This window comes from Corythoichthys intestinalis, chromosome 16 (assembly GCF_030265065.1).
Source record: "Corythoichthys intestinalis isolate RoL2023-P3 chromosome 16, ASM3026506v1, whole genome shotgun sequence".
Lineage (NCBI taxonomy): Eukaryota > Metazoa > Chordata > Actinopteri > Syngnathiformes > Syngnathidae > Corythoichthys > Corythoichthys intestinalis.
The window spans coordinates 2,681,746-2,733,351 of NC_080410.1; the positions used below are offsets into that span (position 1 = coordinate 2,681,746).

The window sequence follows — 51,606 nt, forward strand, 5'->3', positions numbered from 1 at the left end:
AATAAAGTGGTATGAAAAAGTATCTGAACCTTTTGGAATTTCTCACATTTCTGCGCAAAATCACTATCAAATGTGATCTGATCTTCGTCAAAATCACACAGATGGAAAAACAGTGCCTGCTTTAACTAAAACCACCCAAACATTTATAGGTGTCATATTTTAATGAGGATAGTATACAAACAATGACAGAAGGTGGCCACTCCAGAACGCGTATTTTGCTCTTCTGAAACCATTCTGAAGTTGATTTACTTCTGTATTTTGGATCGTCTTGTTTCAACATACATCCCCTTTTTAGCTTCAACTATCTGACAGACGGCCTCAGGTTTTCCTGCAAAACATCCTGATAAACATTTGAATTCAATTTCCCATTAATGATTACAAGGTGTCCAGGCCCTCAGGTAGCAAAACAGCCCCAAATCATGGTACTCCCTCCACCATGCTGCCACCACCACGGTGGGAATGAGGTGTTGATGAGCTGTTCCATTTTTCCTCTACACACGACATTGTGTGTTACTCCCAAACAATCCAACTTTGGTTTCATCAGTCCACAAAATATTTTGCCAAAACTTCTGTGGAGTGTCCAAGTGCCTTTTTGTGAACATTAAACAAGCAACAATGTTTCTCGCCATAGTTTTACATATAATTGATGTGTGCACAGAGATATTGGAGTGTTCCAGTGAGTTCTGTAATTCTTAAGCAGACACTCTAGGGTTCTTTTTTAGCTCTCTGAGTATTCTACGGTGAACTCTTGGCGTCACCTTTGGTGGACCGCCACTCCGTGGGAGAAAAGCAACTTTTCCGACTGTCGATTGATGAACATCCAGACTTTTAGAGATGGTTTTGCATCCTTTTCCCAGCTTTATACAAATCAACAATCCTTGATCGCAGTCTTCAGAAAGATCTGAGCCATGATGCACATCAGACAATGCTTCTCATCAAGACAATTCTTACCACATTTGATGGTGATTTTATGCAGAAATGTGAGAAATTCCAAAAGGTTCAGATTCTTTTTCATACCACGGTAACATTCTTAGCAAATACTGTGTTTTGGTTGTTGGGTTGTTAAAAATACACTTCATGCGCTGTATTTTGTGGGTCATCTGTTGCTGTTTTTTGCAATTGTTTTTTTTTTGTGTGTGTGTGTGTGTTTGTGTGCGGGGGTGGATTAGGGGTGGGTTGCTAATGCATATCGTCACCCAGGGGACCATGGCTAGGAACGCCACTAATACACGTTTTTGTGGTCATGAAAATAAAAGAGCATTGCGCAGTGTAGAAATTGAATTGTTTGTTAGAATTCCAACCTGTTAATCTGTTGAATCACTCTCTAAAATAGTGATAGGGTTCATATCCCGAAGGTCCAAATAAATGTGCGTCCACTTTGGTGTCTTTTTCTTCTCATTTCCCCCTTTCACTTCACTCTGCCGCTTCACTCTTATGTTTGAACAAGTTACCTGTTCCAATGAGCTACTGATAAGTCTTTGTTACTACTCAAGTGATTGTTACACATACAAATAACTTACAAGTGAATAATACACATTATTCTATTCAACAATTTAACAAATAGATTAATTTAAAAATAAACTAAAATAAATATCATTCATATTTATATTAACATTTACAGCATATTTAGTATACTGTATTTATATGTCCATCTTTAGTCATAAAATAATTCAATTTAACTTAAAGTCCCAGTGTCACCATTTTTTCCCACCCAATTAACTGATTGAATCTGGTAATAAGGTATTCAAAAATCAATCAAAGACTCACAGATCTATAACTATTGAAATTGGGCAACAAAAATATTAAATAACATTTTCAAAAAATTATTTTCATGCTCCGCTCCCTTCTTCCTTGGGCTCTGGGTAGTTAGGTCCACTTCCCCCCCCATGTTTACAGCCCATGCATCACAACACAACCCCCAGGGATTTGCAACTCTCTATTCGAGAAGCACTGCACAAAGGTAATGTATGTTCAATATCAGCATGCATAGTTACCTATTTACCTTCAAAGTTTGAAACATAATTAGATAAATATAGCTTATAGTCATTGTCCTTCTTTGGAAGCTCTCGCGGAGAAATTCACTGAAATAATACAACCTTAAAGTCCCTATCACTTTTTTTTTCTCCACGCTAATTCAACAGCTAATTAATAATGAAATAACTGATAATACGCTTGACTAATTAAATGATTTAATCTTGTCAGAATATTCAAAAATCAATTATCAAGACTCACACAGATCCCTCGCTGTGGGCCAACAACGCCAGCTAAAACCTTGTTTCGTTCTAACGTCATAGTTAACAACTCTTCAATGGCAACACATCATTTGTCATTGGTCAAAGCAGACTTTGGTAAAATGTTTTGATCAAAACAACATAATACTTATTGGTTGGCACACTCTATGTCATCAATCCACTGTGTTGTAGCAATTTTTTACACGGCATGTATTAACTACAGTTGTCTGATAATCACATACAGTATAATAGGCCTGCATAATACTAGTCCTTCTCAAAAAATTAGCATATTGTGATAAAGTTCATTATTTTCTGTAATGTACTGATAAACATTACACTTTCATATATTTTAGATTCATTACACAAAACTGAAGTAGGTCAAGCCTTTTATTGTTTTAATATTGATGATTTTGGCAAAAAAGTCAAGATAAACCAAAAATCCCCATCTCAAAAAATTAACATATTTCATCTGACTATTACAAAAAAGTGTTTTTTTAATACAAAAAAAGTCAACCTTCAATTAATTATATCAGCTATGCACTCAATACTTGGTCGGGAATCCTTTTGCAGAAATGACTGCTTCAATGCGGCGTGGCATGGAGGCAATCAGCCTGTAGCACTGCTGAGGTGTTATGGAGGCCCAGGATGCTTCGATAGCTGCCTTAATCTATCCACAGTGTTGGGTCTGGTGTCTCTCAACTTCCTCTTCACAATATCCCACAGATTCCCGATGGGGTTCAGGTCAGGAGAGTTGGCAGGCCAATTGAGCACAGTAATGCCATGGTCAGTAAACCATTTACCAGTGGTTTTGGCACTGTGAGCAGGTGCCAGGTCGTGCTGAAAAATGAAATTTTCCCCTCAATAAGGCTTTTCAGCAGATGGAAGCATAAAGTGCTCCAAAATGTCCTGATAGCTAGCTGCATTGACCATGCCCTTGATAAAACACAGTAGACCAACACCAGCAGCTGACATGGCACCCCAGACCATCAATGACACTGGGTACTTGACACTGGACTGAAAAAATTACTTTGGACCACTGAGCAACAGTCCAGTGCTGCTTCTCTGTAGCCCAGGTCAGGCGCTTCTGCCGCTGTTTCAGGTTCAAAAGTGGCTTGACCTGGGGAATGCGGCACCTGTAGCCCATTTCCAGGTTTCTGCAGGTCCCCCAAGGTCAGGAATCGGTCCTTCTCCACAATCTTTCTCAGGGTGCGGTCACCTGTTCTGGTTGTGCAGCATTTCCTGCCACACTTTTTCCTTCCCACAGACTTCACACTGAGGTGCCTTGATACAGCACTCTGGGAACAGCCTAATCGCGCAGAAATGTCTTTCTTTGTCTTAGCCTCTTGTTTGAGGGTGTCAATGATGGCCTTCTGGACAGCAGTCAGGTCGGCATTCTTGCCCATGATTGCGGTTTTGAGTAATGAACCAGGCTGGGAGTTTTTAAAAGCCTCAGGAATCTTTTGCAGGGATTTTGAGTTAATTCGTTGATTCAGATGATTAGGTTAGTAGCTTCTTTAGAGTACCTTTTCATGATATGTAAATTTTTCGACATAGGGACTTTTGTTTTTTCTTGACTTTTCTCCAAAATCATCAATATTAAAACAATAAAAGGCGTGAACTACTTTAGTTGTGTGTAACGAATCTAAAATATATGAAAGTCTAATGTTTATCAGTACATTACAGAAAATAATGAACTGTATCACAATATGCTAATTTTTTGAGAAGGACTACTATATCGTTTTAACATAGCCATTGAAATGTGTGCTTGTGCAATCGTCTGAGGACGTGCCATTGTTTTGTTTTTTTCATTTTCTTGAATGCAAATCTTTTTTTTTTTATACATAAAAGAAGCAAATGTGCAGATACATGGCTTCCTGTATCCCTTTTAGATACACCAATCTTCATTATTCACAGATAAACCCACTTAGCCTGGATTAAATGGTAGTGAATGAATACTGGGGATGTCCCGATTGCGTATTTTTGCACCGGAGTCCGTGTCACCGAGTCCCAATCCGATAGAAAGATGTTGTTTTTTTTGCCTTGACGCTCATACTGCCGATAACAGCTTAAACAATGAATGAGTTTCCACAGCACACTTCAAACTGTGTATCAATCTTAACGATGATTAACACATTTATGCCTTTGATCGTAGAGTTACCGAGATCAAAGCGACAAACCTGTCAATCACTATTTTAAGTACCAAATGCCAGCTGCACTGGTGACCAAGAAAAACAGCTCGGTTGCACTGCTTAACAGGAGGGCGGGTGAGAGGCTATATAAACATGAAGCAGGAAAACATAAAACCTGATCCTTTTCACCCGATTCCGATGCCCTGAAAAATGCCGAAATCGGCCTGATTTCCGATTACGTGATCAGATCAGGACATCTAATGTATACAATGTGGTCATAGTGAGTCAACCAAAGTCTTCCCAAACAGAGCTCATCTACTGAAAATTCTTCTCGTTTTAATATTGCAGTTTATCGCAAAGCCCCAAAATGTTGCAATGCCAATTTTTTCAAATATCGTTTAGCCCTAACAAAGAGTCATATAGTATATGTGTACCTCCATTCAGTTGGCCCCCCATCAGACGCAAATTTATAGAAAAATTATGTCATTCGTTTGTGTTAGGTTTGTGCTTGTTTGTGATGAAGATATTTTCGTTTGTGCTGCTATCGTTTTTGAGATATTAACAATTCTTTTAAAGATCAATCTGAGGTCAACCAGCCACCCTCCCCCCTTTTTGATTAAAAATGGCTAAAAATGATGTCAATCGTTTGTGCTGTGAAAATTTTCATATATATTGAGATATTAATTTTGAGTTATGACGTCCATTACAGCCCCTCCGTCGCGGCTGACAGAGCATACCAATCCTCTCAATAACAGAGGGTGTCCCAACAACTAGCGCAAATGTAGCACAGATGAATGGCACCCCATTTGGTCCATTTTGCAGTAAAGTCTGATGGGGGGGAGGCAACTTCACGCAAGTTATATATGTATATACAGCATATATAATGACCAATATCCCAATATTGTCCAACTCCAAAAATCTGATATCGATATCAAACCGATACTGGTATATGCGGTCGTGGACTTAATATAATCATTATTTTTCAATCATTTATTGTTCATTTAATTTTGCACCATGAATGCAAATGGTCTGCTCACATTACAAATCCAAAAATATCCTATCTAAGATCTAAGACCGGCGGCTTGTCGCACACCATCGTAGCTGGCCGATTAAGGCCTGCCCGCTGAGAATGGACTTTCCTCGGCTTGGCCACGAGCAGACCCCCGCTCCGACGTCAGCCGGTGTGTCCGGCGTTCATTTTCTAGCTGCATCCCTGGCAACGAGCACTCCTGCCCGCAGCAAGGGAACAACGAGCCGAAACTTGCTCACCGCCATGGGCTGGCTGATCAGTGAAGACAATCAACCTCACCACCATGTGTGACAAAAGTCCGAAGGGTGAGAACAAGACTTGGAAAAACTGCTCATTTGGGGTTAGCATGTCGGCTAGCTGTCACGCCTCCTGTTTTGTTTATGCTTATGTTTATGTTTTGTTTTCCTCTGTCTCTAAATCAGATGAAATCATGACCCTGCCGACGTCATCATCCTGCTGGGACGCTAGAGCGCTATAATGACAGACGGGTCTGAACGGCAGATTAAAAGACTAATTTTTCATCATCTGAGCTTTGCCAAATTGTTGTATATGGTCGAATCGTCTCAAAATATGAGTCTAATTCACATAATAATGCTATTTAAGATTTTTTTAAATGTTGTCACAGGCACTTTAAAGATTTGATCAATTTTCCGTTGCATTGGCCTTTTTTGTATCGCATTACTTCAACAAGCTTGTTCTTTTCTTTTTTTTATGTCCCAGAAAACATGTGCGTTTCAACCAACCAGCGCTTACTATCCATGCTGATCACATTGTTTTATGCTGTCACAGGCACTTTAAGTCCTTTAACTAAAACGAAAATAAGTGGAGCATCAAACAAACAGCAAGACGGAAGAAAGAGACAGTTTAGTCTGAAGTATGTGGCATTTTCCCCATCGAGGAACAACATTTGTGTTTATGTAAATTGAACAGAAGGGGCAGCATTGCACTATGCAAAGCTTGCCGGAATACATCGAGAGAATCTGAAGACAAAGAAGAAGACCAACAACGACAACAACATTGGTGCAAAGAACAGCTGGCTCGAATAACATAAATAATCATGTTCTTACGGTTCAGTATAGTCATCCCGCTAGTTTTTTGATGTAGTGGGTAATATTTGGTCATACTCAAATAATTAACAATATTACAGTAATTTGATACTTTGTAAACCTTAACTCCCAACACTGTTCATGAACACAGACTGTACCTCTATTGATATTTATCCATTTAACATTGTGATATTTTCGATTGAATTGTGTTTAACATTTGATCTCCAGAATTGAGGGGTTATGGTCAAGAATGGCCAAAATTATTTTGTCCATGTATTTCCTCAAACGCAGGTTGTTCTCCTCCTGTCCTTTCAAAGCGTCAACCAGCTGAAAAAGAATAACGACAACAATAGAATCAATATGACGGCAATCGCGTAAAGGAAGAAAGCTAACAAACCTCATCTCTTGATGCATTGTCAATCTCAGCAGCCAAACACTGGACCTTTGAGTGGGAGGAAAACAGGCTCTTTGCCTCATACAAACTTAGACTTAGAATTTGAGCATTCAAGTCATCATTCTGATCTCGCAATTTGTGGTTCTCCTGTGGAATGACACAAATGAGAGTTCCTGTCAGAGAATATTCTAGTTAAAACAAAATTGTTGTTATACTGTATGTTTATGCTGCCTTCAGCTGGTGTCGTAATTATGGTAAATACCACTTGTCGATTCAAAAATTGCAAGTGAACTCCTTGAGCACACGTACCTGTACTACAATACATGTATTTGTACTAAAAGTATGTGTACTTAAAGTTACCGTATTTTCTGCACTCGAAGGCGCAACTAAAAGTCTTCAATTTTCCCAAAAGCCAACAGTGCGCCTATTAATCCGATGTGCCTTATATATGGATCATTATTAGTTAATCATGGCATGACATTCCCTTTAGCGCAACTTTATCTAGTGCAGTGCTTCTCAATTATTTTCTGTTACGACCCCCCCAGGAAGACGTAAACCTTTTGCGCCCCCTAACTCTCTGCTGCCACTGTAAATAGTATCATTTGTCAATAAAATTATTAATATTACATGTACACCTCTGCATAACATTGTGTCCTTTTTATAAATTTAAAAAAAAAAAAAAAAAAAAAGGTAATTTAGACAAGTTTCTGAGGTACTTCTGCTTTACTTCCGTGTTTCTCCTCATGACTTCCATTTTACACTTTCTCTTACCACAACAACAGTAGAGCTGGAGTGGCATCACTCATTAAAATCCTTTAAAAAAGACAATGGGAGGACAACATGTTCATGAAGGCAGATGTGGAACCAAGCCCGTGTCACCACAAAGCCGGGTGTTTATGTATGTTTTCGCTGGTGTTATAGAAGGTATGTTCTCCCTATCCGTGCATTTTCATTTGTCCGGTGCTCAAAAAATACTAAAACTAAAATCTTGCGCATGAAACGACTTGTTGTCCTTGATATTGTTATCACGATGATGATTGTAATTATGATGACGTTTAATATTATCTACTACAACTACTACTACAACACATGCTATCTGCTGCTAGCCTGTTGCTAATCAGTACGTGTAGGATGGCACAATTATATAAACGCATGAATTTAAGTGTTACAAGTTTTTTTACAGGTTCAAATCGCTGTTAGGTAGGGGAAGACAACTTGATATGCCTCACAACAACACTGTACTGTACGTTGGACATATCGAGACTACGTACGTTCTGCTTTGATGATGGAAAGCTCGACTTATGCTCCACCTATGCTCATTAATATTTTTCTAATAATTTTATAAATTGTGATTTATTGAACTGTATTGCACACGCACAAATCCTTTTAAATAAAACAAGAGATGGAATCATGTTGTCCAAAAGTTTTACTGCGATCATTATCTGCAATAAAAAAGAATGACATACTATTTATGTTTATATATACAGTGGGGCAAATAAGTATTTAGTCAATCACTAATTGTGCTAGTTCTCCCACTTGAAAATATTAGAGAGGCCTGTAACTGTCAACATGGGTAAACCTCCCCCATGAGAGACAGAATGTGAAAAAAAAAAACAGAAAATCCCATTGTTTGATTTTTAAAGAATTTATTTGCAAATCATGGTGGAAAATAAGTATTTGGTCAATACCAAAAGTTCATCTCAATACTTTGTTATGTACCCTTTGTTGGCAATAACGGAGGCCAATCTGTAACTCTTCACAAGCTTTTCACACACTGTTGCTGGTATTTTGGCCCATTCCTCCATGCAGATCTCCTCTAGAGCAGTGATGTTTTGGGGCTGTCGTTGGGCAACACGGACTTTCAACTCCACAGATTTTGTATGGGGTTTAGATCTGGAGACCGGCTAGGCCACTCCAGGACCTTGAAATGCTTCTTACGAAGCCACTCCTTTGTTGCCCTGGCTGTGTGTTTGGGATCATTGTGATGCTGAAAGATCCAGCCACGTCTCATCTCCAATGGCCTTGCTGATGGAAGGAAATTTTCACTCAAAATCTTTCGATACATGGCCCCATTCATTCTTTCCTTTACACAGATCAGTTGTCCTGGTCCCTGTGCAGAAAAACAGCCCCAAAGCATGATGTTTCCACCCCCATGCTTCACAGTGGGTATGGTGTTCTTCGGATGCAATTCAGTATTCTTTCTCCTCCAAACACGAGAACCTGTGTTTCTACTAAAAAGTTCTATTTTGGTTTCATCTGACCATAACACATTCTCCCAGTCCTCTTCTGGATCATCCAAATGCTCTCTAGCAAACCGCAGACGGGCCTGGACGTGTACTGGCTTCAGCAGGGGGACATGTCCGGCAGTGCAGGATTTGAGTCCTTGGCGGCGCATTGTGTTACTGATAGTAGCCTTTGTTACTGTGGTCCCAGCTCTCTGTAGGTCATTCACTTGGTCCCCCTGTGTGGTTTTGAGATTTTTGCTCACCGTTCTTGTTATCATTTTGACGCCACGGGGTGAGATCTTGCATGGAGCCCCAGATCGAGGGAGATTATCAGTGGTCTTGTATGTCTTCCATTTTCTAACAATTGCTCCCACAGTTGACTTCTGTACACCAACCGTTTTACCTATTGCAGATTCAGTCTTCCCAGCCTGGTGCAGGTCTACAATTTTGTCTCTGGTGTCCTTCGACAGCTCTTTGGTCTTGGCCATAGTGGAGTTTGGAGTGTGACTGACTGAGATTGTGGACAGGTGTCTTTTAGACCGATAATGAGTTAAAACAGGTGCCATTAATACAGGTAATGAGTGGAGCCTCGTTCGACCTCGTTAGAAGAAGTTAGACCTCTTTGACAGCCAGAAATCTTGCTTGTTTGTAGGTGACCAAATACTTATTTTCCACTCTAATTTGGAAATAAATGCTTTAAAAACCAAACACTGTGATTTTCTGTTTTTTTTTTTTCCACATTCTGTCTCCCATGGTTGAGGTTTACCCATGTTGACAATTACAGGCCTCTCTAATCTTTTCAAGTAGGAGAACTTGCGCAATTGGTGGTTGACTAAATACTTATTTGCCCCACTGTACATACCTTTTAGTATTTCCTTGTAACAACAGAATCCATGTCAGCCCTTCTGCATTCGGCAACTGTAATATTATTTGTAATTTCGCCTCATTTTGGTCTCTCTGCATATCAGTCATGTCATAATGTTGTCAACAAATGATCAATGAAGTGATAAGAACAAACGTACAATCTTTTCATGGCTCTTTAGGTTTAAAGCACATCCTTAACTTATTGTCTGCTGCTGATTTGGATTTAAGGCGTATGGCGAGGTAGATCCACACTGGCACATTGTAGCTACTAGCTGGTCGCTGATCAAAACATTCCACTTCCAACCATATATATATATATATTTTTTTTTATAGGCGCTTCCAGGAGTTCACAGCACAGAAAGTATCAAAGTCTCATCTACGTCGTGCTGAATCCATTTTTGGATATTCCGTCGGTTCCTCTGGTTTGATTTTGCAGTTTTAACTTTGTCAACACACTGCTTTCTTCAACCGCACTTCATGTTGATCTGTCTAAAAAGGAAGTTCGGAGCCGAAATTGTCAAAGACGGCGCCGCCCATGTCTCGATCAGGAAACTTGTCTATAGATAAACTTAAAACAAAGTATAAATTTATTAACATTGTTTTGGTCGTAACAGAAAAGACTTAAAGCGCATCACTTTGCCTGAATTAAAAAATATAATAAGAAGTCACATCTAAACTGTAAAAATACACTCAAGGTACATTTTTTGACCATTTAATACTGAAAAATAAAATTTAATAAAATCAGTAAATAATAATAAATTCAAATTGATTAAATTCAAACTCATTAGGACAATATTGCCAAACAATTTGACGGAAAAAAACAAAAAATTAATAGACCATAAACAACAGTGTCATTGGATAGAGGGACAGTTTTTATTTTGACTTCAGGCAGCAGCTCCTTTGCTATGTTGTGAGGTTATTTTGCACTGAGCAACTTGGTATGCCACCTTATGTGATGCTAACAGTGCTCGCTAGTTTACTGATGTAACACTGACAAAGCAGGACAATTGGTGGCAATATTCGGAACGTGTTGTTGAAAAAAATTAAGCGTGTTATCAGTGTGATTGGGGTTTAATGTCTTTAAGTGATGTCCTAATTGATATTGAAAAATTACTTTTTTAATGTAAGATTACCAACACTGGATATGAAAGTGCAAAGTCAGCTTATGTAGGAACCTGTTTCAATTTTTTGACTTCTTGTTCCATTTCCACCTCTCTAGGCTTTGTATTGTGCTCATAAGGGCCCTTTCCCTTTCCGGGATGCTCCACTTCCATCCTAAACAAATGCAAGTAGTCCAGTTCTCTGCGTAGATCATCGATCAGCTGAAGAGGAAGTTAAAATGAGGTTAAATACCTGAAATGCTCATAGGCAAATTTTCCAATAGATGGAGAGCTTACCTCTTGCATAGCCTCCTTTTCCTTATTAAACTCACGGCGGTTATGCCACAGTTTGTCAATTACCTTCCTATATAGATCCATCTCGTCTTTTAGCCTCAGGCTTGTGTCCTCTAGCTTGTCCATCTTCTTTTGCTTCTCCTAAATAATAACAAATAAGATAACTGTCCAAATCAATAGGTGGATGATACATTTGTCCAGTAATTTAAGTATTAGAAATTTAAGCAGTAGAAAAAAATGACAGCCGGAATGGGCCGTGAAAGGCAGAGGAAACGCAAGCCTGTAGCGTGCTAGCCAATAGCAGCCATAGCGACACATCCGACATTTCCATCACAATGCATAGGATTACGTTCAATTGTGAAGGCAAACTGCACGTGGACATGTCGCACCGATGTTAAAGGGAAATAGTATTTTTGCTAACCTACTAAACATGAATCACGCCTAAACATATCTGCTTTTATTGCTTGTGTTACTTCAGTATTTAATAAAATAAAAGTATTAAAACCATAATGTAATCAACAAACAAAAGCCTTTTAAAATATGAGTGCCTGAGAGAGCACAGAGTGTGTGTGTGTATCTGAGTGTCTGATCAGAAGAAAGCAGTTCGGTGACATGACCCATGAAGGGAATAGTATCTTTTCTCGTATTTACTGTTTGACTGTTTGTATTCCTCTAACACACCCAATACAAAATAAACAGCATTTTTATCATGGTTTAAGAAAAAACAAGCAGAATATATTTGATATTTTGAAATGTTGCACTTGGAATGATTAGAACTTCCAGTGGCAAGACAACATGAGGATAAGGACGCCTTTTGACCACGGAAGCCCAACGCGTGTGTCCTGCAGGTGACTGAGCAAGATTGACGACTGACTACCAGGTGATAGACAAGACATCCACCTGAATAAGCCCGCGTCTGAAACACCAAATCCCGCAATCAGCTCTTCAGGACAGTCCAGAACAAATGGCGGGATGTCCTGTACTACCACAACACCTGATAACAAAAACAACTCTAAGTTTGATAGCACGGTGCCTCTCAGACGGCAAGGCTCGCCTCCCATCTCAATTGCCTCAGTAACCATGACCCAGCAATGAACGGTGACGCACAAACTTGACTGCCCAAATCTGCAACAGAAGAATTCCTAAACAACACCCAGGCACACCCTTCGTCCGGCCCACCATACCGCAGACTTCACAAAGACTGAACAATTAGCTAACAACTGTCACTTCTCAGGGACATTCTGATGTGCTTGTTGTTTTGCTGACCCTGGATCCAGAATTGCCTCTCGGTCGGGGACCTATTTGCTGTTTGCGTTGCCGTTTGATTGCTGTCGACCTGAATAAATTGTCAACTTGTGTTTCGAAGCCTTTTTCATGCTTTCAAAATTGAGTCAGTACATGGGGTTAAGACTAAGGTGAACGCGCGGGGTTTAACCTTTTGGCCGGATTGTAGGGATTTCGCCGGCCCATGTCGTTGGAGATGCTCCAGCGCAGGTCCGGCGGTTCGGCTGGCGTGTTTCCGGCAATCTGGCTAAAAGGTCAAACTCCTTCACCCAACAGCAGTGATAAGACAGCCAAGGGAGCCGCCATTAAGTGACCAGGCAGGGAGAACTTCAACGCAGTGTATTGGTTGCTGACCCTGGGCCCAGTCTTCCTCTGTTGGTCATTTTTTGCTTTTTCCCTTCTGTTTTGGATTACGCTAGACTTGGAATAAATTGTCAACCTTGTTTGGAGTCTTTGTCAGAGCTTTTCTTCTAGCTGTCAATATTGGAGTTATTGGAGTCCGACAAGAGGTGGGACAGCTTGTCACATGGTGGAAATTTCTACTAAATTGCTTATAACGGCAGTGACATCAAATAAGGAAATGAAATTAGTACAACATATACATCTGAGACTTCGGTCTTTCACCTGGTACATATTTTTTTTCTACTTGATATGTTGTTTTTTAGGAAATATGTAAGAATGTAAAAAGTATGACAACATGCTCCGATCTCCCCTTCTACTCACCTGGTCCAGTTTCTCTGCCTGAGACTTGAGTCGATACACATTCGTCTTCATTTCTCCATTTTCTTCCTCCAACTGCTGTATTCTATGAACATAAAAATAAATCAAATACAGGCCAGTACGTCATATTACAGGGATTTGTTTTTACGTATGAGGAACTGACATCAATAAATATAAAAATAGAAAATTTAAAGAGCATACGACACGTGAAAAAAAGTCTTAAACGGTATTATTATGTGAATTAGAATCATATTTTGAGACGATTCGACTATATACAACAATTTAGCAAAGCGCAGATGACTAGAAATTAGTCTTTTAATTTGCCGGTTAGCCACGCCCACCATTATAGGGCTTTAGCGTCCCCAACAGGTGGATGACATCAGCGGTAGACTGGGCTCATCGGTTTTACTATTCAGCCCATTGAGGGGGAATTATTCAGAACGAGGAAAACGCGACGAAGAAAGCCACAAAATGTCATTGTTTCAGTCTCTCTACTCCAATATTTTTACAGGATATTCTTTTTATCCAAGTATTTTTCCCCAATAGCTATATAAACGGCTTGAGAAGGACCAGTCAGCCCATCGAGGGGGAACTATTCACAACGAGGAAAACGCGACGAAGAGAGCTGCAAAATGTCATCGTTTCTGTCTCTTTACTTCAATATTTTTACAGGATATTCTTTTTATCCAAGTATTTTTCCCCAATAGCTATATAAATGGCTTGAGAAGGACCAGTCAGCCCGTCGAGGGGGAACTATTCACAATGAGGAAAACGCGACGAAGAGAGCGGCAAAATGTCATTGTTTCTGTCTCTTTACTTCAATATTTTTACAGGATATTCTTTTTATCCAAGTATTTTCCCCAATTGCCAAATAAATGGCATGGTCATGACAAATAACAGTCTTGTGCTGAATGGAATATGAAATAATAAAAATGCATTTATTCAGGACGACATGGCAAAATTACTCCATAATGGTCAAAACTGTCGACATCACCTTTACTGTCGCACCTCCCGAACTATATTTTATGACACCTAAATCGAACATATGCCTTCCCCGGCTTCGGAGAATGTAAACAAACCAGAAGGCGTGACAGCTAGCCGACATGCTAACCCGAACCGAGTGATGTTTCAAAGTCTTCAAAGCGGAAAATCACACATAACTATCCTGGATTATTTGACATGACGACCCGGTTGTCTATTGTCGACGCGGATCGGCAAACCGCCCGGCGGAGAGCAATTTACAGTTCGTTCCCCGGAGGAGGGTGGCTGGAGTTATTGTGCCACTAACGTGCTGCTGCTAATGACCATTAGGACAGCTTTTTACATGCCTATCAATGATCAAACGTAAGTAGTCCTTCATTTAAAGGAAGTTTGTAGTGTTTACTTTGTAATCGCTGTATTCGTATTTGACATAATACAAAACAAGATGTTTACTCACTTCCTCGTAAGTCCAATGGTCCCTCAGTAAATATCCACGGTGAATGGGAACCTTTTGAAACTCCAAAAAGACGCATACGCCTCTCCCTCATACAGAATGATTTTTCTGCAGCCGTTTGGCTGGCGTGATGCGAAAAATAAACATATTAATCCGCAAAATCAGCTGAATCCTTCGTCCCCATACACAACAGTACGCTGTATAGTGAAGAGGACGTCTTCTACTGTACACGTCACAGCGCCCTCCTCCTCAATGCAAGACCGAAGCCGGAAGTCACTCATTTTCCTGGCGCGGGATTCAAAAAACTAAATAAATATAGCGATCGCTTCCACACACATTCAAGCGGTCCATATCATTCAGGAGCATAAAATACAGCATGTATTATGAAATAAACATGCTTTTTCGTGTCACAGGCACTTTAAGATGCCTCACATTTATCCTAATGTCATAGCTTCTGTTTATTCATTCTATTTGCTTGCCCGCTGTACAAATTTCTGTTACTGTACAATACTCATGTCCAACACACTGATATCTAGGGATAGGAACCTCGGTGTAGCTCACGATACAATACGATTTGCGATACATCCGTTACCGTACACCGATGAATGGTGGGACAGTATATCGAAATGGTGATATATCGCGACACTTTGTATCCCAAAAGGTTATCGATACTAAGGATGGGAACCTCTGGGTAGCTCACGATAAAATATGTTTTGCCATACAAGGCTCACGACAACGATTATCCCAGGATGTGGCGATACAACAATTATCCATACATGGGTCAAGAATTCATTCTACTGTATTCTACAATACAAATAATAAACAGAAAAACAAGCTCTTTTCCACTGTGAATTGAAATGAGTTTATCACGAGTAGACTTCCAATCCGTTTGAACTGGGAGGTGCCATCCCTCCCATTTCAAACATATCTGATGTCTATGGCCCAAACTAATGAGTTATTTGGGGGGCATTTCAGTGTTTGCTGTTAATTTCCGGTTGCTTTCTGTTGATTTTGGTGCATTTCCGGGTCAGTTTCTATTAATTTTGGGTTAATGAACAGGGAGTGACCCTGGAATCTCCCAAAATGAATAGTGACTCAAGTGACTCAAAATCAACAGAAAGTTGTCATGTTTGTGTTCTCAGTTGTTCTTTTTTCATTCCAGCATCTGATTGAGCTGGATGGGCAGGGTTATGAGACGCACCTGTTGCGCATTAAGTGATCGTGGTATTTAAAAGTCCCTTGACACAAAAAAGCATGTTTATTTCATATTACACACGTTTTTTTATGCTCCTGAATGAAATTGACCACTTGGATGAGTGCAGAAGCAATTGATATATTTATTCCTTTTTTTTTTTAAATCCCATGCTACGAAAATGAGAGACTTCCGGCCACAGTCTCGGATTGAGGAAGAAGGCGAATGTCACGTTAACAGAACACATCATCTTCACGGTGTTAGGTTTTGTGTTTGTTTTCTCAGTGTGACTTGTCCCTGTGATTGCCTATTGATTTCACCTGATGTGCCTTCTCCCAGTGTATCCTCCTGTGCTCACTTGTTCCTTGTTGTCTCGTTACCCCTGGTCTGTCTGCGTGTGTGTATATAAGCTCCCATTTTCTTTTTACTCCTTGTTGCGTCATTGTCAAAGCCTGTCTACGTCAATGTCCACGTCCATGGTCTGGTCAGCATTATTCCAAGCCCTCGTGTTCCATGTAAGTTTTGAAAAGCAGTCTTTTGTTAGTGATACTTTTGTTTGCCTCAGTGCTATCTTTTGATTACCACAGCCTTTGTTTTGTACTTTGTTTTTAGTTGGCTTTAATTAAATCATTTTTGCACCATTATCTGCTTCGCCTCAATTTCCCTGCGCTTGGGTCTGCCTTGCCCGCCCGCACTCCCTGACAGAATGACGCAACCAATTGTGGACCCAGCGGGAAAAATTCATTTTCGGCAGGCACGCCCACGGCCATCAACCCGAACCCGACCACAGCACATTTTGTTGGACTCTGATTTTTCTGATTTTGAGGAGGATCATAATTTATATGATCTCCTGTATTCTGATTCCAACTTTTTTGATTTTGATTTCACAGCCTCTGTTTCCTCTGATCGTTTTTCTTTCTACCCCACTACCTCTGTGTCCCGTTCGGAGCTCCTGGCCAGAGACTCCTACCTGGGGTCCCTTTGGGCCATCTATCGGGGACCCCCCCGGGGTGGTCTGCGGGGTCGCCCAGGGTCATTGCAGCCTAATGAGGCTGTTCTGCCACCTGAAGGCACTCGCCAGAAGCCTCGGCGTGGTCGTCAACGCCAACGGCATGCTGCGGTGCCGACGTCCCGGCCTCCCGCGCCAACGTCTCGGTCTCCTGCGGCGATGTCTAAGCTGCCCGAGGTGCCCGTCCCGGCGCCTCGTCGCCAAGTCCCCGTCCCGGCGCCTCGCCGTCTGGCCTCCGTTCCGGTGCCCGAGCCGGCTGCCCACAGTCAAGTGCCTCCCGCGCCGTCTCCCCGCAGTCAAGTGCCTCCCGCGCCGTCTCCCCGCAGTCAAGTTCCTCACGCGCCGTCTCCCCGCAGTCAAGTGCCTCCCGCGCCGACTCCCCGCAGTCAAGTGCCTCCCGCGCCGACTCCCCGCAGTCAAGTGCCTCCCGCGCCGACTCCCCGCAGTCAAGTGCCTCCCGCGCCGACGCCCCGCAGTCAAGTGCCTCCCGCGCCGACGCCCCGCAGTCAAGTGCCTCCCGCGCCGACGTCCCGCAGTAAAGTGCCTCCCGCGCCGACTCCCCGCAGTCAAGTGCCTCCCGCACCGACTCCCCGCAGTCAAGTGCCTCCCGCGCCGACTCCTCGCAGTCAAGTGCCTCCCGCGCCGACTCCCCGCAGTCTTGTGCCTCCCACGCCGACTCCCCGCAGTCAAGTGCCCGCGCCGACCGCTCCTGTTTTCTCCTGCGACTCCGCTGCTGTCCCGCCAGCAGACTCCTACGACTCCGCTGCTTTCCCGCCAGCAGACGCCTGCGACTCCGCTGCAGTACCGCCAGCAGACACCTGCGACTCTGTTCCTGGTCCGCCCGACGACCCCGACTCTGTTCCTGGTCCGCCCGACGACCCCGACTCTGTTCCTGGTCCGCACGACGACTCCGGCTTTGTTCCTGGTCCGCACGACGACTCCGGCTCTGTTCCTGGTCTGCACGACGACCCCGACTCTGTTCCTGGTCCGCCCGACGACTCCGACTCTGTTCCTGGTCCGCCTGACGACTCCAGCTCTGTTCCTGGTCCGCACGCAGACTCCGGCTCTGTTCCTGGCCCGCACAACGACTCCGACTCTGTTCCTGGTCCGCACGACGACTCCGACTTTGTTCCTGGTCCGCACGACGACTTAGTTCCTGACCCTCGCCCCGACGATGCTGCTCCCCGCTTCCTGCCACGACATGGCGGCATGGACGACCGAGCACTACCTCGTCTGGGACGCCCGCCTGATCTGCCCGTGCGGTCACCCAACGTCTGGCGCCCCGGGCGCCCTCCCGATCGACCCGTACGGTCGGCCCATGTCTGGCGACCAGGTCGCCCGCCTGACTAACTCTGATGGGCTGACGTTGCTCCCTCCTCCGGGCCCTCTTTTTGCCGGCCATGTTTAGGTCTTTGTGTTTTCTAGGGGACGTCTGGGATCCGTCCCTTGGGGGTGGGTGGGGGGGTACTGTTAGGTTTTGTGTTTGTTTTCTCCTAGTGTGACTTGTCCCTGTGATTGCCCATTGATTTCACCTGATGTGCCTTCTCCCAGTGTATCCTCCTGTGCTCACCTGTTCCTTGTTGTCTCGTTACCCCTTGTCTACGTGTGTGTAAATAACCTCCCATTTTCTTTTCACTCCTTGTTGCGTCATTGTCAAAGCCTGTCTACGTCAATGTCCACGTCCATGGTCTGGTCAGCATTATTCCAAGCCCTCGTGTTCCGTGTAAGTTTTGAAAAGCAGTCTTTTGTTAGTGATACTTTTGTTTGCCTCAGTGCTATCTTTTGATTACCACAGCCTTTGTTTTGTACTTTGTTTTTAGTTGGCTTTAATTAAATCATTTTTGCACCGTTATCTGCTTCGCCTCAATTTCCCTGCGCTTGGGTCCACCTTGCCCGCCCGCACTCCCTGACACACGGAACAGTTAACTATTGTATGCAAAAGGACTGCGGATCTAGCTGGTTTTGCAGATTAATTCATTTATTTTTGGCATCACGCCGGCCAAAGTGCTGCCGTCTTTTGTTGCTACACCAGGGAGAGTGGTGTGAGCCTTTCTGGGTTTCAAAAAGTTTCTGTTCACCGCGAAGAATGGGCAAAACAAGTATGACAATGGAGCGATCATTGGAAGGACGAGGAAGTGAGTAAGCTACGTATTTTATATGATGTCAAATATTAGGTTCATGGCACACATTTTAATAAGGAGGTGGCTTGCATTTTGTGGGTGACACTGCTCCCTGTCCACCGAGAAGACACGATTGTGTAGAGACTTCCACCCCTCTTGGCCCTCTTCGTGTGCCCGTCGAGAGAGCGCTATCCTCAGCTTGGGCCACGTGCTACGACGTCGGCCGGTTTGTCCACCGAGAATGGGAACGGGCAAAGATAACTGAAGATCGCTGCAAGGAACTTGTGTCAAGGTATGCTTTACGTCTAAAGGATTGTAAAGGAAATTGTTGCAAAGGATGTACTAAGTACTAAAGGTATACATATCTTATTGGTTGAATAATTTTGTCAATGAAGTAATCACAGAAAGGCCATAATTTGGAATATTCCCAAAAATATTTTTGTTATATTGCTTGTATTTGTCTATTTGACATGTCATTATTTAATGTGATCATAAACAAGATGAGAAATAAATTTCAAACTTGCAAAAAAACTTATCTACTGTGGGGGTTGAATAATTTTGAACACAACTGTATATCAGGCCTTATGTCATTAATGTTAATCAAAGTGAGCCCCGGTTTCAAACATTAGCAATTCGTTAACAATTTTACCTGGTACAAAGTAAATCTATCTCAGTGTTTCTGTCCCTCTCCATCTTGCAGTAAACTTCACTGTGTCTCTTCGTCTCTTCCTCCAGATTCTGATCTGCCCTCGCCTCGACATCCTTCATCTGCTCCTCTAGTTCATGTACACTGGGATAAACACATACAAAAAATGTTCTAAAAATATTTTATGCAGGGGGACAAAGGGCATTAAGCTCCAAGTTCTGATGAACTATAAATTCAAGGTCAAAAACCTTGCTATCTAATCACTGATTTGTCAGGAATCTTATGCAAAGCAGCAAAGATTGAATATGACTTGAATATATATGTAGGCACCTGAAAACTCTCTCGAAATTGGGATAAGGTCTAAGCATTTCCAGGAAATTTGTACAATGTGTTACTCAACCTACCGATGGACAAGTTGTGTATTTTCCAGTTTGAGTTTAGACTTGAGTTCCCCATTCATCAAACTGTCGCTCTCCAGTTCTGTCACTTTCTTCTCAAGATAACTTACCTGAAAGACACATACATATTACATGAAATAGGCACATATGTATTGACTTCCAAAAAACGTATCAAAATAAGTCCGCAATTAATGAATCAGCCCTGATACAAAACATCAAAAATAGGTCTCAAAGGATTAAAGCGTATACTTCCCTAGACTATACCTACCAAAGTTAATTGTGATCAGTCCATGAATAAGGGAGGAATAGGTTGTAAATCATAGTGTGCACCCCCCAAGAACAACAACACCAACATGAGCCTCGACTTGACAGGCCTTCAGCCTGTAAAAAAAAAATTCATGTTCCTTGTGCTGCATTCTTATCGCGTGAGTGGATGCAATGCAAAGTCAATATAATTTTGTGTCGAATGGTGACATGCGTCACAGGCCACGCCCCGCGATGTCGTGCGATTAATTTTCAAGCCAGCTGCGCATGTCAAAAGAGCCAGATATGGCTGAAAAGTTCCCAACCCCAGCACGTCTTTTAACGCACTACAAACTGTACATCATACTCCAGGGGGGGAGTTATGATGAGGGGCGGTGGGGTGTGCGGCAGGGAAGTAGTTCCACGTGGCGGTCCCACTACACTCTCAGCTGGGCTCCCCTATTTTAATGCATTCACTGCTCTTCCCTGCCCACACAATCACATCGCGGTGCTGGGTAGTGGCTGCCTGGTCAGGAATAGGGCAGTAGGTGGGTACCACACTTTTCCATATGGCAGGACTCTCAGGGCGGGGCACCCTCTTTGTCTGGGCTGTCGGTTGCAGGGGTGGTGGGAGTCGGGGCTCCAGTCCCGCGCAGCCCTGCGGCGGCCTTTCGGCACTCTCCTGCTTCCGCCTTTCTCTTTTTTACCAGGGCATCCTCCTTGGGCCTCCTCAAGGCGGGCTGTTGCTCCCTCCTGGTGAGAGTCTGGCCTGCCCCGGGTCTAGTGGGCCGTGGGGGTTCCGCTGTGGGGGGTTGCGGTGGTGGCTGTGGGTCCAGGTGGGCGGTCGGAGGTGGGGCGGGGGCACGTCCCCACATTCCCTTCCCGAGGGCCGGTTAATGTCGGCGCAGATGGTCTGGGCGACCGCCCCGGGTGCCAGAGGGATGGTGGGGGCCCCTTCGCCAGAGCTGTGGTGGCAGAGTGGGCTGCGCTCGCTTCCCCCAGTTGGCTGGGGCTGTGTCAGGGTCTTGAGGCGGCCCCCGCTCAGCACTTCCAATTTTCTGCAAGGCTTTCACACATTGAGTGGGTTCACGCAGGACTCGGTGCAATTAAACCCACACATGGAGAGAGATTGTCAGTGCCAGGGTTAGCGATCAGGTAGCATAGAATAGGATGGCAACATATCCACATTTACATGAGATTCACTTAATACTGGGTTCCACACCTCACTTTTCTCATTTGTGCACACGACACTCCCACCTAATCATGTCCCCTTTGATTATCTTCCCCTCCTCTTTCTCCTTGGTTACCAGGCCTCCTACATGGTGTCCATGGGTAAATATAATTAGCTAACGATAGAACCACTATGTTCAAAGGTTGCATAGTTGTTTAAAATAGTTGTATCTTGTTGTTGTTGTTTGTTCTTCCCCTCTTCTGTCTCCTTCTTTTAACCTCTTCCTGTTCGCTGCGTTCTCGTAATGAATAAATCAATGTGATACATTAAAACTGTTCAGAACATAAGGACATTCAGATTCCTATTGTGCTTCTAAGCAGCTGAACAGGACAGGTTAAAAAAAAAAAAAAAAAAAAGGTCCCAACCCCTGATGTCAAAAAAATACAAATACAATGACAAAAGAGATTACTGTAATTTTCGCACTATAAAGCGCACCTCACTATAAGCCGCCACCCACCAAATTTGACACGAAAACGGCATTTGTTCACAGATAAGCCGCGCTGGACTATAAGCCGCAGCTGTCCTCACGGTATTATGGGATATTTACACCAAAAGATATTAACCGGGAAAACTATTTGAACGCAGCATCATACTACTGTCATGAGACCAAATCAACCGCCATGAAGCTGCAAAGATTCATTGCTACATAAAGCTTCATTTGGCCATCACTGCTCCCTTGGGGGAGACAGTCAACCTCTCATGCCACCTGCTGTATACACTTTTGTTGTCCAACATGCCTCCTAGCATACATTGCAGTGCTACAGATGTAAATAACAATCAAAATTCATGTTCTGTGCTAATTATTTCTTCAGTTGATGTTCCAGTAATTTAATTATTTGCTAGTTATGGTATTTGGTAACACTTTATTTGACAGTGGCGACATAAGACTTTCAGTAGGCAATCATAATTATGACATGAGACTGTCATGTGCTTTAATGAATGCTTATAACAGATGTCATTGAGCGTGATTTGGCAAATTATCTTACTTTTGAATGAATGTAAAAGGTCCGAGCTGGACATAAATTTAGTTCAGGAGTTAGTGACATAATTTGCAGGATGACACTTAATGACATCTGTCATAAGCATTCAGTAATGCCCACGATAGTGTCATGTCATAATTATAACGGTCTTATGACGCCACTGTCAAATAAAGTGTTAACTATTAACCAAAATAAATCCACAAATAAGCCGCACTGGACTATAAGCCGCAGGGTTCAAAATGAAAGAAAAAAGTAGCGTCTTAAAGTCCGAAAATTACGGTATATAAAATTTTTTTTTTTATATTTTGGACTCCCTAAATGACCTAGTCTTGCAAGCAAGACAGTACTCCCTGATTCAATGATTCATCATGCAGTATGATGTTAAAAACCTCAACTGTCCAACCACTTGATCTGGTGTTCGAGCCAATCAGGAGAAAGAGGCGGGAACTGCAGACGTGACAAGGAAGCAACTATCTGCTTGAATACAATATCTGACTGCAAGGCAGTTCTTGTAGATCAGACATGTCCAAAATCCGGCCCGGGGGCCAAATGCGGCCCGTGGTCAAATTTCATCTGGCCCCCAGCCTCTGTCATAAAATCAATAACGTCTGGCCCACACACAGACTTAATAAATTGGTCAGCAGTACTGCTACCAGGATATGAAGTAGCTTACACACTAAATGTTGCTCCTCATTTAACCACTAAAAGGCAGCAGCACTCTAAGCAACCCTTTACTCCCAATTTTCTAAATGGCGACAATCCACAAAAAAAAGAAACTTGACTGCGACAACCAAAGCTTCAAGGATAGGTGGAAATTGGACTATTTTTTCACTAAAATATGCAACAACTGTGTCTGCCTCATTTGCAAAGAGACAGTCGCTTTTTTTTAAGAGTTCAATGTGAGGCGATATTACCAAACAAGACACGCTGACATGTAGGGCCTACGACAAGATTACAGGGAAGATACGTAGCGAGAAATTGAAGAAACTTGAAGCTAGTTTAATTTCACAGCAGCAGTATTTCGCAAGTGCCCGAGAGTCGAAAGAGAACGTCACAAAGGCTAGTTGGGAGATTGTTGAAATTATTAATTAAGAAAAATAATAAAGCAAATGTGACACACAGAATGGCTTACTAAAATTTGCTTAAATATATTGTTCTATGTAAAGGACGTCAGCCAAGGTCGGCCCCCCACATTTTTACCACACCAAATCTGGCCCCCTTTGCAAAAAGTTTGGACACCCCTGTTGTAGATAGTTCAATTCCTGAAATTTTGTTGAAAATACATGTGATTTCCTCACTAAACGAAGAAAGAATTAACATCACAAAAAGCTTTTCTTGACAGAAATTGATTTTGGAGATAGGACAATTTCCCAAGTTTTGTCTGATATACACTAAATTTCCTCATTTAAAGAAGACCAAAGAACATCTCTAAAGGTTTTGTTTTTTAAAGGGGAAATGTTTTTTTCGCGAATATGACGAGAAGTGCCATCGTCCAATAGGTAGTCATATATTTTGGAAGGTTCCTCCCATGAAACCGGTCTCGATTGCATCTTTCCCAGATTGATATATAGAACATATACTGTATAAGAAACAATCAATCTGGCGTGCCAGTTTATAAATGGGCATGAAAAGATAAAAATACGAATGTACCTGCATCCAATGCTTAATGTGTATGATACTTCCAAAACTGCTTCAAGTTTAACGTTCATGAGAAAGGACAGGTCATCATTGTCACCATAGATTGGAGAACATTAGCAAATCAATTATACATATACTGTAATTCTAAAGAAAACAAAGACTGTAAAAATAATTTTAGAGAAGAGCATTTAGTAAAACTGAGTACCTTCTCTGTAATGTTGAGATCACAAGAGTCAATACTTTCTGTGAATAAATCCTCCGTGCTGCTCTCTTGACTTGAATCCAGCGCATTGTGGTTGGCTTGGAACAGTTGGCTACAATGAGGACAAGAAAACAAAAATCTTTTTGAATTTCTTGTTGTGTGCAAACATTTCTTCATTTGATATCAACATATGCTGGTTCATATTGCACTGTATTTTATACTCCTGAATGACATAGACTACTTAGCTGTGTGTGGGCGTGATCAGTATGTTTATTCAACTTTTTGACTTTGGTCTTGCTCAATTTCAAATACTACTCTACAAGCGGAATAACTTCTTAGTTCATCAGTACTTACACTTTCTGGTAGATTCGTCCAATCAGCGATGCCTGTACTTTTCCACTGGTACCCACCTTTTCCGGTTCTTTAAAGGGTACCACGTATAAAAAGACATGCAGTTCTTAAACGATAAATGTTAGTACGAGTTATAATAATTTATATCAAAACCCGTTAATGTAAAACTTAATGTTTTGGTTATAATAACATTTGTAAAATTTTAAATGAACAATAAACTAGTCGCTCGCCATTGTTGTTGACGTCGCAGGGCAGTGACGTCACATGGGTACCCTGCCTGACTTCCACAGTGTTGCTCTTTAACTATGTAAGGTAGTGATTTAAATATACCACAAGGTGTCAATGATGAGTTTTAAATCAATTACAGATCAAGCCAATGAGTGTGTTTTGTCCCTTCACTGACGCCATACTTTTTACGGTGGGTCCACTGTGCCTTGTGCCTCATTTGTATGTTGTCTTCACAACATACAAGACTCCTGATAATGGCTCCCAGCATCATATTTTGCATATTGTGACTAAATATTGCCATTCAGTGTATTTGTTGAGCTAAACGAGTTGCTAAAATGTTTAAATAGAGTTTGACCAAAGTCTGAGTAAGTTTTATGTGTATTTTGGATATCTATCTTGATTGTGAATTTGTGAACTCTTTGAATTGTTGTTTAACCGTGTGAGATTAGGGCCTCATTAATAGAATGGAGCACTTTTCTTTTTGAGAGAGATGAATATTATTTTTGTTGTATGTTCACAATATTATACTTATGTTATATTGTAAAGGAGTAGTTGCTGAAGCTTATGCCAATAAACGGCGCGGTCCGAGCTATGAATCTGAACGCCTGTGTCCATTCACCTTTCTCTGCCTCTTAGCTCTCAATGCAGCAATCAGTAAACTTAGTTTATTACATTTGTTTGTTTTCCGTTTTACTTACCACCAAGAAGCAAGCTTCAAGAGCGACATCTGATTAACAATGATAAATCTGAGATAACCGGCAGGATAATCAATAATCTGGACATCTGCTTTTACGTGACAAAAATAAGGTAAGGCAGCATTCTCTCGGTCACGGAGCCCCTTAGACGTTTCGGTAGAGGCAAGCTGCAGCAAACCTTTCGTGTGCTTTTATGCACAGGCTATCAGAAAAATAAACTGCTGTGTTTCACTGTATACCATAATCATATGGAAAGCACACGGCAGCTCTGAATGCTATCTCCAAAATAATATTGGAATAAGTTGGATCACACAATAGTTTACAGTGAAGATCTGCCAAGAGTTTTTGACATCAAACACTCTCCTACTCTCATCACGAGAGCAGGGGACTAGCGATTATATTATATTATATTATTATTTTTATTTTATTTACTTTTGTTCCGTGAGGAATCCAGAAAGGGTTATCTGAATGTGGCTTTCTGAAAAACAATACATTTTTACATTTAGGCACTCCTGCAATCGTCACACTTTTTCTGTTACAAACTGACCCGGCCCCTCATCAGAGAAGGGAAAAGTTATGTGGCCCTCACAGGAAAAGGTGTGGGGACCCCTGCTTTAATGTAATTTTGTTTTTGATTAGCCAATGTGTTATGTTATTTGTCATTGTTTTTGAATTTGCCGTTGTCCTTTCTGGTTTGCCACTGTTTTTGCCAGTGCGTTTTTTTTTTTTATTTGCCATTGTGTTTTTAATTGGCCGGTTTGTTTTTTTTCTCTGCTTTTGTGTCTTTAAACTTGCCCTTTTTTTTTTTTTTTTTTTTTTAAATTTGCTGTTGTGTTTTGCACTTCAGGGCCCCCGTACAAAAGTGCCCATAATCAATTTCGTTTTGGGCAAAATAAGCCTAAAATAGAGCTCTGTCAGACTGGTTGACTGGGGCTCACCCGCGGGGCAGCTCGACGCGACCCTTTTGGCGCTTTTACGTCAGCGTTGAAATCGGTGAACATCTACCACAGATAGACCATCGAACGTGACCAACTAAAGATTCCTCCTGCATGTTGTCCACATTTTCAGTTCGATTTTCGCTTTTGTCTTCAGTTTTTTTTCATTTTCCCTTGCCTCGAACTTTATGGGCTGAGTACTCATCGCTACAGGCCGCCGCACCGTATTAAGTCACCACATTGCGACATAAACAACGGCGATTTACATAGAAATTCTGTTTTTTAATATTATATGAAACTGCAAACTATTTTCAGAGGTTGTATATAATAGATGAGTTGCTAACATATAGAACCAACATGTCATTTTACTGTGAATTCCCTTTAATTATTAATTTTAATTACAAGCTAGGAACAATGACGGTTTTAACTTGAATATTTATTTTGTCAAGATCTGTGATGTGTTATCCCCATTTTTCAATGGGCCAGTTTTGCCATGGTTAAAAATGTATCTTACCGCTCCTTTGTCAAACAAATGTGTAATTGTTGTAAAGTACAGTGAAAAAAAATGGATTGGCCAGATAACTCACTGTCCGAATGCCGTGCTGGATATATTTCTGTTGGGGCTGAAACACAAGAAAAGATATAATGCGGGTTTAATTCAATTAATAGCTGACACTTTACAATGTCATGCACAAAAAGTCATTCACACAAATGTGTTTACCCGGGTGTATGGTACGTGTGTGTGTGTGTGTGTGTGTGTGTGTGTGTGCGTGCGTGCGTGCGTGCGTGCGTGCGTGCGTGTGTGTGTGTGTGTGCCTGTTAAAGGGAAATAGTATTTTTGCTAACATGAGCTTCAACAATCACGCTGGAGCAATCTAAGATAAAAATATTGAATTAGTCATCACTTAGCAATGTAAGTGTTGTAAATAACAATTTAGGAAATGCAAAGCTCAGGCTTAACCTTGGATAAGTGCTTGTATGTGTCGGTACTGTATGTGTGCATATACTTAACCTGCTCGCCTTGATGTTTCGAAGGCGAGCATCCAAATCATTTAGCAGGTTCACTTTCTTGCAGCACTGAGAACAGTTGATATCCAGTAGTTCACTAGTATACAGCTGCTGAATTTTCCGAGTTGCATGTCCTCCACTGCGAAAGATATGAAATTATCCACAGTGTGAACACATCATTAAGAGTGCTAAAGGTGCAAATACACATTCACTCGAGGCTGGGAATTTGGTTGACCGGTCTGCGCTAAGATGGGCGTATCAACCACAGAGAGGGGTGTGTCCTTGCGCACGCACTTGACATTTTTTAATAACATATTAATGCCTGAAGGGATCTAGAAAAGCTATGAAAATTCTTGTTGTTTTTTTTTTCCTGAAATGCTGGTACGGTGGTATGAAAAAGCATCTGAACTTTTTGTAATTTCTCACATTTCTGCATAAAATCACCATCAAATGTGATCTGATCTTTTTCAAAATCACACAGATGAAAAAAACAGTGTCTACTTGAACTAAAACCACCTAAACATTTAAAGGTTTTCATATTTTAATGAGGATAGCATGCAAACAAAGAAGGGGAGAAAAATAAGTAAGTGAACCCTCTGCCTGAGGAAACCAATTTTTACCAAACAATTTAAGTCAGGTGTGTGCTCAATCACTGATGAGTGATTTAAAGCTACCCTGTCCATTATAAAACACACACCTTGGTAAGAATTGTCTTGATGAGAAGCATTGTCTGATGTGCATTATGCTCGGTCAAAAGAGCTGTCTGAAGACCTGCGATCAAGGTTTGTTGATTTGTTTAAAGCTGGGAAAGGATATAAAACCATCTCTAAAAGTCTGGATGTTCATCAATCGACAGTCAGACAAGTTGTCTACAAATGGAGAGAGTTTGGCACTGTTGCTTCTCTCCCAACGAGTGGCCGTCCACCGAAGATGACGCAAAGAGTCCAGCGCAGAATACTCAGAGAGGTAAAAAAGAAACCTAGAGTGTCTGCTAAAGACTTACAGAAATCACTGGCACAGTCCAATAATCTCTGTGCAGACATCAACTATACGTAAAACTAAGGCCAAGAATGATGTTCGTAGTTAAACTCCACAGAGGAAGCCACTGCGCCACTGCTGTATAAAAAAAAACATGGTTGCGCGTTTAATGTTCACAAAAAGGCACTTGAACACTCCCCAGACATTTTAGCTAAATATTTTGTGGTTTGATGAAACCAAAGTTGAATTGTTTGGAAGTAACACACAACGTCATGTGTGGAGGAAAAATGGAACACCTCATCCCCACCGTGAAGCATGGTGTAGGGAGCATCATGATTTGGGGCTTGTTCAGGGCCTGGATAACTTGCAATCATTAGAGGAAGAATGAATTCAAAGGTTTATCAGGATGTTTTGCAGGAAAACCTGAGGCTAAAAAGAGGATGGATGCTGCAACTAGACAGTGATCCAAAACACAGAAGTACAGTGGAGCAAATAAGTATTTAGTCAACCACTAATTGGGCAAGTTCTCCCACTTGAAAATATTAGAGAGGCCTGTAATTGTCAACATGGGTAAACCTCAACCATGAGAGACAGAATGTGGGAAAAAAAGCCAGAAAATCACATTGTTTGATTTTTAAAGAATTTATTTGCAAATCATGTTGGAAAATAAGTATTTGGTCAATACCAAAAGTTCATCTCGTCGTCGTCTCCCGCTTATCCGAATCAGGGTCGCGGGGGCAGCAGCCTCAGCAAAGAGGCCCAGACAGCCCTCTCCCCAGCCACTTCCACCAGCTCGTCTGGGAGAATCCCAAGGCGTTCCCAGGCCAGCCGAGAGATATAATCCCTCCAGCGTGTCCTGGGTCGGCCCTGGGTCTCCCCCAAGTTGGACATGCCTGAAACACCTCCCGAGGGAGGCGTCCAGGGGGCATCCTAACCAGATGTCCAAACCACCTTATTTCGGTCATTACCCAAAGTTCATGGCCATAGGTGAGGGTAGGAACGTAGATTGACCGGTAAATCGAGAGCTTCGCCTTTCAGCTCAGCTCCCTCTTCACCACGACAGACTGGTTAAGCGCCCGCAACACTGCTGACGCTGCCCCAATTCGCCTGTCAATCTCACGTTCCGACCTACCCTCACTCGTGAACAAGATCCTGAGATACTTCTCCACCTGGGGCAGGAACTCACCCCCGACCTGGAGCGAGCAATCCACCCTTTTCCGGCTGAGAACCATGGCCTCAGACTTGGAGATGCTGATTCTCATCCCAGCCGCTTCACACTCGGCTACGAACTGTTCCAACGACAGCTGGAGGTCGCTGTTTGATGGAGCCAGAAGGACCACACCATCCACAAAAAGCAGAGATGAGATCCTTCCACCACCGAACTCGATCCTCTCCACCACCCAGCTGCGCCTAGAAACTCTGTCCATGAAAGTCACGAACAGAACCGGTGACAAAGGGCAGCCCTGGCAGAGTCCAACCCTCACCGGGAACAGGTCCGACTTATTGCCGGCCACACGGACCAGACTCATACCCCTGTGGTAGAGGGACTGGATCGCCCCTAGCAGAGGGCCATCCACCCCATACTCCCGGAGTACCCCCCACAGGGTGCCCCTGGGGACACGGTCATAAGCCTTCTCCAAATCCACAAAACACATGTGGACTGAATTGGCGAAGTCCCATTCCCCCTCAAGCACCCTCGCGAGGGTAAAGAGCTGGTCCGTGGTTCCACGGCCAGGACGAAAACCACATTGTTCCTCCTCGATCTGAGGTTCAACTATCGACCGGACCCTCCTTTCCAGTACCCTGGTGTAGACTTTCCCGGGAAGGCTGAGGAGTGTGATCCCCCGATGGTTGGAACACACCCTCCGGTCACCTTTCTTAAAGATAGGGACCACCACCCCTGTTTGCCATTCCAAAGGCACTGCCCCCGATGACAACGCAGTGTTGCACAGGCACGTCAACCAAGACAGCCCTGCAACATCCAAAGCCTTGAGATACCCAGGGCGGACTTCATCAATCCCTGGAGCTCCGCCGACGTGTAGTAATTTCACTACCTCGGCGACTTCTGCCCCAGTGATTGACCCGACCAACCCCAGGTCTCTCGGCTCTGTTTCCTCCATGGAATGCGAGTTAGTCGGATTAAGGAGGTCCTCAAAGTATTCCTTCCACCGGCCGACTATATCCTCAGTTGAAGTTAGTAGCTCCCCGCCCCCACCGTAAACAGTGTGGGCAAGATGCCGCCTTCCCCCCCGAGGCGTCGGACGGTTTGCCAGAACCTTTTTGGAGCCGATCGATAGTCTTCCTCCATAGCCTCACCGAGTTTTTGCCTCGGCGACTGCCAAAGCTGCACTCCGCTTGGCCCGCCGGTACCAGTCAGCTGTCTCAGGAGACCCCCAGGCCAACCATGCCCTGTAGGCCTCCTTCTTTAGCTTAATGGCCCCCCTCACCTCCGGTGTCCACCATCTGGTTCGAGGGTTACCACCACGACTGGTCCCAGCTACCTTGCGGCCACAGCTCTCAGCAGCCGCCTCGACAATGGCAGAGCGAAACAAAGCCCATTCAGACTCAATGTCCCTCACTGCCCCCGAAACACGGTCGAAGCTCTGCCGGAGGTGCGAGTTGAAAATCAGTCTGACAGGTTCCTCCGCCAAGCGTTCCCAGCAGACCCTCACCATTCGTTTAGGCCTGCGTGGCTTCTTCCCCTGCCATCTGATCCAACTCACAACCAGGTGGTGGTCAGTTGACAGCTCTGCTCCTCTCTTTACCCGAGTGTCCAGAACATAAGGCCGCAGGTCTGATGATACGACTACAAAATCGATCATCAACCGGCGGCCTAAGGTGTCCTGGTGCCATGTGCACCGATGAACATCCTTATGTTCGAACATGGTGTTCGTTATGGCCAAACTGTATGTAGCACAGAAGTCCAAAAACTGAACACCACTTGGGTTCAGATCAGGCAGGCCGTTCCTCCCAACCACTCCTCTCCAGGTCACACTGTCACTGCCCACGTGGGCGTTGAAGTCCCCCAGTAGGACAATGGGGTCCCCTCTCGGGGCACTTACCAGTACCCTTCCAAGGGACTCCAAAAAGGGCGGGTAATCTACACTACCATTCGGTGCATATGCACTGATAATAGTGAGAACCCGTTCCCCAACCCTAAGGCGCAGGGAAGCGACCCTTTCGTCCACTGGGGTAAACTCCAACACAGAGGCAGAAAGCCATGGGGCTATCAAAAGACCCCAGCCTTCCGCCTAGCCCCCGGAGCAACTCCAAAAAAGGAGAGTGTCCAACCCCTATCGAGGACCTGGGTTCCAGAGCCAGAGCTATGTGTTGAGGTGAGGCCGACTATATATAGCCGGAATCGCTCAACCTCTTCAACAAGCTCCCGCTCCTTCCCCGCCAGAGAGGTGACGTCCCATGTTCCAAATGCCAATTTCCACAACCGGGGATCAGACCGCCAAGGTCCCTGCCTTGGTCTGCTACCAGATCCACATAGCACCGGACCCTGTGGATTCAACCTGTGGGTGGTGGGTCCACGGAACGACGAGCCCATGTATCCGGTTCGGGCTGTGCCTGGCCGGGCCCCATGGGCGAAGGCCCGACCACCAGGCGCTCGCACACGGGCCCCAACCCCAGGCCTGGCTCCAGGGCGGAGGCCCGGTACTCCTCCGGGCCGGGTACACGTACTCCTGTTTTTATCGTCCATCAGGGTCTTTTGAACCGTTCTTTGTCTGACCCTTCGCCTAGGACCAATCTGTCATCTGAAACACTACCGGGGCAAAAGCCCCCAACAGCATAGCTCCTAGGGTCATTAGGGCACTCAAACTCCTCCACCACGATAAGGTGACGGCTCACGGAGAAGAAGTTCATCTCAATAATTTGTTATGTACCCTTTGTTGGCGATAACGGAGGCCATACGATTTCCGTAACTCTTCACAAGCTTTTCACACACTGTTGCTGGTATTTGGGCCCATTCCTCCATGCAGATATCCACTAGAGCAGTGATGTTTTGGGGCTGTTGTTGGGCAACACGGACTTTCAACTTCCTCCTCACCCCGTGGCGTCAAAATGATAACAAGAACGGTGAGCAAAAATCCCAGAACCGCACAGGGGGACCTAGTGAATGACGTACAGAGAGCTGGAACCACAGTAACAAAGGCTACTATCAGTAACACAATGCGCCGCCAGGGACCCAGACGTGTCCCCCTGCTGAAGAAAGTACACGTCCAGGCCCGTCTGCGGTTTGCTAGAGAGCATTTGGATGATCCAGAAGAGGACTGGAAGAATGTGTTATGGTCAGATGAAACCAAAATAGAACTTCTTGGTAGAAACACAGGTTCTCGTATTTGGAGGAAAAAGAATACTGAATTGCATCCGAAGAACACCATACCCACTGTGAAGCATGAGGGTGGAAACATCATGCTTTGGGGCTGTTTTTCTGCAAAGGGACCAGGACGACTGATCTGTGTAAAGGAAAGAATGAATGGGGCAATGTATCGAGAGATTTTGAGTGAAAATCTCCTTGGGTCACTCCCTGTTGATTTTGGGGAGTTTAAGGTTCACTTCCTTTGGATTTTGAGGTATTCCAGGGTCACTTCTTGTTGGTTTGGGGGCCTATCAGGGGAACTTCCTGTTTATATGGGTCACTTGGGTTGGAAATAAATAGGAATGAATGGAAATGTTTGTGATATTGAATAAAGTCATTGGAAATGAATGGGAAATGTTGGCCATTAGAAATGAATGGGTAAGTTTTTTGGCAAACTTTGGCCGAACTGTATGTTGTTTTTTTTTTGCAAAAACTCTGGAGAACTTTTGTGCCCCTTAGCGTCCTGAATTCTTTTATGTATATATAATGTCCTCTATATATCAGGTCACTTCCTGTTGATAGTGGGATATTTCAGGGTCACTTCATGTATTTGAGGGCAATTCAGGGTCACTTCCTGTTGATATATAGGGTCACTTGGGTGGAAAATAAATAGGAATGAATGGAAATTTTTGAGTTGAATGAAGCCATTGAAAATGAATGGGGAATATTGACCATTAGAAATGAATGGGTAAGTTTTTTGGGCAAAATTTGGCCAAACTGTAGGTTTTTTTGCAAAAACTGGAGAACTTTGGTGCCCCTGTGCATCCTGAATTTTGTTATGTATATTTGTTGTCCTTTCTATATCGGGTCACTTCCTGTTAATTTTGGGGCAATTCAGGGTCACTTCCTATTGATTAGGGGGCGTATCGGAGTAACTTCCTGTTGATATTGGGTCACTTGGGTTGGCAATAAATAGAAATGAAGGGACATTTTTGTGCTATTGAATGAAGCCATTGGAAATTAATGGGAAATTTAGGTCGTTAGAAATGAATGGTTAAGTTTTTGGGCAAATTTTGGCCAAAATGTACATTTTAAGCAAAAACTGAGCCTAATTAAAAAAAAAAATTATATATGACGTGAGTTGGACAAAAACTGCTGGATGAACAGTCAATTTTAGGATGTCAAACAGAAGAGAGCCCACGCCACATGAGAATTCCAGTCATTTTGGTGAACGAACTGTGTCATCATCATCCACTAGTAATTTAATTGAATTAACCCCAATGAAACAGCATTAACCCAATCCATTTACATGCATTAATATAGGCTAATTGAATATTTGATGGTAACTTTGCATGCAATGCAAAGCAACCATCTATAATATTCCCTTTTTTTAATGGCTTTTTGTCGGCGAGCCGCCCAGCCAAAACCGTTTCACCAACCGACACCGTTCATACACCAAAACAACAGGAAATCTCATGCAACACTGGCTGTACCTCGTTTGACCGTTTGCCGAAAATCTTTTTTTTTTTTTTTTTTTAAAGGTGAAATTTCAAAATGCTACTTGTCCTACAGTTTTTGTCCAAATCACATCATTTATGTATTAAAAAAATCAGTACACATAAAGTTCTATTCAGATTATGCTTAAAAATATAGGGTTTGGCCAAAATTTGCCAAGAAATATGCCATACATTTGTAATGGGCAAAATCTGCCAAAAACATACCAATTCATTTCTAATGAGCAAATTTTCCCATTCGTTTCCAATGGCATTAACCGCCTGCCATTCATTTCAACAGCAAAAAACCTCCTTTCACTCCTATTGATTCCCAACCCAAGTGACCCGATATGAACAGGAAGTGACCCTGAAAAGCCCCTTAATCAACAGGAAGTGACCGGATATGAACCGGAAGGGACCCTGAAATGCCACCAAATCAACAGGAAATTACCAGATATCTACAGGAAGTCCGAGATGCCTCAAAATAAAAAAGAAGTAACCCGATATACCAACCATCACAGCAAAGTTATCATCACAAAATCTCCCAAAATTGCATTTTCTAGTTAATTATGCATTTAGTGATGTGGAAATTCTTTGCTTGATGTTTTTCTTTCAATCCAAATGTAAGTGTAACTGATTAATCACTGACACAAGTGAGTTGAACCCTATACACGGAATCACATGTCTTTATTGCTCAAAAACCCGTTCTTGCGAATATGTGTTTTCATTTGAAGCACCAACCTTGATGGAAGGGAGGTTTCTAAATTTGAAAAGCAATTGACCTTGGGGTCATTATCAGGGCTTGGGCTGTTTGGGGAGTAATCCACATCTTTCCTTTCCCCATAGTCTTCAAATTTTTCCTCCCTGGGGGAAGAGAGAGGCACAAGTTTGAAAAACTAGGTTTGAAAGATGGGTGGTTTAACAGCACAGCATACAAACCCTGGCAAAAACTTACTGAATCACCAGTCTCAAAGAATGTGCACTCAATTGTTTATGGGAAAACAGAGACAGGGAGTCCTTGAGTTTTGAACAAGTTGTGTTCCTACGCTCGCGGTGTAACCCAAATTTCCGCATCAGTCTGATTTCACTGTTAAATATGAAATTTCATCAAAAGATGCTGTACTGCTAAGAGGTGGATGAAGACTTAAAAGTTTTTAATGGTTTTTTTTTTGGCACCGACAGCAAAAATACAAGTACTGTAACCAGGGGTGAAAGTGGTTCGAATTTTTTACCGGAAGTCACTCACATAGAGGTAGCCACAGACCCAGATTTTCTTTAGGGGGGAGGACAAATCTCCTACATAAACTATGTGCATAGAGGATTTGGTCAGACAATATTTTGTAAATTAATTCCTTCCCAAAAGATACACACACAACAAAAATCAACGAATCACACGTAGACAATTATGATTATACACTTAGCCAGTAGGTGGTACCGTGCCACATGAAGTTGAGAAAGGTCCCCTTTGTTTTGCCAAAATGCCTCATCGAACCACTTAAAACAATGTTAGGATAACAACGAAGCTAAGCAATGTTAATAATGTAACAATAAGGGCGAAAAAGGCAAAGAGGCTGGCACCCAAACACAGACAAGCACTATACGATAGCTAAGCAGAAACTATGGTGCAGAGGACTTGATGGTGAACGAGGTGCTGGCATTGTAAATCCAAACGTGGTAGGTCAATGACATCATAACCAGAGGACTCCCTTTATTATATTTTAGAAAGAGAGAGAACTAACAATCTACAATAAACATTTGTTTATAGTGACTTCTGCGCAGAAAAAAATATAGAGATACAATCATTCCTGTTCACAGAAATTAAACCTCCGAGTGATAAGCCAATAAACCAGGGTTTGGAGTGCAGCACAAATAAATATATTTAAAGACATTGTACTTCAATTAGACAAAAAAATACATGAAGGCAATATTACCATTAATTACCCCAAAAAATTAGGGTCTTTCCGAACCAAAAACCATGGATGTCCAGTGAAGTCCGTACTCTCCTCAGGCACCGCAACAACGCTTTCAGGTCAGGAGACAAGGCCCTTTATAGCACCACCAGGGCTGACCTGAAGAAAAGCATTAGGGCTGCCAAGGCGCCTACAAAAGGGGGATTGAGGAATACCTCGCTGACAACGGCCCGAGGAGGATCTGGCAGGGACTACAGCAAATAACAAACTGTAGAGGAAATTACTTGGTGACTGTTGGGGCTAATGCCTCTCTGGCAGAGGACTTACATCACTTTTTTGCCGGCTTTGAGGCTGGAAGGCCCCCAGCAGTCACATCACAACCGCCAGTACCCAGAAACAGTACACTGATACTTCAGGAACATCAAGTAAGATGTGTGCTGAGATCGGTGAACCCAAGGAAGCCGACTGGTCCAGACGGAGTACCAGGGAGGGTACTCAGGGACTGTGCTGACCAGCTGACAGGAGTCTTCACCGCACTATTCAATCAGTCCCTGTCACAGGCCACCGTTCCACCCTACCTCAAGACCTTCGCCATCATCCCGATCCCCAAGAAGTCAGCAGTGGATAGCCTTAATGACTACAGGCCTGTTGCACTCACGCCTGTGGTCATGAAGTGCTTTGACAGGTTGGTGGCTCAGTACATCAAGGACTTCCTTTCCCCAGCACTGGACCCTCAGCAGTTTGCTTATAGGGCAAACTGATCCACTGATGACGCCATAAATATTGCACTCTCCAACACGTTGATCCACCTTGAGCACCAGGGGAGCTATGTCAGAATGCTCTTTTTGGACTTTAGCTCGGCTTTCAATCCCATTATCTCAGGAATTCTCGTGGAGAAACTGTCTCACCTGGGGCTCTCTTCTGCCATCTGCCACTTGATCATGGACTTTCTCTCAAACCGCCCACAGCTTGTGAAATTCGGCCACCACATCACTTCCACTCTAACACTGAGCACCCGCTCCCCCCAAAGATGTGTACTGAGTCCTCTGCTTTTCACTCTCTACACCTCTGACTGCTCACCGACCCACCTCTCCAATAAAATCGTTAAGTTCGCCGATGACACCACCTTGGTCGGCCTTATCTCTGGAGAGGATGAGACGGTGTACAGAGAGGAGGTTGAGAAATTGGCAGTGTGATGTTTGGAGAACAACCTCATTTTGAACACCAAAAAAACCAAGGAAGTCATACTGGACTTCAGGAAGAAAGGCACAGCACCAGCACCGCTCACCATCAATGGGGACTGTGTAGAGAGAGTAAATACTTTCAAACTCCTGGGGGTGCACATTTCTGATGACCTCTCCTGGTCTGCCAACACCAAAGCAGTGATAGGAAAGGCCCAGCAGCGACTCCACTTCTTGAGAGAGCTCAAGAGAAACCACCTGGAACAGAAGCTGCTGGAGTCCTTCTATTGAGCCACTGTGGAAAGTATACTGACATACTGCATCACGATGTGGTATGCTGGGTGCACAGCAGCAGACCGGAGAGCCCTACATAGAGTCATCAACACAGCCCAGAAGAACATCATCATGCCCTCTGCCCAGTCTTGAGGACATCGCCTGCACCCGCTACCACAGAAAAGCTGTTAACATTATTAATTAATCATTATTAATGAATTAATTATTAAACATGATTACTTCTCATCCCGGCGACCACCTCTTTGACCTGCTGCCCTCCGGCAGATGCTACAGGTCCCGCAAAACAAGGACTAACAGGCTGAGAGACAGCTTCTTTCCCAGGCCCCTTACTACCTTAAAGTGCTTGTGACACGAAAAAGCATGTTTATTTCATAATACACGCGGTATTTTATGCTCCTGAATGATATGGACCGCTTGGATGTGTGTGGAAGCGATCGCTATATTTATTTAGTTTTTTGAATACCGCGCCAGGAAAATGAGTGACTTCCGGCTTCGGTCTCGCATTGAGGAGGAGGGCGCTGTGACGTGTACGGTAGAAGACGTCCTCTTCACGCTACAGTGTACTGTTGTGTATGAGGACGAAGGATTCAGCTGATTTTGCGGATTAATACTTTTATTTTTTGCATCACGCCAGCCAAACGGCTGCAGAAAAATCATTCTGTATGCGGGAGAGGCGTATGTGCCTTTTTGGAGTTTCAAAAGGTTCCCATTCACCGTGGATATTTACTGTGGGACCATTGGACTTACAAGGAAGTGAGTAAACATCTTGTTTTGTATTATGTCAAATACGAATACAGTGATTACAAAGTAAACACTATAAAATTCCTTTAAATAAAGGACTACTTACGTTTGATCATTGATAGGCATGTAAAAAGCTATCCTCACGCTCATTAGCAGTTAGCTGTTAGCACGTTAGCTACACAACAATTCCAGCCACCCTCCTCCAGGGAACGAACTGTAAATTGCTCTCCGCCGGGCGGTTTGCCGATCCGCAAAGAAACTCGACAACCGGGTCGTCATGTCAAATAATCCAGGCTAGTTATGTGTGATTTTCCACTTCGAAGACTTTGAAACATCCCTCGGTTCGGGTTAGCATGTCGGCTAGCTGTCACTCCTTCTGGTCTGTTTACATTCTCCGAAGCCGGGGAAGAGAAATGAGATATGTCCGATGTAGGTGTCATAAAATATCGTTCGGCAGGTGTGACAGTAAAGGTAAAGTCGACTGTTTTGACCATTATGGAGTAATTTTGCCATGTCGTCTTGAATAAATGGATTTTTATTATTTTATATTCCATTTAGCACAAGTTATTTGTCATGACCATGCCATTTATTTAGCAATTGGGGAAAGTACTTGGGTAAAAAGAATATCCTGTAAAAATATTGAAGTAAAGAGACAGAAACAATGACATTTTGCCGCTCTCTTCGTCGCGTTTTCCTCATTGTGAATAGTTCCCCCTCGACGGGCTGACTGGTCCTTCTCAAGCCATTTATATAGCTATTGGGGAAAATACTTGGATAAAAAGAATATCCTGTAAAAATATTGGGAGTAGAGAGACTGAAACAATGACATTTTGCAGCTCTCTTCGTCTCGTTTTCCTCGTTCTGAACAATTCCCCCTCAATGGGCTGAATAGTAAAACCGATGAGCCTAGTCTACCGCTGACGTCATCCACCTGTTGGGGACGCTAAAGCCCTATAATTGTAGGCGTGGCTAACCGGCAGATTAAAAGACTAATTTCTCGTCATCTGCGCTTTGCTAAATTGTTGTATATAGTCGAATCGTCTCAAAATATGATTCTAATTCACATAATAATGCCATTTAAGACTTTTTTTCTGGTGTCGTATGCTCTTTAAACACAGAAAAACTATGAACTCCTAAGAAACACTTTTTAAAACATTTTAACTTGAACCTGCACATTACTTGAACCACTTTTCTATTTATAGAATTTTTTTTTTTTTAATTCATATTCTATTCTTTGCACAAGTGACGCTGCTAAAATTAGGGCAGCATTGCACTATTTCCATCATGTACATTTTTCATTCTAAGTAAGCTATAATTATGCACTTATAGCTCTAGAGCATATATTTTATATTTATTTATTTTATTTATCAAATACATATGTTTATACTGGAGTGCCACGTCCAATTTCGTTGTTCACAATGTTCTGTTGTTGACAATGACAATAAAGACCTATTCTATTCTATTCTATTCTATTCTATTCTATTCTATTCTATTCTATTCTATTCTATTCTATTCTATTCTATTCTATTCTATTCTATTCTATTCTATTCTATTCTAATTGAACAGTTGGACTATTAAACATGATTTTGTATACAACTAGAAAAAGTCATTCCTATAGAAATCACAGGGGAATGCTTTAATACTATTGGTTGTTCATTTCTGATGTTATGGATGAACTCACCGTTTTTGCAAAAGAGGATCCAAGAAATCAGAGTCGTTGACATTTCCAACACATTTTTCCATTTCACACTCTTCATATTCCTTATGTGCGTAGTTTTCTGGATAAGGTTGCGTGCACAAAATAATAGGAAGGTCCAGATTTTCCTCTCTAGTCTGAAAAAAGGACAAATAAAAATAGAGTAAATAGAGAGTTTTTAATAAATTACGTATATTCCTGTCACCCTCATGGGGTGGTACAGTATCTGTGTCATTCTCAAGGTCCTTTGTCAGCAGCCTGGGATTTTGAGAGTTCTGCATAGAATCTTAGCTGTTCCAAGGACTGCACTCTTCCGGAATGAGGATTCAGATGTTGTTGCTGAGCTCTGCTACCCCAGTATGGAGGTTATTGCCCCTGAAAGCTCCCGCTACAATGGGAAACCACACCACATTGTAGTATTTTACTCTTCATAATACGCAAAACATTTTTGATGGGACCCAGGTCTGGAATGTAGTATGGATGTGACAATATATCGAAATGACTGACTTTGATGGTGTGTTTGACAGATAGAATTAATTCATAAAGTTCTAAGACACATGTCCATGAGATAATTTATTAAATTTGTGAAATAATATATATTTTTTTTTGCATTAAATGAACTGTTATTTTAATGACATTTTTGTTTACCGTATTTTCTTCTTATATAGATATATTCGATCTTATATAGATCAACATTGGCTAATCATGGTATGACATTCCCCTTAGCGCAGGTCCATCTAGTGGATGCATAACGCAACCCCATCCACAACTACTACTGCCCCTTAATTAATAAAGCGGTGCACCCTTTACAGGTAGTCCCTGGCTTACGACATACTCGACTTACGTGATTTTGACTTTACAATGTTGAAGTCTCGTCCACCATTTTGTGTCCAGTACTCACACTATCTTATATTTTACTTTATTTTATTAATATGACATGTAAATGTGAAGTTGTTCACCTTGAGACAGAAAACAAGGCAATTGTGGGTTTTGAAGCTTTTTCTTCCTTCACTTTTGACAATTTATAAAGCTGTAACACACATATATACACTTATGTTCGAAACGAAACACATTTTAACGAAATAAAATAAAACACTTGACACAAAACAATTGGTGTTCAAACGTCCAACTAGTCTAATCAATATGTAAAATTAGTAGATTAAATTTGCCTAATTTGCCTAACAAAAGTCTGCTAGCTTAAATGCTACAAATACTAACATATTTATAAACCCACAAACTATAGCTCTGAACTTAATTACAAATACAAACACAAACATACAGTGGGGCAAATAAGTATTTAGTCAACCACTAATTGTGCAAGTTCTCCCACTTGAAAATGTTAGAGAGGCCTGTAATCGTCAACATGGGTAAACCTCAACCATGAGAGACAGAACGTGGAGAAAGAAAAAAAAAAAAGAAAATACATTGGTTTTTAAAGAATCTATTTGCAAATCATGGTGGAAAATAAATATTAGGTCAATATCAAAAGTTCATCTCAATACTTTGTTATGTACCCTTTGTTGGCAATAACGGAGGCCAAACGTTTTCTGTAACTCTTCACAAGCTTTTCACACACTGTTGCTGGTATTTTTGGCCCATTCCTCCATGCAGATCTCCTCTAGAGCAGTGATATTTTGACACTGTCGTTGGGCAACACAGACTTTCAACTCCCTCCACAGATTTTCTATGGGGTTGAGATTTGGAGACTGGCTAGGCCACTCCAGGACTTTGAAATGCTTCTTACGAAGCCACTCCTTTGTTGCTCTGACTGTGTGTTTGGGATCATTGTCATGCTGAAAGACCCAGCCACGTCTCATCTTCAATGCCCTTGCTGATGCCAGGAGATTTTCACTCAAAATCTCTCGATACATGGCCCCAATTATTCTTTCCTTTACACAGATCAGTCGTCCTAAATCTCTCAATACATGGCCCCAATTATTCTTTCCTTTACACAGATCAGTCGTCCTGGTCCCTTTGCAGAAAAACAGCCCCAAAGCATGATGTTTCCACGACCATGCTTCACAGTGGGTATGGTGTTCTTCGGATGCAATTCAGTATTCTTTCTCCTCCAAACACGAGAACCTGTGTTTCTACTAAAAAGTTCTATTTTGGTTTCATCTGACCATAACACATTCTCCCAGTCCTCTTCTGGATTATCCAAATGCTCTCTAGCAAACCGCAGACGGGCCTGGACGTGTACTTTCTTCAGCAGGGGGACACGTCTGGCAGTGCAGGATTTGAGTCCCTGGCGGTGCATTGTAGTGTTGTATCGGTCGCGAACGATTCGTTCTTTTTGAACGAATTGTTTGGGTGAACGAGACCGAACTAATCACCATCTGCACTGATTCGTTCTATGAAGTTGGTGCTTGTTCACTGCGTGGGAGGGCGTTGAGCAAGCGGCAGCGTCTTTTGACATCGCACATGACCAATTAGACGCCAGCCTCATCGCGGGCAGGGACCGGAAACAGAATCAGGGCGTATGTCACTCACTTCCACGTGTGGCCAATGAGCAGCCAGCGTGCAGGCAGGGGGGCAAGACTGAGTTTTGTCACTTCCCGTTCAGTGACTCGGTCCTCCCGTTCCTGACCTAGCTTGCTGCTAACTTGACTTTCCAGTAATGACTATGCGGTGAACGAATCAAAAAATGAAAGGAAAGGACTTTGTCACATATTTGTTAACGTGGAGCCTATCAAATGCAGCTCAAAAAGACAAAAACACCACACAAATCTAGCGAGCATGGTTTAGTGTACTACTTTTCTCAACAGACTCGCGACTACCTATTACGACATACTATCAAATTTACAGTAATTTAAAACACGGGTAGCTACGAGGCAAGCAAAAGCTGAGCTGCGGTCGCGTGACGGCAATGAAGGGGGCAAAGAACTGTCACTATATGGAGGCTTCATGGCAGCGATATTTACCTCATATGTGCACAGAAAAAATGAATATTTAGTATGATCACCATAATACTGATTTGCAATGAAACGGTATATACATGTCCATTTTTTCCAAGTGTTTTATTTATTTTTTTTCCTGTCAGGTGTTGGTTGGTTTGACAAATTATGTCAATCCGTCCATCATGTGCTACTGAAGCGCCCCAAAACAATGCACATGGACACGGGAGATGTCGCAATATGTCTACATTTTTCTTAACAGACTAATGAGAGTAGAAAGGCGATATCGTAAAGAGCAAACAATTATTTCTCGTCAGCATTTGACGATCTGAGATGCGGGGACGACAGGGGAGCTGACCGGATTATTTTATTTATTAATACCAGTGCAAAAATTCAATACGATCACCATAATACTGATTTGCAATGAAACTGTATATACATGTCAATTTTTTCCGAGTGTTTTATTTTATTTTTTCGTGTCAGAGCGTGTCGGTTGGTTTGACAAATTATGTCAATCCGTCCATCATGCGCTACTCAAGCGCCCCAAAACAACGCATGCGGACACGGGAGATGTCGCAATATGTCTACATTTTTCTTAACAGACTAATGAGGGTAGAAAGGCGACATCGTAAAGAACAAGCAATCATTTCTCGTCAGCATTTGACGATCTGAGATGCGGGGACGACAGGGGAGTTGACCGGATTATTTTATTTATTAATACCAGTGCAAAAATTCAATACGATCATCTTAATACTGATTTGCAATTAAACTGTCAAATATCAAAATGTAGTATTGTCTTTATTTCAGAGCAACACATTCGACAACTAGCTATTTACACTTATAGTTTTAACAATAGTGACTAAAAATAATAGTGATGAGCATAAAAACAAAAATACAACAGAGCGAGAGGTAAATATGATGTGTTGGTCGTTCCATATTTAGAAATTAAACTTTCGATTTATTTTTATTTTGGTGACAGAAAGCATGCTGCGTTGGCTGGTAGCACCAGCATTGTAAATGTGATCAAGAACATGCTAAAGAAAGTCTGTGCGCCCCCGACCCCAACCCCCCGCTCCCCCCACAAAAAGAAAATGTTTAACCGTGTCCTCAATCGAAATGCAAGCACGAGCCATGACTTTGAGCCCATAGAACTAGGACAGACGACGCAGAAGTTCTCCCTCGCTTTTGCAGCAGCGGGAGGGAGACGAGGCTGTTTGTGAAAGCAGAATGATATTGCCTGTCACTCATTACTGAAACTACGACGAGCGGTCAATGAGGAGCCCGTGTGCAAGAGAGAGGGAGGGACCAAGAATGTCACTTCCCGTTCAGTTATACTGCGAAGCGGTCTTTGGTGATTTGTTCGGCAACGTCACTTCCCGTTCACTAACCGAACGATTCATTTGGGCGGGGAGGGAGATGAGGGGGGCGAACGATTCGTTGAACGATTTGTTTGAACAAATCTTTTTACTGAACGATCCGGAATGGATTCGTTTACTCAAGTGAACGACTGATCCCGTCACTAGTGCACTGTGTTACTGATAGTAGCCTTTGTTACTGTGGTCCCAGCTCTCTGTAGGTCATTCTCTTGGTCACCCGTGTGGTTCTGGAATTTTTGCTCACCGTTCTTGTTGTCATTATGACGCCACGGGGTGAGATCTTGCATGGAGCCCCAGATTGAGGGAGATTATCAGTGGTCTTGTATGTCCTCCATTTTCTAATAATTGCTCCCACAGTTGATTTCTTTACACCAACCGTTTTACCCATTGCAGATTCAGTCTTCCCAGCCTGGTGCAGGTCTACAGTTTTGTCTCTGGTGTCCTTCGACAGCTCTTTGGTCTTGGCCATAGTGGAGTTTGGAGTGTGACTGACTGAGATTGTGGACAGGTGTCTTTTATACCGATAATGAGTTAAAACAGGTGCCATTAATACAGGTAACGAGTGGAGCCTCGTTCGACCTCGTTAGAAGAAGTTAGACCTCTTTGACAGCCAGAAATCTTGCTTGTTTGTAGGTGACCAAATACTTATTTTCCACTCTAATTTGGAAATAAATTATTTAAAAATCAAACAATGTGATTTTCTGTTTTTTTTTTTCTGCATTCTGTCTCTCATGGTTGAGGTTTACCCATGTTGAAAATTACAGGTCTCTCTCATCTTTTCAAGTAGGAGAACTTGCATCATTGGTGATTGACTAAATACTTATTTGCCCCACTGTACATTAGCTGAAACAGTTTACAGCCTTATGTTGGTCAAACCAGAGTGCAGCTGTCCTTATAGCCATGTCAGACGAGTCTGCTCCCAGTCAATAAAAGGCAAGATTCCCGCCAGACCCAACGCTGCCACTAAAAGGCAGTGTATCCTCCATCAGTGAACAAAATACAATACACTGCTTTTAAACAAAGTAGTTTTGAGATCTGGGAGGTATTTAGGGATACTTAAAGGGTTAATTCTAATTCACGCGGAAACGTTACTAGCATTGGAATTGAACTCGTTCGTAACCCAGGGACTACCTGTATATGAAAACAGTTTTAAAATAGGCCATTCATTGAAGGTGCGGCTAATAGTGTGGAAAATAGGGTATTTAATCTTCATTTTAACTAACTGATGACACATTTAAGTATTTATCATTTAAAGATGCATTTATATACAGGTAGTCCCCAGGTCACCTTGAGTAGTTCCATTCCGTTCCTAATGTTGCAACGTAACCCGATTTTCCGCGTAAATCGGAAATAACCCTTTACGTACACCTAAATACCCTCAAAAATCTCAAAATAATCATGCAATAACATTTATTATACGTCATTTTGTCCACGCCAAGACATTGGCGCTAAGTCCTTGCTTGACAGCTAGCTAAGCTCCGAAATGACGATGTCAGACGTCCGTTTGGTTTGCTGACTTTACTCAGCTGCTAATGACATCAACACTTGCAGAATGAAACTAAAACAAAAATGAAATTAAGGCAGTTTCATCTTTAATAACAATAATTTGCTTTTATAACTAGCTGCTGAGCAATAACAATCAACACAAACAATTAGCATCCATCAGTTAGCGTTCGCACATCATCAAAAACAATCACATAAATTCGCTCCAACTAAAACTCACAATTAACAGTACAAAAGGTGTTTCCTCTGTGGATACTCCACAAGCAACACATTTGAGCACAGGCTTCCAGCTGTAATCTTTGCCTTCTCTCTCACTCGGCTGGGTGACTAGCTTCTTCGTGTGTATGTGTGGACTGTTGTTTATGTGCGCAAACAGGTTCTTCTACGGTGCCGAAGTACTACCTGCTCTACGCTTCCTGCGCCATAATAAAAGCATGCATCACAAAACAAAAGTCTACATTATTAAAAAACAAACAAAATTACAAAATGGTGAACGAGACTCTGGCGTGGTAAAGTCAAAATCCCGTAAATGGCATACGTCGTAACCCGGGGACTACCTGTATTTCATTCTGTCTCATTTGTTCCTCCAGACATTTATGATACAGAACGCAGACCAGGCGCAATTTCACCAAAAAGTACATTACAAAATGCCTATCTGGCAACCCAAAGGGTGCAGGGATGTGCGCGTCAATATTTTGGACCTGCTTGTAGTACCATTTTTGGTCACCAATCTCGCATATGGCCAGTATAAATGAATTCTACATCTGTCGCTGTCAATGGGAGGTAGGGGCGTCACTAGGTTTTAAGAACACGGGGGACCTACCACCCAGGAGATGCACAAGTTGTAAGCGGACATAGCGGAAAAAGTACAAAACTTCACAAACCGCTAACAAAAACAGCTAACAAAAACAGCTAACAAAATTAATTTCTTCTTATTGTTGTTGTTGTTTCAGTCTATTTTTAAGGCAGTAGGACAACAGGAAAAAATGGCTACAATTGCAAGTTAATTGGTAGATGGAAGCATCAAAGAATGCTGTCTGTTTCTAAAGGTGTCAAATTGGTATATCACTCTGCTCTGACAGGTCAATAAAGGGTGTGGAGTGAATATTCATTCATTCATTATCCATGCCGCTTATTCCTCACAAGGGTCGCGGAGGTGCTGGAGCCCATCCCAGCAAACTATGGGCAGTAGGCAGGGGACACCCCTGAACTGGTTGCCAGCCAATCGCAGGGCACGAGGAGACATACAACCATTCACGCACACACCCGTACCTACGGACAATTTAGGGTGTTCAATCAGCCTACCATGCATGTTTTTGGGATGTGGGAGGAAACCGGAGTTCCCCGAGGAAACCCACACAGGCACGGGGAGAACATGCAAACTCCACACAGGAAGGCCGAAGCCCGGGATTGAACCCTTGATCTCAGAACTGTGAGGCGGACGTGCTAACCACTCAGCCACCATGCCGCCGGAGTGAATATTATTAGTGTATTACATGATATGAATATCCACTGATGATAATCATATATGAATGAGCTCAGCTATTGCACTGTTCAATGCGTGAAGTGAGAAACACAGCTGATACTCCAGGAGGAAGTCACCCCAAAGATACTGGTAAAAAGAGCGCACACTTCACTCTATAAACAACTAAGACCTTTACGATGCATTTCAGACTAACTAGCTAGTAAATATATATATATATTTTTTAATGCAGGTGAGGCTCTGAATGTCCTGCCTTTGCTATAGTTCTTTTGATTAAAAAAATATCACACAAGGTTCATGGATACGTCATTCAAGAAAAGTTTAGGGCAAGTGACAATTTTTGATATTAATAATAATGAATATGTAGATTATTATTATTATTGTTATATTGTAGCGTCTACAAGGCAACACTAACTTGGCAATGATAGTGCACACTCAGCAGGAAAACAGCACACTATTTTTGATTAATTGTACTCACCTGAACGCCACAAACGGTTTGTAAAAAAAAAAAAAAAAAAAAGTTTAAGATGACGCTCACACTGCTAAATGCTAATGCTAACGAGAAGGCTAATGCTATGTCAACGCTCCAGCCAACTATCAACATCATCATCATCACGTTTGCAAGGGCGTCACCACCCCTCCCGCTTTGCTCTATCCAGACAGTAGGGGTGTAACGGTACACGAAAATCTCAGTTCAGTACGTACCTCGGTTTTGAGGTCACGGTTCGGTTCATTTTCGGTACAGTAAGAAAACCAAATGCAAAATATAAATGTACTAGTTATTTATTACACACCTTTGTGCTTTCAACAATAGGAACATTAGCCTATACAAAGCTAGAATTCTGGTCAAAAACTAGCGGGTATTTAAAGATAATCCAACAACAATTTGCCTTTCAGACCCCGGGTATTGGTCAGCTTTCTTTCTGAAAAAAGAGAAAAAAGAAGTCCTGTGCTAAAGAGAAAAGAAATCCCATGACAAATGACAAAGATTTTAACATTTATTTTACAAATGAAATGCCTCAATGAATCTTTTTTTTTTCTTCTTATAAACGGTTTTCAAAAGCTTTATTGGTGGATTTTCTCAAGTTAAAGCGCCACACAGAAATTAATAAATTTAATTGTGTAAGCAGGATCTGTGTGTTATTCTTATTATTTAATTACAGTTATATAAATGGGCTATTATTTATTTTATTATGTGTTTATATTTTACAAATGTGATGTAGTATTCATTTATATTGTATATTTTATAACTTTAGTTAGTTCCTATGCGAATATTAGTTCCTACTTGTTTTGTTGTGGTAGGAGGGTTTTGTATTGAACACGGGGCCGTGTTGGTTATTATTATAGCAGAGAAGACAGCAGTAAATCAACAAAGACAAGTCAACTGTGCCCCGATCTACCACTCAAGAGATCTGATGGAGTCAAAAAGTAGGTTACGATTGCATATTAGTTTGAAAATCGACCGGATCCAACGTATTTTTACACAAGTGACTTCCGGTTTGCCAGATCCTAGCTACTGGTAGTAGTATTGACGCAGGAGGGTCGCGTCTCGCGTCAAATATAAACTCTGCCGTTCTTTTCGCGTACGACGCGTTGAGCCGCTTCTGGGATGCGTCTAACACGCGGCCGCGCTGCGACTGGTGTGCATTGGCTGATCGACTTTAACGGCCGCGTTTCGCTGCGTTCTTGCGGCGGCCACGTTGTCGCACCATTGATGTTTCTGGGTTATATACTGTCCTACCGTGTTGGTCCTCATGTAGTAGAGAAGACGGAGTAAATATAATCTACACAAAGAAACTGTAACCCGATCGACTCACAGCCTCGAAAAGTAAGGGTTACATTACGTCAGAAACTCGTTCGGTACGCCTCCGTTCCGAACCGAGCACCACGTACCGAAACGGTTCAATACAAATACATGTACCGTTACACCCTTACCAGACAGCTGTCATAATCAGACAATTCGCGTTTCATTCAACCAAATAATAGAGACATGCCCCTTCACATCCTCAGTAATGGGTTGCAAACATGGAAAAAGTATGTAATTAGATTACTTACTACTGAAAAAAATAAAATAAAAACGCTGTTATACTCTAACGCCAGCCGGGTACGACTGTAAGCAAGGTCAGGGAAAACGCGGAGTGGTTTTTCAGTGATGTGGGTGTTCTCTATCTGAACAAGTGGAATGGATTGGCTAACGACGCACTGAAGGGGCTCTCTACCTAACTCTATGAAGTGAGGGGAAACTGACAGATTTACGATCATATTTAAGTTCATAATGATAGGTTATATGATTATGTTTTATACTAAGATTCTGGCATCTTCATAGAGTATACTGTATGTCAGCTTGTTTTTGTATTTTTTTTCCCCCCTTTGGTTAAATAAAACAACACCAAATTATTTAGGGGGTCTTGAGACTATTTTAAGGGGGCTGAAGCCCCCCTAAAAGAGACCTAACGACGCCACTGATGGGGGGCAATGAGTTGAGGGTGCTGGAGTTTATCCCAGATAACTATGGGCAACCTGAATTGATTGCAGCCAATCACAGAGCGCAATGAGACAAACTAACATTCGCGCTCACGCTCATGTCAATTTTGGAGCGTTCAATCAGCCTACCTTGCACGTTTTTGGGGTATGCGGGAGAAAATCCACGCTGGAAGGTACGTGTACACCAGTAAACAAATATGCAACCTTGATCGTTGTACACAGGAGTTTAAATATCTGGAATGGGTTGTGTGTTTTTTATTTATTTATTATTATTATCAAACGTAACTGTGCAGCATTGGTTATTGATGTTTATATGGTAAGATGCAACACTGAGCGCTAATAATAACATGATATTGTATTATCATTTTTGATCAAATCAAATATAAACATTACCATGAAAAGCACAATGTTGAACATGCCTATGAGTTAGGAACACAAATCTGTAAAATTCTGGGTTTAAATAATCAATTTAAATTTTCAAAATGGTTCTTATGTTTTTTTAGAGGTCCTTCACTCGACGTCCGATCGGAATGCAGATTGATAACCGTAAAAACAGCCCGAAGCCCATTTTAAGGGATTCACGTCACCAGCAAATGCAGCTAACGTTTTATTAAAATGTACACTGCCTCCCATTGTCGCTTCACATTTGCCCCTTTTACTCATATATTTCAAGCACATTACCTCGTCGCCTTGGCCGAATCGAAGAGCAATATCCATCGATTGTTTGACCTGCTTGGAAATCACGCGTCGAAATCCTTGATGTTGCTGGTCGAAATGTCCACGCATGCGTTTTGCAATCAAATTGACTGCACAACTGGATGGTACTGTAATCAAACGGTACTGATGCGGCTGTGACGATCAATGGCATTTGCGGAATACTGAAATTCTACGGATAATGGTGGTGATGGTGTTAAACGAAGAGACCAGAGATAATACGTACGAATCCCCCCACCCACACGCTCCGAAATGACTGTCTCCTTGTCTTGCTAATGGAAGTGGCAATGGAGGACCCTGCAGATGAAAAACGATGAGATAGGTAGTATAACTTTGTTTTGTTTTGTTAAAAGACATTTTCTACCAAGTACGTGATGCAATAACATTTGAAGCTTTTTATGCACTAATTAGAATTTTTTTCCCCCATTAAATGCTTATATTACATTCAATGGAAGCGTATTGCATTCACTTGAAAATTACAGTCGTATGAAAAAGTATCTGAACCTTTTGGAATTTCTCACATTTCTGCAAAATAACACCATCAAATGTGACCTGATCTTTGTCAAAATCACACAGATGAAAAAACGGCATCTGCTTTAAAGTGCGTTTTACACGAAAAAGCATGTTTATTTCAGATTTCACGTGGTGTTTTATGCTCCTGAATGAAATGGATCGCTTTGGTGTGTGTGGAAGAGATCGTTTTATGTATTCAATTTTTGAATCCCGCGCCATGAAAATGAGTGACTTCCGGCTCTAGTCTCGAGTTGAGAAAGAGGGCGCTGTCACGTGTACGGTAGAAGCAGGGGCGGACTGGTAATCTGTAGCTTCTGGAGGATCACAGAACGGCCGGTGCTCTGGACGGCCGGCGGCCGCCGTACATCATTGTTTTTATCCCCCCTATGATTATGATTATCTACAGTTCGCA

General features: G+C 42.4%; 1 protein-coding gene across 2 annotated transcripts; it reads right to left on the reverse strand.

Annotated features, from left to right (window-relative positions):
- Positions 1-6,265: 6,265 nt before the first annotated feature.
- On the reverse strand, positions 6,266-50,973 carry LOC130931840 (rab11 family-interacting protein 4A-like). Of its 2 annotated transcripts, XM_057860964.1 has the most exons (13): positions 50,649-50,973; positions 40,213-40,364; positions 35,147-35,269; positions 27,633-27,767; positions 27,208-27,243; positions 24,415-24,523; positions 20,124-20,227; positions 19,723-19,863; positions 13,321-13,402; positions 11,317-11,454; positions 11,095-11,241; positions 6,834-6,977; positions 6,266-6,763 (listed from the first exon to the last, which is right to left on the reverse strand). In XM_057860964.1, exons 1-13 carry the CDS (start codon positions 50,751-50,753, stop codon positions 6,647-6,649), a joined length of 1,533 nt encoding a protein of 510 aa, XP_057716947.1. In that variant the 5' UTR covers positions 50,754-50,973; the 3' UTR covers positions 6,266-6,646. The 2 variants fall into 2 exon arrangements, with proteins under 2 accessions (XP_057716947.1, XP_057716948.1); XM_057860965.1 differs by lacking the exon at positions 35,147-35,269 and having other exon boundaries at positions 50,649-50,972.
- Between the last annotated feature and the right edge of the window lie 633 nt (positions 50,974-51,606).

What these genes read in the sequence shown, in the direction of transcription:
- LOC130931840 (XM_057860964.1), bottom strand. Translation starts at nt 50,753, where the DNA reads ATGCGTGGACATTTCGACCAGCAACATCAAGGATTTCGACGCGTGATT. An exon ending in GATCCTCTTTTGCAAAAACG is followed by an intron (nt 35,270 to 40,212) that starts GTGAGTTCATCC and finishes CTCTTCCCCCAG; the next exon opens with GGAGGAAAAATTTGAAGACT. An exon ending in ACAATGCATCAAGAGATGAG is followed by an intron (nt 6,764 to 6,833) that starts GTTTGTTAGCTT and finishes ATTCTTTTTCAG; the next exon opens with CTGGTTGACGCTTTGAAAGG.